At 41.6% G+C, this 71640-nt stretch overlaps 6 protein-coding genes across 9 annotated transcripts in view; 3 read left to right on the top strand and 3 right to left on the bottom strand.

Annotated features, from left to right (window-relative positions):
- LOC307079833 (phospholipid-transporting ATPase ID-like) overlaps positions 1 to 4105 on the top strand; it is a 29672-nt gene extending 25567 nt beyond the window's left edge. For all 3 annotated transcript variants that reach the window (XM_079742339.1, XM_079742340.1, XM_079742341.1), the window contains 2 exons: positions 3101 to 3231; positions 3770 to 4105. In XM_079742339.1, coding sequence (XP_079598465.1) covers positions 3101 to 3231; positions 3770 to 4096 — 458 coding nt within the window. In that variant the 3' untranslated portion in view covers positions 4097 to 4105. The remainder of the gene's footprint in view (positions 1 to 3100; positions 3232 to 3769) is intronic.
- A 1805-nt stretch (positions 4106 to 5910) lies between these two features.
- On the bottom strand, positions 5911 to 8132 carry ntaq1 (N-terminal glutamine amidase 1). The gene is made up of 6 exons (XM_079742373.1): positions 7931 to 8132; positions 7712 to 7811; positions 7395 to 7445; positions 6969 to 7120; positions 6420 to 6541; positions 5911 to 6037 (listed from the first exon to the last, which is right to left on the bottom strand). The coding sequence occupies exons 1-6, from the start codon at positions 7996 to 7998 to the stop codon at positions 5931 to 5933; spliced, it is 600 nt and encodes a 199-aa protein (XP_079598499.1). The 5' UTR covers positions 7999 to 8132; the 3' UTR covers positions 5911 to 5930.
- A 74-nt stretch (positions 8133 to 8206) lies between these two features.
- On the top strand, positions 8207 to 14551 carry cenatac (centrosomal AT-AC splicing factor). Its single transcript, XM_079742363.1, has 11 exons — positions 8207 to 8450; positions 9904 to 10070; positions 10163 to 10261; positions 10336 to 10402; positions 11174 to 11236; positions 11716 to 11783; positions 11981 to 12077; positions 12528 to 12558; positions 13414 to 13506; positions 13781 to 13913; positions 14292 to 14551. Exons 1-11 carry the CDS (start codon positions 8334 to 8336, stop codon positions 14377 to 14379), a joined length of 1023 nt encoding a protein of 340 aa, XP_079598489.1. The 5' UTR covers positions 8207 to 8333; the 3' UTR covers positions 14380 to 14551.
- Positions 14552 to 20962: 6411 nt separating this feature from the next.
- ptar1 (protein prenyltransferase alpha subunit repeat containing 1) lies at positions 20963 to 27714 on the bottom strand. 2 transcript variants are annotated; one of them, XM_079733634.1, is made up of 7 exons: positions 27580 to 27714; positions 26316 to 26485; positions 25576 to 25675; positions 24033 to 24137; positions 23132 to 23381; positions 22347 to 22690; positions 20963 to 22004 (listed from the first exon to the last, which is right to left on the bottom strand). In XM_079733634.1, exons 1-7 carry the CDS (start codon positions 27663 to 27665, stop codon positions 21650 to 21652), a joined length of 1410 nt encoding a protein of 469 aa, XP_079589760.1. In that variant the 5' UTR covers positions 27666 to 27714; the 3' UTR covers positions 20963 to 21649. The 2 variants fall into 2 exon arrangements, with proteins under 2 accessions (XP_079589760.1, XP_079589761.1); XM_079733635.1 differs by having other exon boundaries at positions 25576 to 25642.
- Positions 27715 to 28601: 887 nt separating this feature from the next.
- On the top strand, positions 28602 to 38513 carry LOC307089795 (amyloid-beta A4 precursor protein-binding family A member 1-like; the record flags this gene model as incomplete). Its single annotated transcript, XM_079756225.1, has 11 exons — positions 28602 to 28640; positions 31004 to 31096; positions 31220 to 31259; positions 31500 to 31645; positions 31989 to 32075; positions 34247 to 34432; positions 35331 to 35510; positions 36039 to 36251; positions 37510 to 37629; positions 37986 to 38126; positions 38442 to 38513. 11 exons carry the CDS (start codon positions 28602 to 28604, stop codon positions 38511 to 38513), a joined length of 1317 nt encoding a protein of 438 aa, XP_079612351.1.
- Positions 38514 to 41664: 3151 nt separating this feature from the next.
- LOC307074798 (tight junction protein 2-like) lies at positions 41665 to 70876 on the bottom strand (the record flags this gene model as incomplete). Its single annotated transcript, XM_079735152.1, has 23 exons — positions 41665 to 41830; positions 43043 to 43125; positions 43957 to 44430; positions 44628 to 44729; positions 45667 to 45885; positions 46851 to 46951; positions 47971 to 48181; positions 48460 to 48539; positions 48893 to 48988; positions 49147 to 49331; positions 49964 to 50183; positions 50404 to 50512; positions 51038 to 51188; positions 52633 to 52696; positions 52845 to 52957; positions 53796 to 53901; positions 54620 to 54773; positions 56270 to 56373; positions 58682 to 59183; positions 59696 to 59798; positions 60289 to 60413; positions 61094 to 61141; positions 70796 to 70876. The coding sequence occupies 23 exons, from the start codon at positions 70874 to 70876 to the stop codon at positions 41665 to 41667; spliced, it is 3597 nt and encodes a 1198-aa protein (XP_079591278.1).
- Between the last annotated feature and the right edge of the window lie 764 nt (positions 70877 to 71640).

The following is a 71640-nucleotide window of genomic DNA, read 5'->3' as shown; positions in this document are numbered from 1 at the left end:
TATCATCGTCTCGACCTGCCACTCAATTACTAATAAAGGGGGAAAGGGTGGGTGTTCACGTTTGGTTGTAGTCTATTTGCTCGGTTTTAGCCCTACTGTTGAGTCGGAGAACCAAGTGAAAAGACTACAACCAAACATAAACAGCCCCCCTTTCCGTTTCCGGCCAACAGGCAATGATTCTAGGAGGTATTCTAGTCCGCTGATCGAGCCAGAGAGTTAACGTTATGGATTTTACATATTTATAATTCGAAATTTGTCCCAGCCTTTTTACCACAGATACTCTAGGGTCTATAGCATATACCCGCGTTGTCTCATTACAGTTTAATTCATTTTTCACAATTTACCAGCTCTCGTTTTGAAGAATAATCACCGCACCATTCGTTTCAATGGGAATCGCGACGGTCTATACTTTCAACATAAAGTGTACATATTTATAATTTGAAATTTGTCCCAGCCTTTATACCAGATACTAAAGGGTCTATAGCATATAACCACATTTTCTGATTACAGTCTAAGGTAACAGTAAGCTGACAACACCGCAACTGCAAATTAACCACACAGAGATAACCATGGCAACTGGTCAAACAAATTTTCTTTTTACGATCATTCTGCACACGCATCTGCCGTGTTGAAAAAACAAATAATCCCCCTATTGAACGAAGTTAAACCGAGTGAGCGTGCCGTTCACAGACACCAGAATGAACGAGTTCACAGTAACGTTCATCAAGTAGTAATACAGTGCGTTCAGTTCACGTTCGCCCAAAATATGAACGAGTTCATGAACTATCGTTCAATGAATGCGTTCAGGCACAACACTGCCCAAACCTATAACAAGCACAGCTCTTGTGCTGCATTTATAACGATATAACAAGAAAGGATGTAATGATAACTCCATGAAAATAAAGGCTCCATGGCTATAATAATTAAAATATAATTAACTTATAAAGCGTGTAACGAGACACCGAGAGGATCTGGCTGAATTTTGAACTTATGACACAGGAGGTCTGGCTTGCTGACTAAAAAGCATTGCGATCATAAAAGCGTGACAATCTGACAAAAGCGCAAATCTGATAATAGATGAATTCGATCCGACAGCCTCTAGCTTACAGAGAAAGCGTCACTAACGTTTCGGCCACGGTGACCATATGGTTGACGTTGGATTCACTGATTTGGTCTTCTTGTCTTTCACGCGCGTTGTGATGTGCACAAATGCGCGTATTTTACTCGCGGTTTGATGCTCAAAACAGCGTTTTTTACGCGCGCTCTTGAAGAACTTCATTGCGGTGTAAAAAGCGGCGCATGTTTTGCGCATTACGGCGTAAAGAAACGCAGTTTTTTCACATTTTACGGCGTTTGTTAGGGCGTAATGAAAGTGATACGTGACTGAATGAGGTCGTTTTCTGGCGGGGTTGGCTTGCCATAGTTAGGCGCGTTAGACGCGTTTTACGCACCTAAATAACGCGCCCAACGCACCTACGCGCCCAATGCACCAACGCGTGGAGTTCAAAAAATTTAACTTTTTACGCTCCTACGCGTGACGCTTAGCCGCGATAGCCAATCAGCGTTGAGGTTGACCCAACGTAACTGGCAGAGAGACGGAGCCGAGGAGGCACAGAAGCGGAAAGGGCATGGACGACCAAGTCATCGTTACAGTGTGTGCTGAAACGATGAGGAGGTGGTGAAACTCACCCAGCTGTGAGCGCCTACGGAGGATGTCATGCGATTAGATTCTCTGCCTGAGCCCCCGCGAAGCAAGACAACTCCGCTGCGCGTCGGTGTCCTGTTCGCCCTGTCGGGGCTTATTTTCCCGATAATGACCGGCGTTCTATACATTATACTTACATATATATTTAGCTGACTAGGCCTAAGTAAAAAATGTGTACAAAGTTACACATGTATTAAAAATAATGTCTGGTTGAAATCGGGCTCGGGCTCATAATTACAGTTAATGTGTCGGACCGGGCGGGGCTCGGACAGAACGTGCACGGGCTCGGGCCGGGTCGGGCTTAATTTTCTGGGCCTGATCTAAGCGCTATCATGCACCCAAACACGGCGGCGTTTGGGTTTCCTACTCTCCTCGAACTCCCACAACAAATACAGCGCAGCGATGGTGGTGATCTTAGCCATGTTTGTGGAGCAAAAGAAAAGTAGCGGGGGGAAATAAGTTTTGGGCGGGCTCATCTAGCTGCGTAGGCGCGTTTGGCGCGTTGAACCATTTTTGTGTCACAATGATCAAGCGTCAGGTTAGGCGCGATACGCGCGTAATCGCGCGCGTTCAGTGTGGCCGTACCTTTAGCCGATGGATTACACATAAGCTTACCTACATCACATCATGATTTAATGAACAATTATTCTATTGGGCAATCCCCTACTATTCCCGGAGCTTGAGGTGTATATACTACACGTGAACACTCCAAAAATAAACAAGATAACACTTTTTGCCGGGATTTATTCGTTTTTTATTAGCGGTTTATTCGTTTTTATTATAGCGACGAGACGACCGTCACGCGCTGGAAAACAATATCCCGAGTTTGAGATCTAAATCATAGGATATTGCCCAATATCCCGAGATAGTGAACCAATCATATTGCGCCATCTTAGGAGGTTCACGTGTAGCATAAGCTAATGTGTAATATATCACAGCCTAAAATCTTAACATGTTAATGAGATAAAAAACAATAACCGTATATATATATAATTGGGCCCCTTTTCTACCAGAAAAACGTGTGTCTGAAGCAGGCCCGGAGTGTCTAATAGGGAGGACCGGGACTATTCCTGGTGGGCTGGTCTGACTTTTGGGCCGCGAGGGCCGGTGTTCAATTATTATTTTTATTTATTTATTTATTTATTTTGGGCCAGTGTTCAGTCATGGCACTGAGTTGGTATAACGGAGTGGCCATCGTGCCGGTCCACGTTGAAATGTATTTTGGGCCGCGGTGCGGGGGCACCCCTTAGTGGTAGGAGCCTCACACTGCGCCCAGTGCCCACTTGTCGTTGTATTTAGGTCCGTCCCGTCCCCCACTCCGCCCCTGGTCTGAAGTCAGAAAGGATCAGGCAATAGATAAAGGATGGGTTGCGTGACAACATTGTGTGTTTTAAGGAACCGCCAGAAACACTCTGAACCAGACCAACGTGTGGCTGACCATCCTCCTCACCTCCACCCTGTGTGTGCTCCCTGTCCTCACATACCGATTCCTCACCATCCAACTCTGGCCAACCATTAACGATAAGGTACGGCAGAGGTATTGTTTATAGTAATGTAAGTTAGGGGTAATTCTTATAGTAATGTATGTTAGGGGTATTGCTAATTGTAATATATGTTAGAGGTAATGCTTATGATTTGTGAAAATTAATGCTTATTATGTATGTATTAGGTAATGCTTAAAATAATGTATGTAACATGCTGTAAACATTCAAGTTGAAGTTCAGGTCTCAGTGACAACAGCAAACAATCAGCTTAAGAATTGAACACAGTTGTGAGAATTTTGAGAATCAGCTGTTGGCACATGACACATTCTACAGACAAAAACATCTATTCTGTAATAATGATACTATCATAATTATGATACTCAACCCCCCGATATATGGCTGTGGCAAATCCACCCCTGAACAAAACAAGATAACATATAGTTTATCTTAGATCAGGATGGAAACCTAGATGGGAACAGTTTGCTTATGAACTGTGGTTCAATGTGACCGTTCAAGTGAATGAACTGCCGTTTGGTGTCTGTGTTCTGATTTGTTTGTTGACCTTTGGTGACACCTCCAGGTGATGTTGAAGGCCCAGCAGGCAAAGGCGGCCCCCCCTCCCCCGTCGAAGAGAACTCGCATACGCCGAGGGAGCTCGCGGCGCTCCGGCTACGCCTTCTCTCATGCCCAGGGCTACGGCGAGCTGGTGACGTCACGGCGCTTCCTGAGACGCCCGGCTGTGTCTCATTCGTCTCACTTCACACCGATGAAGTCCACCTCCAGCTTCATCCCAATGGGGCGGTCGGCCAGGTACAGTCCCACAGAAGGCCCCCACAACACTAAAGCCCAAGGCGTGAAAGGGACCTCGCTGCAGATGTATCGGACCAAACAGGATCAGGCCTTATGAAGGGCAGATCCCACCTACATTTACATTTAGGGGATTTTGCTGACGCTTTTATCCAAAGTGTCTTACAACCATTCATTCCCACACCGACGGCTGATTGAACCATCCAAGGCTACCGTCAGCTCGTCAGGAGCGGTCAGGGTGAGGTGTCTTTCTCAGGGACACATCAACACCCTGAGGAGCCGGGGATCGATCTAGCAACCTTCAGGTTACCAGGCAACCCGCTCTCCCTCCTGAGTTCCCCCCCCCCCCCAGATCTCACTTCAGTCGCTGCAGCCTTACAGCCAAAGAGGCCTAGGGAAAGGTATGGTGCTCATGATGCACTCTGAGGAACCCACAGGAAGAATCGCTTTGTGTTCAACTAATGTCATTGACTACACTCAGTGATCGTGATCTGTTGGTCTCTTGTTATGCTGGCCTAGGGAAATAAATGCAAGGCCTATATAGATGGAGGAACATGATGTGTTATGTTTACAGACTTCCATCAGGTGTAGTTGATCCTCCTTATCCTGGTTGCAATATAACCAAGTGTCCAAGCAATTCTACAATCTCAAGTGATTCTCTTTGTCTTCAGCAAATACTGTATATTATAGTCCATTATTGTAGCCTATATTACTCAGTATTGGCAGCTAATGGTGCCACTGTCTTCAATCGTTGTTTTTATATACCGTCTAATACATTTGTGTACATTGTTTTTATACAATCGTGACCACTGCAGCTGATTTTTTGTCCATATCGGGGATGTACAGCAGTATATTTCCATTAATCCTGACTGCAGTAGTTAAAGATGTAATCAGTGTTTCCCCAACATGCATCCAGCAGGGGACGCAACACCACAGCTGGATCCATAGCGTCGGCTCTTGAGCATCATTTTATTTGATTTGGGAACCTATTATAGGTGCCCCCTAATGTAAGCCCCTCAATTGTTACATTGTCATTATTGTCTTTGGATACTTATTGTGTAAAAATACCGACAGCAAAATAATGTTATGCTGTAGAAGAATAAAAAATCATGCTACTGTAGGTGGCATTGGCTCATGAATGGCTTTAGACTAAATGTCAGAACCGAAAGAGATTTTTGATCTCAATGAGACTACTCCTGGTTAAATAAATAAAAAATAAGAAGCAACACAAAAAAAGCAAGTGACAGAAGCAACAGTATTATGGAAACCAGACGATAGGATGGCTCAAAATTACAGACTGAAAACCATTGGCGCTTACATTAATGTCAAGGCAGCTTGGCTTGCGCACATAATGTGCTCACATGCTATTTCCTTTTAAGTTACAATTTTTATAAGACTTTGTGTGCGAATCAGCCATCAGCACTATCTAGCGCACATCAAAGTAGTACACAACAGAGCACCGCTGCTGGGGAAAAAATGAAGGGGAAACACTGTTTGATATATATATATTTATATAGTATACAGAAATACATGACAAGAATATTGTTCATTCACCAGTACAATTAATCGATTCGTATGAAAACCTTTCACTATTGTATTAACCTTGCTATTATGTCATGGGAAAAAAATGTAATGCATGGTGGCTGTAAACCAAAGACTTGCTGAAGAACAAACGTTGCTGGCTTGTTAAAAGCAGGTGATCTTCATTGATGTTCCCGCCCTGTGTGTGCCTCTTGTCTGTCTGTGTGTGTGGGATATCTCAAAAGGTTGGGCAGGGATTTGCACCACATTTGGTGGGTTGGTCAGTTATGGGCCAAGTAACAATTGATTCACTTTGCCAGCCATTCAGCCAAAAAAGCCGCTGCATATCACAGAATAAAGGATAATAAGATTTAAAAAATGTAGGTGGAGTTTAAAAGACAAGCCGATCAGGGTTAAAGATTCTCTGTGAAATGGTGGATGAACTCTGGCAGGGAGAAGACATTCCCCACACCAACACGGGGATTCATGCTGATAAAGTCATCCAGGTTCATCACTGTCTCTAAGTAGAAGAGAAGACAAACGGTCAGATGTGAAGACCCCAAGCACAGACTGAGACAAGGTGGAGCACAACTACCCCAGGGTTGTGGATCAAGGTTAGCAAAGGGAAGTTCAAGGTAGTTGGTTTGGCTATAGTGCCTAACCCTCTAGTAACAAATTACTCCAAGTCTCAGGTAAAACATTGTTTCAGCAAACATTATGAGGGCTTGCCTTTCCATGATTCTTTGGTGTGAGCGTTTATCAATGACAAGACACACGGGCCTTGTGAATAGCCATTAGAAGCTCTTAGAGTGTAGAAGAATAACTAGTCATGTGCTGCTACTTGGAGTTTATATATTTGATATTTGTGATTGTCTTTGGGTTCGTTGGAGGTCAGAGATCACCTGGTGTCTGGATGCAGGGGTAGGGAGGTGGGGGCTTCTGCCACACTCCGGCCTGCTTCATGTGTGAGCGGTCCGACGCGAAGGTCTTGAGGAACACCTCAGCAGGGATGACCCTCACCTTCCTAAACAGGGTGGAGGCAGCTAGGTTAGCCTTAGCTGGGATAGCCTTCCTAAACAGGGTGGAGGCAGCTAGGTAAGCATTAGCTGGGATAGCCTTCCTTAATAGGGTGGAGGCAGCTAGGTTAGCATTAGCTGGTATAGCCTTCCTAAACAGGGTGGGGGCAGCTAGGTTAGCATTAGCTGGGATAGCCTTCCTTAACAGGGTGGAGGCAGCTGGGCAATGATAAGCAAGCTGAAGGTAGCTAGGTTAGCGTTAGCAGGGATAACCTTCCTAAACAGGGTGGAGGCACCTTAATTAAACTAATTCTAGTCCCAGCCTCCTCCGTTCATTTTTATTACGTCACCATTTGACATGTCCTGAAGGTCTGGTATATTGAGTTAAGTTAAGTCTAGCATGGTGCTAGTGTCTGGTGAGGACCTTGGCACTACCTCCAGAAGGCTGGTTTGAGTCCCTTTTCCGAACGGAAGGCCTGCTCAGCGTAGAGCTGCAGGTCGCAGGGACAAGCCAGCACAGAGTCCAGGTCATAGATGAAGCTCTGCCCCCATTGGCTGCTCTTATGGAGCAGAATCACATGATAGTCCTAGAAACAAATACAACACACAGAGTTGAAGCACACAAATTGGCTCAACTGTTGGAAGATAGCACAACTTTGACTTGTCACCGTGGCACAACACTCACATAACGATGACTGTGTAAACCAAACTATGATGTACAACTTTGAAGTGATTGGTAGAGTTGATATTTGCATGATTTCTTTCTTGATTCTAAATATTGACTCTCTCAACTTATAAACTATTTCCACATGGTGTTGAATATAGTATATGCAACTACAATGAGTTAAATGTAATGAATACCCAAATCACAGGTTCATTTCCTGCGCCGGATTTCTGCTTCCAGAGAGGAACCTGTTGTATGACAAACACAATTGAAGATTTAAAATCAATGACACCAAATGCAGAATCATACAGTTGTATATAATTATTTTAATCATTTCCCCATGGCAATCTTAACATCTCACATCATTGATAATTTCTTCCACACTCATATTACTTCCATATTATTATATTACTCCCATGCTAATATTACTTCCATATTAACACATTACTTTCATACTAATATTTTTCTTCCCTATTAATATATTACTTCCATATTCATATTCATTATATCTTACCGTTCTCCTCTCATTGGATATGAACACTGCATACACCTCTCTGAGCAAGTCGGGGCTCTGGGCGTTGACAAATTCACACAGCTTCCACACATTTTCTTCACTGTTGAATTTGAATTATACATTACATTATACATTATACATTATACAGCTTGAATACCATAATGAGCATGATATATCATCATTGTTAATAAATAATTATTATAAAAGGTTGGATATTACCAGTAGCAGCTCGTATAAACGCAGCTATCTCTGGAGGAAGTGATGCTTTGGTAGCCCTCCCGTTGCATCACTAAACCCCATCAATCGAACCCAACGACCAGACATAAACAATAATAATTGTATCGATGATGATAAGTATCGTTATTTCAATAATAACAATTCAACTATTGGTTTGAGTAGGTGTTTTGCTCCATGCGTTTGTGTTGCAGTGTAAAAAGTCCGACGGGAAGTTGATTGTCGCCATGTTTTGGTGTTACGCTATAAACTGTCCGGCGGATGATTGCTGATTGTGTCTGGTCGTTATCTGATCGCTTCGTGGGCTTACATTCATGTTTTATCAAATATAATAATTGTATGTTTAAAGAAGGGTCATGTAATCTTGTAAACCATACAGATTGCCTAAATGGGTGCGTTTCACTGCGCTGTATGCAGACAGACATTCTTCTGTGGAAAGAAGCACATCTTCGGGAAGAGCCACCAAAGCCGACTGAAAGTTGTGATCCTCAAATTCATAGAGAAGGTAAAACGATTATTCACACCAGAAGCAGACGCAAGGTTTGACCAAAGGAAGTCTGGATTCACGTTGTTTACATTCTGACAATTCCATCTTGAGCATGCAGTATCGGTCTGGTCTCCTAGCAAGGCTGCCTGCAGATCTAAACAAGCTGGAGAGAGTACAGCGAAGAGCTAGCAAGCTGATACCAGAACTGAGGAACCAACTTCATGGTTAGAGGATCAGCTGAATCTGCCCTCCCTATTCTACAGGTGTAGCCGTGGTGACATGATTGAGACGTACAAGATCCTGACCGGCAAAGTGGACGCTCCAAACCATGTACCCCTTAGACTAGCTGTACCACGAAGAACCCGCGGACATAGCCAGAAACTGGAGAAAAGATACTGCAGACCAACACAACGAGCCCACAGTTTCGCCAACAGAGTATAAGACCCATGGAACTCCCTCACAGAAGTAGTCTCTGCACCCAGCCTGAACGCCTTCAAGAACCTAAGTCTCGACAAGCTCTGGAAAAACCGACTGTATCTGTGCAGTGATAGTTAGCAAAGATAGATTAATACCAAAATCTATACCCAAGTAATAGTACCAATAGTTAAGGTGGGCTAAAAAGGGCAACATTCCCTACAAGAGCCCAATAAGCTTCCAGTCAGTTCCACTGAACTCACTCTTGAGTAATAGAAAAGAAAGCCGGGGATCGAACCAGCAACCTTCCAGATACAAGTCAACCCGCTCTACCTCCTGAGCAACATGCCGCCCTTTAGGATTCTTAATGTGTCAGACCACGCTAGTAGAAGGGTCTCTCCAGTCTTGATGTTCAAGACCATGCCAGGAGACGGGGTCCTCCAGTCTAAATGTGTCAGACCAGGCCAGGAGACTGGTCTCTCCAGTCTAAATGTGTCAGACCAGGCCAGGAGATGGGTTCCTCCAGTCTCCTACGGAGTGTCTTGTTGTGGGGAGGCTGTGGCTGCTGCATTCTAAGTCCCCTTTGGGTAACTGACAGGAGAACCTGGTGTGAGGGTCTTCTGTTATTAAAGTTCCCTTCGACTCCCTGTTGGCTGGAACCAGTCTGGCCGTCATCTCTGACCTCTTCTCTTATATTTTCTGAGATGCTCAAACCACCCCAGCCCATTCTCTCAACAACTCTGTGGTCATAGGCACTTTAGATCACATTCCTTTCCCATTATAATATATGGTGCGAACAACAAGCCTATCTAGTCTTTACCATGTCTGAATCCTCCTTTCATGTTTTGCGTTTCTACCACATCATTGGCTGATTGATTTTTTTGCATTAACCAGCATGTCTATCTAATAAAGTGCCCAATGAGATAAAATGACTGGCATCCTAATAATATGAGGACATGCAAACAACTGGAAACGACCGGTCTAAATAAAGTTAGTCTCTTGAGGTTTGTGTGTATCTGTGTCTGTGTGTGTACTCATGCAATTCATTGGGTTCTAGGTGAAGGAGGCCAGACGAACGATTAAGACCCCCCAGGTGGAGAGGTTTGATGGGACCCAGCATGGAGGGACCTTCTGGTGTTACTGTTGTGGAATTGAAATGGAGAAAAACGTCACAAACGGCAACGTGGTGGTTTTACACGGGGGCTTGTTGGAACACATGGCTACGTGAGAGATGTTTTATCCCAAGGCTTTCCCAAACGCTTTCTACGGTCATTATCCATATGTTTTAAATTTCTTTGCATTTCTTTTTTTTTTAGACCCGAACACAAGAAGAACACCCAGAGGTTTTGGTGGGAGTACAAGGCCGACCCTAAACTTATGGATAAGGTCCTCATCACAACCGAGGCCACTGACAGGTATTGATTTATCTGTTTTGTGGGTTAAGGTATGTTGGACTTTTCTTTATTCAACATCTACACTTCCTGTTTAGATTTAAAGTGGAGGTGGATAAAGCGTTGGCCTCTTATGTGGAGAAGGAGGATACAATCCTTCTACAGGTAATATGCTCTATTTCTCAAGCATGATCCATTCAGTCCATTGGCGAGTCAGTAGATAAATTCCTGTTTCAATGCTTGCTTAACCCTGGCCAGAGAGATTGTCTTCCTCTGAGCTGTTACTCCATACACAAGTCCTGTGAGGCAGTTTAGGGTTACCCAACCTTCACGCCCAAAATACATATTTGTATTGCGGCCTATTCTCTTGTTTATTTCTAACCAGTTTGAGGCTAGACTTGCTGAGCCTAAGAGGGATAATGCCCATTTGTAAGAGGCCCTTCAAGGACACGGAGATGGGAGGAAATTCATGGCATCATTAAAATAACATCCAACACGTCACAGTGACTATTTTGTGCCCTGGTAAAATCCCGCCCTCCGACAGCAGTTTGACAGCCTATGCGAACACACCAATTTTGTCAGGTAGTATACCTACCTATATGAGTTAGGGGTTAGGCTAAGGTGGTTTCGAGTTATGATTAATAGGATGGTATTACATCTTTATATGTCAAAAATCTATAGATTAGTGATACGTTTCAACAGTTTGAAGTAGTTTTACACAGAATTCCGGCAGACTTAACTTCACTATCTCAATTTAAAAGATAAAATGGGATATTGTGATTGGATATCTGATCATGTTCGGCTTTTCTGAGAAAACTGCCACCTGATTGTTGAAGTTCTAGCTAAGATTTTAGAGAGACAGTTTTTATTTATTTTTAGTTATGGGTTATGATAATATTAATAATTAAAAAAACAATGTATTTATTTGTCCTACAGCATACACATATGATCCAGTGCCAGGAGAGGCATCGCCTGGAGGTTCTCCAGTCCTTTACAGAGGTTTGTCACCATGGTTACCATGGCAGTATCCATCCCAGTATCTGTCCCAAACTTGTTCAGATGAGTTTCTCTGTGGTTTGCACCTGTTTCCCTTAATTCTAAAGAAGTGTTGTGGTGTGTTTCCTCCATGCTTTACACCTGAGTGGTTACCATGGTAAATCTAGCTGTAGCGGGTTAGATTATCAGAGCCAAGTTTTCAATGGATATGAAGGAGAACAAAATATACTTTATTTATCCCCAAGGGTTAACTCATTCTCTGCATTAAACCCATTCTGAGCTAGTAGAAGTGGGCTGCGGCACACTGTAGCGCCCTGCAACCAACTCCAGTTTTGAATGCACTTGCCTTGGTTACGGGCAGACACAACTTTCTCAGTAGTAGAATATTGATTCATGTATTCAATTATAAAGCGTGCGTGTTTTGTGTGTGGGTATACGTACATCCTTGCGTCCTGTTGATCATTCCTGAACACACACATCAGCCTGAGGTTGAGCAGGAGCTGTCGAATGGAGGTCAGAGTCAAGGGACGCCCGTGGAGCAAGCTGCTAGGTAAGACTACAGTAGGTGGTTAATACATTACATTGACCAACAAAACAGTCTGGTTTAACATATTGCCTCTATACTTGTATACAACTGGTAGTCTTGTTAACGCATGACCTCTAGACCAACTAATTAGCCTAGCTGAATGATGTCCACAGATTATACCCCTGAGCTGTTCAAATGCTGTGTTTGTTCCTGTCCGCTAGACCTCTGGGATCAAAGGAGCGCGCCGGGCCCAGCCGGGTTAATGCAAAGGCTGATGGGGCGGGACCAGGGAAAGGCCTGACGTTCATTGGTCATCAGGTAGATGGACATCGACTTTGGCTGAGGAGGTTTTTCAAATGAGTTTAGACATTGTGAAATAACATCCAGCACATCCTTCCCAAGAACATGTGACGGGTTCAAGCATATTAAGTCAAGGAGTTTGGTGGCATAACATATATTTGTTAAGAGCAGAAGTTAGGGTCGAGGTGGAAAAAACATGGTCTGAAAGTAATTTGGTCCTTCAGCAAGACACAATCAATTAAATGCTGGAGGGTTTATGGAACATATATTATCATGAATAGATATTGTGAATGAATATGAATTCATAATTGTAGAGAAATACAGCACAGTACAATGATTTGATTCATAATGCCATACCTGTACTTTGTTGAAAGGTGAAGAATTAAGAAAAACTACTTAACAGGTTGAGAGCGTTATTTTAACAGATATCTGCAAGCCTGACATAACCAGAACTATTTTTTCTCACAGGATCCTTCAAACGATGGAAATGTTCACACAGGTAACAAACCTTGTGTAACAATGGCAAATGTTTTTTTTGCATTTGACCAAACGCTTGAAACGTGTTTGCTTTCTAATTTCTTACTGTTTGATTAAATTGTATTACTATAGTACATTTTATACACAAGTAAATTATATAGACTTCACATTGAAGAATAAAATGTATTGAAAACTGAAATGCAATCAGAATACTGTCCCACATCTCACACCCACTCACCAAATAGGATAACCCACTCCTAGGCAAACATGGCCCAGTTCAGGCTCCTGGATGAGCTGGAGACGTCTTGTCTGCAATATCTGGAGAATTTAGTCTGGATTGTAAAGTATTACTTTATTGTAGACTGCACTACTACCAGTGTGCACTGCGGTTCCTCTGCACATGATTCAGAATGCAGCAGTGAGCCTAATTTTCAACCAACATAAATATATAGACAAGTGCAATGGTTAACAATTTCACATGTCCAAATAGACACCTAGTACAGTTAAACTGTGTGTGTGTGTGTGTGTGTGTGTATGTGTTGGGCTCGACCACCCTGCAAATGTGTATTGGTCTGGAACCCCACCCCCCCCAGTTCATTTTCGATTTTACCATGGGCGAAGACCAAAATGCCTCTGGACGCAATTGGAAAGACCTACAACCAGTCAGAGCAAAGAAGTGTGTGACACATCTGGGGCACCCATCCTGGTTGTTTATGAAAAGGCTTTAACGATGCTCCCATAGAGCGCTCCTCTGTAGAGTCATCGTATTGATTTTGCCCAGTAGTCAATCAACAGTTGTGTGTGGCCCGATAACCATATCTGCTAGAACCTGTCTGAACGATATCAATGTTTATTTATTTATAAACTGTCTTTATAGGGGCCCTCCCTCCATGGCTTCAAGGTGATCCACTAAAGGAGGGTTCAGAAGGAGCAGAGGTCGGCCCAAGCCTCCAAGACTTCCTCAAACACAGTAAGAGATGTTAACCCCAATCCTACTACTCCTATCCTACTATTACTTATCCTAACCCCGTCCGGGAATTGTCCCTGTTATGAGCAGAGTGTGTTTTCCCGGCTCTGCTAATCCTAACGACCTGGCGGCTATTCCACAACGCCTAAAGTATCTTGAAGACAGTTTTTCATTTCTGTTAGACTTTGTACTTTGTGTTTCCAGAAGAGTTTCTGTAATATCTTGTACTTTGTGTTTCGGGAGGAGTTTCTGTAATACCTTGTGTTTGTGTTTCCAGAAGAGCAGGAGAAGGTTAAGAAGCTTCCTCCTAACCGAGTGGGAGCTAACTTTGACCACAGCTCCCAGACTAACGCCGACTGGCTGCCGTCGTTTGGCCGCGTGTGGAACAGTGGGAGGCGATGGCAGTCGAGGTGGGATCCAGTCTACATATCTATCTAGCTTGTATAATGTCTCATAAAACATTTAATCTTATATCTAATCAATATAATATGTTATTTAATAAAAGCCTTAAGATAATATATAATGTTTAGAACATCTTGTTTGATGTAATGCTACGACTAGATTGAAAATGTGTACAAATTGTAATGCATACATTTCAGACAGATATAGACTTTAAAACATTGGCATCTAGGTATGGGCCTGAATATTAGATTATGCGTTCTTCACTGTAATTAACTTTATCATTTGAAGTAATTCGGATCATATTCATAATCATAAGATGTAAATGATGTCATGAGGTACTTTGTCTCTTGATAATTTAGGACTGATGGTTTTTGGTTCTTCAACAGGAACCAATTTAGAGAAGAAGAAGGTAAAAAGAAGAGAGAAAAGCAGGGAGAATCCGGGGACTCAAAGAGAATGAAGCCCAATCCATAACAGCAAAGCTTATAACCATTGGCCCGCCTTGAGGACGTCCATACACTCCACGATATGGACATGTATATAGGTTCTACAGTTTGAATTATTTTACAGCAGAACTCCTGCAGACTTAACTTCACTAATTTAATTTAACTAGTAGATTCAGTGGAATAAAGTGATTGGAAATCTGCTCATCTTCTGCTTTTTTGGGGAGGGGACCGAATAGTATGAAGAACCATTTGAACAACTAATGCCTCATTTTTATGTTTGCAGTTCTAACTAAGATTTTAGACAGCATTCTGGCAAATCTTAAAAGTAAAATTATTTCATCCGTTTTTTAAACAGGTGTCAGTAAGAAACACAGCACCAGTTGCTGTTAAAGTTTGAAATCTTTGGACAAGATACAGCACACTTTGATTCTGGCTTACCATATGATATCTCATTAATGAGGCGGGCCAATATTGGTTTTCCCGAGCTGGCTTTTTCTTTTCAGATCCTATTTTACTGAAGGAAAGCAATGTGTCCAATTTGATGGCATAACTACTGGTATACTATCTGTCTTGAAGGGGGTGCTACAGGGATCTGCACTGGGACCTCTGGGGCTGATAATGCCGTGTTCTTGAAGAAAGTAGTCTAAACCGGATCGCTTTTAACTCACTTTATTTGTTAAAGTATTTTGGTATGGTAACTATGAAGCAAAAGGAGGGGAATTGTAATGGACACGTGCGTGGAGCGACCCACGGCTGACCTGTCTTCCAGCCACGGGCTGCCAACGGGGCTGCCATGGGTTTCTGGCCTGCTCTCACTCCCGCTCCGCGGTTGTATCAAGTAGGCGTGGCCTATGTGACGTATTGGCTCCGGCTTCCTCACCTGTCTAAAGGGGCTGCCATCTGTGGCTGGAGTAGTTATTGTAGCTTGTATGTTGGTCCTGCTCCCCTTATGGCTATGTTTAGTAATTGCAGCTTATGTGTTTGATCCTGCTTCCTTGTGGCTATGTGGGGGTAGCTTATGTGCTTAAAATACGTAACAATAACCATATACATCAGGGATATTGGGAAAGATATTTTATGCTGAAGATAGTGTATAATCCTTTTGCAGCCTAAGTTTAGATAGCCCTGGGGAAATGGCATCTATTTTAATATCCACCACCAAGAATAGGCTGAATAAAGACTGGAGGCATAAGCAGTGGCGTCACTAGGCTGTTTCATTTCATGTGTATATATATATGTATGTATATACAGTGGGGCAAAAAAGTATTTAGTCAGCCACCAATTGTGCAAGTTCTCCCACTTAAAAAGATGAGAGAGGCGTCGTTTTCATCATAGGTATACCTCAGCTATGAGAGACAAAATGAAAAAAAAAATCTAGAAAATCACTGTCTGATTTTTAAAGAATTTATTTGCAAATTATGGTGGAAAATAAGTATTTGGTCAATAACAAAAGGTCATCTCAATACTTCGTTACATGCCCTTTGTTGGCAATGACAGAGGTCAAACGTTTTCTGTAAGTCTTTACAAGGTTTTCACACACTGCTGCTGGTATTTTGGCCCATTCCTCCATGCAGATCTCCTCTAGAGCAGTGATGTTTTTGGGCCTTCGCTGGGCAACACAGACTTTCAACTCCCTCCAAAGATTTTCTATGGGGTTGAGATCTGGAGACTGGCTAGGCCACTCCAGGACCTTGAAATGCTTCTTACGAAGCCACTCCTTCGTTGCCCGGGCGGTGTGTTTGGGGTCATTGTCATGCTGAAAGACCCAGCCACGTTTCATCTTCAGTGCCCTTGCTGATGGAAGGAGGTTTTCACTCAAAATCTCACGATACATGGCCCCATTCATTCTTTCCGTCAAACGGATCAGACGTCCTGGTCCCTTGGCAGAAAAACAGCCCCAAAGCATGATGTTTCCACCCCCATGCTTCACTGTAGGTATGGTGTTCTTTGGATGCAACTCAGCATTCTTTCTCCTCCAAACACGACAAGTTGAGTTTTTACCAAAAAGTTCTATTTTGGTTTCATCTGACCATATGACATTCTCCCAATCCTGTTCTGGATCATCCAAATGCTCTCTAGCAAACTTCAAATGGGCCCGGACATGCACTGGCTTTGGCAGGGGGACACGTCTGGCACTGCAGGATTTGAGTCCCTGGCGGCGTAGTGTGTTAGTGATGGTAGCCTTTGTTACTTTGGTCCTAGCTCTCTGGAGGTCATTCACTAGGTCCCCCCGTGTGGTTCTGGGATTTTTGTTCACCGTTCTTGTGATCATTTTGACCCCACAGGGTGAGATCTTGCATGGAGCCCCAGATCGAGGGAGATTATCAGTGGTCTTGTATTAATTCCATTTCCTAATAATTGCTCCCACAGTTGATTTCTTCACACCAAGCTGCTTACCTATTGCAGATTCAGACTTCCCAGCCTGGTGCAGGTCTACAATTGTGTTTCTGGTGTCCTTTGACAGCTCTTTGGTCTTTTGGAGTTTGGAGTGTGACTGTTTGAGGTTGTGGACAGGTGTCTTTTATACTGATAAGGAGTTCAAACTGGTGCCATTAATACAGGTAACGAGTGGAGGACAGAGGAGCCTCTTAAAGAAGAAGTTACAGGTCTGTGACAGCCAGAAATCTTGCTGGTTTGTAGGTGACCAAATACTTATTTTCCACCATAATTTGCAAATAAATTCTTAAAAAATCAGACAATGTGATTTTCTGGATTTTTTTTTTCATTTTGTCTCTCATAGCTGAGGTTTACCTATGATGAAAATTAGAGGCCTCTCTCATCTTTTTAAGTGGGAGAACTTGCACAATTGGTGGCTGACTAAATACTTTTTTGCCCCACTGTGTATATATATATATATATATATATGTATGTATGTATGTATGTGTGTAAGGTCTGTCTCACTTGTATTCATTTTAGGGCTGAAAGATTTGGGGAAATAATCTAATTGCGATTATTTTTACCAATATTGCGATTGCGATTTAACGTGCGATTTTTTTATAATTTATTAAGTTCCTTATGTTGTATTCACAAAAAAAAAAAAAATCATTCTTTTGTATGACCAACACAACATTGGAAGCAGTCAACATAAAAACTGCTCTTTCCTTTAGGGCCAGGCCGATGTGTTGAGATTAATTTATATTATAAACTTCTTTATTAAACTATTGAATTGTAAAATAAAAATGAATGAATTGTACTGATTTCCAGTCAGTAACGGTAACAAATCAATTTTTTTTCTTTTTTAAATCGCAGCCTTTGTGATTTGCATACCGCATTCTATTACATCACGATCTCGATTTGAATTCAATTAATCGTTCAGCCCTAATTCATTTTACTCTGAAATAACTTGAATGGAACTGATAAGCAGCACAGCAGTCAGGAAGCTATTTAAAGCTATAATAAACTGCATATTTTGTAAATTTATGTAAAGCATTCTGAAAAAATTTGCATGAGCAATAAAGCATACAAAAAAATTTGCCACGCGCTACTCCCGCATTTTCCCTTTTCCTCTGGGCTAAGCCCCGGATATTTCAGAAGGCTAGAAACGCCCCTGGCCATTAGTAATCGCAAAAACTAAAAAGCCATGGAACGGGGTCTTACTAGTCGGACACATCCGGACATATCCGGAACATTTCGGAGACATTCCTGGAGACATTTCGGAGACTGGAGCCTTTTGCATCTTTATTTATATTATAATAACAAAATATAACTTTTAGGTCTGGATGTTTCTAGAAATCGTTAACCATGCTTTATGATCAACATCCCCAGGTGTTTGCACATAAAGCATAAGCATTATGCATTAAGTCCAGACGCCGCAGAGGTTTGTCGGTCAAGTAGAACACCGACTCTATTCCGTGTCACCGCCTTTGGCTGACTGTGTGACAAACAGCCAACAAACTGACTGTCAACTTTAATATCAACCAGAGTTTTCGTGTGAGTGTTGCGCTCGCTCAACCTCTAGTTGTAAATAACAGGGGTAATTGTTCAATGGAAAGTGTAGTATACTATGCATGCATATCAATTATTAAATAGCTTTTACTGTTATTCAGGGCTGAAAAGTGCATTGGCATTTTAAAATGCAAGGCAACTACTATTAGTTAGTTGTTTGGTTAGTTGAAAATAATAATCGTCATTGAGATTAAACATCTCTTCCAGTAACCAGGCCAAGACAGGCAGCAGTAGCCTACAGTCACATAGCATACACACAAAACATAAGAAAACTAAAACAGTCTGCAGGGGGGAAGGGGGATATCAATATTGCAAGACATTTTGGGAGGCTCAAGGAGGAGAGTTAAGTTAAGTTTGAGCAACAAAGTGTTGTCTTTTGGTGGACTCTATAGGCACAATTCACCATACTGTGTTATTGACATGTTTTCGTTGTGTTACAGGGACACTGTTCTCTTTAAGATCACGTCACTTGTGTGTTGATATGCCGGTCGGTGCGATGTATGGATTTAACGTTTTTTATATTACAAAATGAACGACCCGCTGCTGCTTGTCGAGGTGATAAATTGTCGCTTCCCTTCTTGTATCGCAATTTCTACAGTCTAGACAGAACGTCTTACCTGGGCGAGTGTCGGTGCGGTGTGTGCGCGTGCGTGGGTGTTCTTACCTGCGCGCGTGTCGATGTCGGAGCTGTTATGTTTAAAAACATAACGTCTTACCTCGGCGAGTGTGTTGCTGCCTTTGTCTTGATGTGCTGTGTGTGCACGCCTGTGTGTGCGCTTCCGTTTGTGTATCGCTGCCTTTGTCTTGACATGCGGTGAGTGCGTGTGTGTGTGTGTGTGTGTGTTTGAGTGCGCTCGTGTGTGTGCGTTTCTGTGTATGTTTGTGCGCATGTGCGTGTGTATGTGCGTGCTTGCGGTGTATGTATGCGCATGCTGTGTGTGAATTTGTGTGAGCTGCAGGCTGCTTGGCACATGCGCACATGAGTAACTTGAGTAACTGGTGCGACAGGCCCAGTGACGTGCAGTCAGGGGAGGTAGGGGAGGCTGTCATTATGAAAAGAAAAAACTAATTATGATAAAATATATATATATATTACACATATTTATTATATATAAATACGCGAGGCCGGTTGAGGCAGCGAGCAGTGCTGCCTCACCGAGAATTGCGCAATCCCTCACAAACTGGGTAGAGCGCATGCGCTCAACCCAGTTAGCTTTTTCACCGTTGTCACAAATGTAATGTTTGTAAACACTTTTATTGTATGATCGCACTTTACTTAAACTAGTTAATGTATTTGATGTATGTGTATAACATATTTATTAGTCTTGCAGCAAAACTAAATATGCTGATCTGACATAAAACCTCGCTGAAAAAGCATGAAATGAGGCAGCCAGTACCTCTGCCTCACTGAAGGGGGCGTATGCGTGAGCCCACAGTGTTTACAGGATGCTTCCGTTAACTTATTTTAAGCAGTCAAGTGCACTACATCAGTTTGTTTATTTAAAAAAAACATTTCTGACTGCAAACATGGAAGATAATGATTAAAGGCCGCTACTATATAACAATTGGGTTCATATATTTGTAAATCTGACTCGAAAAAAAAAACAAAAAAAAACGAAAAAGTCAGTGCCTCACCAGCCACGGGCCTCACCGCACGTCTCTGGACAGGCCTGCTATTATAGTAGTACGATTTGCCAAAATGAGTAACATAGAAAGCAATTAATGGATTTTACAGCCTTCAATTCATGTTATTTGGGCCATGATTTGTGAATCCACAGTTAGGGTTAGGACAGGCTGACTAGCTGGCAGATTTGTGGCAGCCCTCCATATATTTGATAATTTTGGATGCTTCTTTAGTAATTATGAAACTTATCTTGTTTTAGAGCTTGTAATTTTTCTAACGTTATTTGCGGGTTCCGTTGACTCACTCAACATGAGTCCTCCTGAGGCCCCCTGGCGGCGAGGCCCGGGGCTGCAGCCCTTAAAGCCCATTTTCTTAATCCGGCCCTGGTCCTCCGTCGTGGTCCGGGCGCCCGGTTCCTTCTGTCAGTCTGTCTGTTACCGTTGTATCGTGTTTGATGTAGGGTATCCACGTGTTTTACAGCTTTCTGTAGAAGCATTTTGTCTTAACGCAGTTTTCTAACGGTGATGTTTTATAATAAGTTATGATTATTATAATTATATATAATATCTATATATTATTTATTATATAATTACTTATTTATTTTGACTGAGAGGGTTAGTTTTTCCGCTTGTGGTTATGGCTTGTGAATAAGTTACTCTTATTTTTTGACCACTACAGACCCAGTGCACGGTATTAAGCATTGTGTGATTATTTTGTTGTGTACGGTTGTTTATTTTCCCAGGTCCTCCATCGGAGCATGAAACCTGACACCCTGCTGGTGTCCAGATGGTGGACCTCGGTGTCAGACGAGTGGTGGACGCCAATACCTGACTCTGTTGGTTGGCCCGCTGTGGTATCTGTCCCCTGAGGTTCTGACAGGAGACTTCTACCCCAACTGAGTATCCTCAATGGAAGGCACTGCTCCAGACACAAATCTAAGCATGCATGTTTTTTTTAAAAAAGAGTATGCCATGCCTTTATTGCAGAGTACAATCTTTTACTTTTGATTTCCGGTGTCATGATGTGTGGGCCATTGGGTGCACAATCGGCCAAGTCCACATCGTTCATTACAGGCTTCACATTCTTTTATACAACTACTGTATATAGGCTACATTTGGAAAAGGGTATTTCCCCTTAGGTTCCCCTGTACTGAGCTCATTTGATTCTTCATAAACTCACACCCTTTTACTCATAGTACGGTCGCATTAAGTTCCTTTACCCCAATGAGAACCATTTCATTTATATTTTTATTATCATCACATGGAATATTGACAGTATGAGCTTTTTAAACAGAAGACACATACTTTATTCATCCATGGGAGGAACTTTCTCACGTGAACCAATATTGTTGTGTTTAAAAACTGGTTGTGTCATATTGTAACATAGGACTCCTGACAAGTGATGAATAGTTTTGCATAGCTCCACCAATGTGGCATTATTGGTTATACTAAGTTCCTAGTGCAGACCCAGAGCTAAAACCAACAACCCGGCATTTAGTTGGAAGTGGCAAACACATGATAAAGCATGACCATAGGTTCCAGTACGGTATGATGGTGGGAAAGTGACAGGCACCTTCGACTAGAAATATTAAAGAAAATACCTATTTAGGGTCATCCCTTTATTTATCATATGGAAAGAGGGAAGCACCAAAGTATAGCGTACATTTAATCTGTGTCTAAAGATATATCTTAAAGAACCTGGAGGGGTCGGTGTTAAGTGTTTTTCAAGACTACTGACGACTGATAGTACCCAACCACTTCCTGTATGCGAGGGCAAAGCGTCTCTGCTCCGAGTGGCCACAGTCATCAAGTAGATTGGAAACAAAGCTGTGCTCAGCGGTGAGGGCCAGGGAGCCGGACATCAGAGGACCTCCCTTGAGTTGCTTGGCATTGCGTGGGTCTGGTGGCACGTCTACCTCCATGGCATCACCACACGGCAGTCCGTTGATGCTCCCTTCAACGCTGCTGAACGCCTGTCCATTATCCTTCGAAATACTCAAATGTAACCCATTGCCTTCATTGGTGTTGCAGGGGAAATGTGGATGGTCCCGTCTCCATTGGTGCCACAAAAAGACCACCTGCCTCCTGAGGTGAAGAAACGTCAAATATTATCACAATGTCAAACACATCAGAACGGCTAGGCCATGGAGATTCTTAGGAGGGAATATTATTACACATACATTTAGAGCATTTAGCAGACACTTTTATCCAAAGCGACTTACAATAATTGCATTTGTCAGAAGAAGGAGAAAATATACGGCTGTCGGTACGGTAAGGATGTTCATAGAACCAGTGTTGTTAGTGCCAAGCACTAACAATTGCTAGGTTAACCCATTCCCCGTAAACAACAAGATAGCTAGAAGACGATGCTAGAATATATCAATGTATTCTGAATGGAACCCTGCTCTCTTGCATGAGCGTTCGTACCTGTGACACCAAAGAGCCTCATGGCCGGGGTAGGAGTGGATGAGCTCTGAACAGAACTCCATCTCCAGGTCGTACAGCTGTACTATCGTCCCGATGCCTAGCTGCCTCTCTTTACTGGATGGGTCCAACCCGGATGCCGCCCTGGTTGCCGTGAGGCGGGCACTCGGGCTGGTCGTTGTAGTGCCTTGTTGATGGAGAGTGGCAGCTGTGGTGGACATGTGGGGGGCTTTGCAGAGCTCCGTTAAAAGTGCCTGAAGCAGGAACTGCCGATAGTGGAAGCCGCTGTGGTCTGAGACGTGCATAGAAACCCATCGGCGCATGGAGGAGAACTCCTCGAGGAAAACCTGGTGGAAGTGGGGAAAGAAAAGAGATGGATAATCTTTACTTATGCCCAACGCTACATTTTCTTGATGTAACCAGCTTTATTTTTCGTTTTAACAGATTTCAAAAAGGAAGTTTTGTGTATTTATATATTAGGGGTCTATGTTAATCTAGGGGACCTTTTCCATATATAGGGTGGGGTGTGCCTTGTAACCACTCTGAAGGTCGTCAAGCTCGGTGCGGCTCGGAACAGATCGGTACGTTTAAACTGGTAAAGCATACCAGGGCGGCATGATTTGAACCGGTGTGGCAAAACAGGCCAATGGAAAAGGGCCATTGGATAAGCAACGTATACTACACTTGATATCCTTCATTTTACTTTCTACTATATATATTAATTAAATTGATAACCAAAATCAGAAATTGTACTTCATTATTTAAAAAGGAAAGAAAGCGCCATGTACCTCAACATTGTCCTTTGCCATGTGCTGCAGCACCCAGATACGATGGGACCAGGCATTATAATTGCTCGGGTAGCGGCCGGCTGCCTCAGAACACACGCTCATCTCTTGGTGAAGGAGTTTTGCTTGATGCGTGCAAAGGTTTTGGCTGCTTCCCATGGCTTCAGTATGGCACAGGTAGCCCTCACACTGCTCCTTCCTACAGCCCTTCTGTGCACAACACTGCTGAAGGACCTGCAGAATCACCCAGCGTCTGAAAAGGAAGATTGGGCTCAAATGTTAGAATGAATTAAAGTTTTTTTTTTTATTATCCCTAATGCCGATTCAATGTTACCAATTGCTGTTACCAATGGTTACCAATGGCTACCAATGGCTGCTTAAAACCAATTAAAGTCACTGGTACGTGCTTATAGTGCTGCCAATGGCTACAGCCCATCCTACTATCTACATCATGGCGAAACCATAAACCCAGGCCTGTCCAGCACGTCACTCAATGACTGCAGAATAGGTCACTACTTCCTAACTACTAGAGCACCCCACTGGCAGTAAAAGTAAATCTTGATTGTTTGCCGTCCTGGCTCCACAATGGTGGAACGAATGCTCCCTACACATCTTTCACTAATGACAATAAAACACTTATTCTATCTTTCCATATGATTGCACTTAAATAAGCAATCTGCTTTAAGGACTTATATGCCCTTGCTATTTTTAGGTTGCATCTTCATTTTTGACTGCACTTATTGAACGATTTTTTGGACAAAAGCATCAGCTAAATAAATGTAATGCAATTCAGTGCACGGAAAAACTGAAATGTAGCCTGTTTATGTGAAAAACTGGCATTTGAAAGAGACACATTTTTGTATTGTACAACCTTCCACTATATTTTGATTGTGTTCCGTCATACCTGTGAATCCATGTCTCTGGGCTCTTTGGAAACCTTGTAAGGGCAAGCTTGCCAAGGTAGAGGTCCTTCTCTGGGTTAAGTACACCACATTGGAGCAGCTCCTTTCTGCAACACCCAAGGCATCATTAATTGAATACCATGTACTGCTTGGAAATATATTCTCACTATATTCAAAAACAAGGGTTAGGCACAGTAAACCCTTTCAGTTGTTTGATAAAATGTATATAGAACAACGTTTTTATACATTCTTGTGAAATGGTTCTCAACAAAGAATCAATTCCCTGAACCACTAGGTGCAAGTATGTGTTAGCGCGATATTGAAATGTTACAGCAAGGTTAGAGAATTGGAGGCTCTGGTTCAGAAGTTTTTGGGGCTCTGTGAATTGTTTGGCTTCCCTTATTTATTATCCAGTTTGGCAGAGGTGCAGTTTGTACATTTTTAAACAGATTCAGTAGCATAAATTCCTTCTATTTGAGGGACATTATCTCTCCAGATTTGGGTTGAAGTTTATTTCTGGCGAAAATTGAAGCCAGGGTCTTTTTCGGCATGTAGACCCATAAAATAAGCCCTCCAGACACTTTTTTTCTTTGATTATCGAGTATAGAGCTTGCCCGGAGCATCGTAACAGCCTAAATTGCTTCAATGATATGGCTAGGGGCAGTGTGAACAAGCTACCGTAAATACACGGCTCTCAAGTCTCACGCATTCGGCATGAGACACACGCAATTTAACCCATGCACACACTCACACTATGAAATTACCAGTATAGCGCCCTCCAATTTGCGCCGCTATTTAACAGTGGAACAGGTAGGAATCAAATGGGTTCCCCGTACTTAGGGTAACCAGACGTCCTCTATTGCCCGGACATGCCCTCTTTTTGAGACACTTGCCCGGACACAAGAAATGTGTCCGGGCAGAATTTCAAAATCGTCCTGGATTTTATTACAAAACCTCATACATGTTCACATTGAATTTGCGTTGCGTTTCTCTGGGTCGTTCACAAACTAGTTAGGCTACACCCGACTCGAATCGACTTGTGTGGACTTCCAGGAAACATGGACCTACCGGTAAGGCACAGAAATGTAAAACTCTTTTTTTAATAAACTCCCGATACGTTAACTAAGTTGTTGATGCTTTGTTTTAAGTGTAGGGACTCTAGTCATGCTGCTGCAGAGGTTTGGTGCTATTTTGAGCAATATTAGTGGTTAAAAAATGCAGATTTGGAAGTATTCACACTGCCCCTAGCCAGAAACATGGAAGCCATTTTGTCTGTTACGATGCTCCGGGCAAGCTCTATACTCGATTATCAACGAAAAAAAGTGTCTGGACGGCTTATTTTATAGGTCTTCATGCCGAAAAAGACCCTGGGTTAAATTTCTGCTGGAATTACACTTTAAGGTTGAAATAAAATTAGTTATTTCTGATTTGTTTTTACTGTTTTCAGGCCTAAAATTATCTGTTTTGGCGATAATAAAGAACAAACCAATGACAAGTTCCAGTGTGCATTTTACACTTAATATGCGGGCAACTGGTCATTCATACCTGATATTCCAAGCAGTTGTAAAATCTGGGTTGAGTAACAGAAGTGTAACAGTGACATCCACGAGGGCTGGGGAGGGAAAACAAAAACGGATTGTTTTTGCTTATAGCAAACGGTATGTCAGTTAGAGGCTGATTTTTTTAATCTTAAAAATCATAACAATTCAAATTTAGTGTTCAAACTGTTTTCAACAACCTTCTAGTAACTATTTTGTTTTATAATAATCTATAAAATAACCTCGCACAGATCAAAAAAACACAATGTAAATAAAAAAAATGCAGGCGCTGATGCTTGAAACAATGCATAATCAGCAACAATAAACTACTAAAAACAATGAGAGAATAATGGACGCTGAACAGACAGCCAGCTAGGCCCACACTAGAAAATACTTCTTGGGACGCCTTTGGATGATCTTTCAGGATCTAATTATAGCATCTACCTTCCTTAATTGCTTTATTTACTCAGTTAGTTGGAATGAATAGTAAAACTGGGGTTTGAATGCCAAATTGGCATCGTTTCGATAAATAAGATGCATGCTGGAATGCAAGAACATTGGCAGACAATTTCAGACTTTAGGTTGTCTATTACATAAATAAGTGATTTAAAAAAACGATAAAAGGACAATTTTTGTCTCGCTCAATTAAGCTACTTTAGATGATTTGTGTCCGACAGAAACCCGACTGCCATAATAAACTGACTGCCAAGTATTTGACTTGTAACTAGTTTGTGTAATTGTATTTACCTTCTCTATCCAGATAGTTCTTGCGCTGTCGGTAGAGAAGCAGTTTTCTGTGAAGGGAAGGGAGCAGGAACTTCACACACCAACTCTCCAAGCCCAGCTTGGTCTCAATCAACACAATAGGGCTGCGGTTGTAGCGTGGTTCTGGACAAGGAATGATGCCGATTTCATCACTGAAGGGAATTCAGACAGAAAGTAAATGGATCAACAGATATAGGGATACAAATATACATGTTGCGGTTCCATTCACCAATTGGTCTACTTTCATATCTTCTGATAGGCTCTACATCAAAAGAAAAAAAAATGAGTATAAGAACACAGATCACAAATTTTGCGAGAAAGAATTGAGAGTAATTGTTTCAGAATTGTGCAGCCCTAATTGACCTGATACATTGAATAATATCGAAAACAGTTACAAAGTAAAGACTGCATTGGCCGTAACATTGTAACACCGTAGTTGTATTGCTTTGCCCTGTAGATAAAAAATATGACACCATGTTTAAAACATGCCAACAGTTGAAATGTTGGCATTTCAAATCATTGAAATGGTCAAATAGTGACGTTCTTTCTACAATAACGTACACGTTGCGTGTACGACGACACGTCAGATAATCCTTATCAAGGCGATTAGAAACATATGAAGGTGACGATGGGAGCAAACTAAACGAATTACAAATCTCCTTATTACTTCTCAGAGCAGGTGTTTTCTCTGCTGCAGTACTGAAGCAGACCAACCTGCAGTCACGTTATAAAGCCCTGGGCGAATAAAGACAACAGATGACATGCTACAACTTATCTACCATCATAATGAGAGGAACATGCAGACTAATTTTGCTCTGGAATAAGAAAAATACGACTACATTGAAACCGTTGAAGCTACATTGAAGAGGTTAAATAATCGACCTCGACCCTAATTTTATTAAATGGCAAGTTGTCACCAGGTATTTAAGTCAGTCGCAGACTGAATGCACCGTCTTATGCATGGTGTCATCTAAAAAAAGTGTATTCTCCGATGCTATGAGTCGGACTATTGGACTAACGCAGGGATAATGACGATGTGTGGATCTGCAACCAGTCAGGGAACACTGTCTTAATGGTCTGAAACCAGTGAGGGACTGCTGTCTACATGGTCTAGGTCGATGTTTGAACATAAGATCCACTCAGGTGTGTGCAGGTGACTGGTCTACATCTTGCATGCGTTAATGTGCTACTTGGTGCTCGACCACATCATTTAGTTATAATACCTTCAACGGTGTATGGTACTTACATATTTGGGTTTTTCTTAAATGCATTTGAGATATCCCTTACAACTCTTTGAACCAGGACAGCAACCTCTTTTTCAAATTCAGCCATTATTTATCTCTCCAGTTATCCTTTCCTCCTCCTCGACTTCTTCATCTTCTTTGGATGCTCAGATGGATTGAAAACGAACACAAGGTACATCACTGCCACCTACTGTGTGGGAGGGGGTGTACCGTTTAATAAAGCCACACACACACACACACACACACACACACACACACACACACACACACACACACACACACACACACACACACACACACTGACTAAATGTGCGCAAACCCCTTACAGAAGACTTACAGTTCTTCAACATGTAAAGCTTATTACATGAGTCATTTGGTGCAACCTTTTTCTGCTTCAACTTGGTTGGTCCAGTTGGTAAATCCTTGCCATGGCTGGAAAGCATGACCGATCATTAACACCTTCAGCAACATCTACCACTACTACTACTATTACTAATACAACATGGACCATAATGGAAATAACTCCTGTTTGTGTTATCCTTGGTGCTCCATTAATTGAGAATTTACATTTCAACCATGCAATTGTCAAATAAACTCAATTAAAACTAGTGATATAATTGTATTAAATCGTATCCCTCCATCCAAGTTATACACCAGCAGCACGGTAGAGAGGGCATGTCAGACTAAAGAGAGAAGTTGGACCATATTGAATGGCTGTATGCATATAACAGAGGCCAATATCAAGATTCCTCTTAATAAGTAACTAACTACTCACAATGCTGCATTCAAAAGAAGTGTGCATTCAAAAGAAGGACAATGTACAATGCAGAATGTGACTAGAGGACTTATTTTAGACCATTCTCTCAGGCAAGGGCCTCACCTTTAACATGAAATTGCCACAAAAAGGTCAAAAGAACCTGACCATATTCATGTATATAGGAAATAATATCCAGAAAGTCAAAGGAATAAAGCGTGACCCATCATGCACCTAAACTATCCTATCTTTGCAACGATTCAAAGAGACATGACTGCCAAAGTCAAACATAAGCTTCAACAGAAACATGTACACTTGATGTAGTGACCAGATTATTGATTACTATACTGGTGAAATACTTTTTAATGTTTTGAATCCAGAAAGAGAATCAATTTCTGGGCTGGCTTCAACACCTTAAACCCACATCATTTTGTGGACATTGTTCAAACATTACATATCCAGCCACAAATCATGTGATTAAAAATAAAAAGTTCACACCAAAGAAATACCCAAGCAACCGGAAAACTCAAATTCATTTGAATACAAAATGGCCATGTCATCCATGACAGCATATTCAACATTTAGAGGTTTTAAGTTTGCACTGTTTAGAGTACTTACAATACAATGATATGTTTCATTATTATTTATTTCAGTATTTGTCCTTATTTAAATTATATGTTGGAATAGCCGGTAAATCCAATAGTTTTCCATGACATTCAAGTGTAAAATACCCTTCTTCTCAAAAGCACGGTTTAGTGCTATATACTTTGTGTATTCTTTCGCACAACACAACAAAATGTTAGAGCAGAATATTCTGGATTGTTTAATGGAAGTAAAAGCCAACTAGGTGAACCCTTTCATCAAATGTTTCGATTGGAATTAAAATGAATAGATCAATTGTATTTTCAGGGCCTTATTCATTATTTATTCAGCGTTAATGAGGGAAATCACACAAGAAGGGTGGTTCAATAATTTAAAGATGGACAAGACTCTAATTACTTGACCATAAGCTTATTGACAACACATGTTGTCATAACGGCATGTTATCAAGAGGCTTACAATTCTGTATACATTAACAATTGGATAACTTTGATAATTCCACTGTTAAAAGGAGATATGATATAGAAGGATTTAACTAAATATGTTTCCAGCAGCAGACACAGTTTGGTTACAGACACCACAATGAAGTCTGATACCTGTGTATGTCACCTGAGTAGACAGCCATCTCTCTACCTGTTTCAACCAGTGTTCAGCAATTGCTTCTGTTCTAACAACAGATGCTGTCTCGTCTCTAAGAACTTAAAAATAGTCACAACTGCCGATACTTTGGACTACAGAAACCGGTCTTTCCAAAGGAATGGAGAACTTTTGGATGTACCAGATGGACAAGCAAAATGAGCAGCAACTTACAAAAGAGCCAATTCATTTGGAACAGCACTGGCAAGATGAGGTTTGGACAATAATAATTTAATCAGTCAGTCTATATCATTATTTGAATTTGTGTCAACATCAAGAGGAATTATCCTTTGGGGTATTTGGCAATTTTCAAAGTTTTTTATGTGTTCAAATTGTAATGTTGAGAGGAGAGAACATTATCATAGAAACAGATTGGAGTGCAGGGGAGAAGGATTCAAAGGAATTAATGGAAGATTGTGACTTTCGACTGACTAAGAAAATGGAATCTTAAAGGGGATGAGCACGATTTAAGAGCTGTATCGAGAGAGTCTTTTGCTAAAATGCCATAGCAATCTGTCGGGTATTCATGAGTGAAATGTTCTGGGAAATGTCTGTCCTGGTTGAATGTTTCCCGGCCTCTATCAGGCAATTTAGATTTTCAGACAGCTCCCTGCTTATTTCTGACCAATCAGTTGATCTCCTCCCTAATGGCTTTGAGGTATCCGTCTTGCCTGTCAATCACAAGTGCATAGAATGCAAAACTTCAAAGGCAAACGTAGGGAGAGAGTGGCGCTCACAGCACCTTTAAGTGAAATGAATGTGTATATACATTTGTTTAAAGTCTTCAGTTTCAAGGGTTTGTCTGGTGATAATGATTACCATAACATTGGAAGGACCACTGCAGTGGAGAACAAAGCTTATCGGTCACCTGGGACTTATTTTCCAGGGATGCGTCCTGTATCATGTGGCATGCCTGGCAACATGAGCTCACTCGCTCACATTTCTATTACACCATGTGACTGCAGCTCCATGAATGTGATCTAACAGCATGAAGGAGTCAATCTTGTGATCCTCCAAATTACTTTATATCTTCTCAACCTTTTGCATGAGTAAAACATCTCTATTAGTAGACTAAATAAATATTATTTAAAAGATATTTATCTATTGTCCTCTATTAGTAGACAGAGATATATCTATTGTCCTTTAATACTAGACTATTAAAAGAGATGTATGTATTGTCCTCAATAAGTGGACTATAAAATGAAATGTATCTATGGTCCTCTACTAGTAGTCTATTAAAAGAGATGTATATAATGTCCTCTAATAGTATACTTTAAAATATTTATATATTGTCCTATATTATAAGACTATAAAAAAGTATGTATCTATTTTCCTCTATTAGTAGATTATTAAATATATGTAAATATTGTCTGATACTAGTAGACATAAAAAGGGAGGTATCTTATATTTATTCAGTCTTTTCTCTCACCATACAGCCTCCAGGATCTATCTCAGCCTCTCCCTCCGAGGCTGAGTGCTCCAGTAAGCAACTCCTGCAGGACCCCGGCTTTGAGTCTCCTCCTAATGAGGTGTGTGTGTGTGTGTCCATGATGCCTGTGCATGGACTGCCTTCATTAGTTTTTGGGATTTACATAGACTTTTGAGAGGATCATGTGCACTTACCAGTATTGCCCTTCTGCTCTTCTATATAGACTAGGAGAAGCCTTGCATCATTTCCAAAATTTGTGGAAGGTGAGTGCTTTACCATCATTGGTTCTCAAACTGGCGCTATTTGCTGGTAGGAATTTCCCCCCAAAAAAACTAGTGTCAAGTTTATATCATGTCATTTTATATAGGCCTGTGTAAGGAACAAACCACAGAGGGCTGTCCCCCTAAATAGTATGTCTTGTCTTGTCTTTTTTGCAACCACCCAAACCATGCTTAATTTCAGTGTCTTGATTTTTCTCTCCTCCGTGTCATAACACCATGTAGTTCCAGGTCCGTGTGATCCAGACGACTTGATGAGCGGGGTTGTCTTTGCTGCAAACTACCTGGGATGCACACAGCTGCTTTCAGAGAAGACACCGTCCAAGAATATGCGGATGACACAGGCCCAGGAAGCCGTCAGGCGTGTTAAGGTGAAAGAACCAATTCATATATATACATATACATATATAATGATGGTAATTGTAGTATAAGTGAATTTTACATTTAGTATGGTTTAGTTTGAGGCGTGCCAAAACTTATTGGGGTGTCGATTGGTTTATTCCATCATCATGCCAAATTTTATTAAGTCATCTTGAATGAAAAACCTTGATCACTTGATCATTCCTCTGCATTCAATCAATTACACATTCTGCATTCAATCAATTAGTGTATGTTAGCGTGTCTGTGTTTGTGTTGTGTGTGTGTGTGTGTGTGTGTGTGTGTGTGTGTGTGTGTGTGTGTGTGTGTGTGTGTGTGTGCGTGTGTGTGTTACAGGCCCCTGAGAGTAGTTCTGAGGAAATGTCCGAGGTAGATCTCTTCATCTCTACACAGAGGATCAAAGTGCTCAGTGCGGACACACAGGTAGACTTTTTTAAATTTGTATCATATGGTATTCACCGAGTATCTCTAGATACCTTTGGTTATTGTTGTGCGATGCGTGAGGTGAATACCTTATGGGACTAGTTGCAATCCTAGTGATAATTTTAGGGGTCCTACGAAGTATTATCATTATTTTTAACCTGACTGTTTGGCTCCAAAAGTTATAAAAAAGGCTTATAGAATTCGTAGAATTAGTAAGGGAATCAAAAGATGGGCCAGAATAACACATAGGTGGCACTATAACAAGGCCTGGAAGTTCAGCAGTTCAACAGTCTGCCATTACCATTAGGACGGTTCAATATGCACATGCATGAAACTTGTTATACATGCACCATTTGTCGCAACCCATACGCTCGGACCACTTGGACTTAATGCAATGGCTACAACTTGACCAAACACCAACACCGAAAGTGATAAAAGCTGCAAACTCGTCACACATGTACTAGGTGACTGTGGGAGTACATGGTGTTAAGTTCATAGCAATAAGGCCATAGACGGCAGAGATATACATTTTAAAGAAACATATGAATCTCTCCAATGTAAACAGCTATAACATTGAGTCAAACACGTCGGCTCAGCTGTCGAATATAGATATATAGAGTAGATTCCATAGTACACACATGCCAAATTTTAAGTCTATATCTGAAAATTGGATGCATTTGTTTGAAGTTGCCTTTCTGAACTGCGTCCTTTCTCCAGGGCAGGCTGGTCCTTAAAGCGGTACACACGTCATTTCGCAAACGTCTGTTTTGACAATGGGTTTTGACAAAGCATGCTTTAGAAACATGGTTGGTGATTGTTTCAGTTTTAAAGCAAACTAATGCCAAATTACCACACCGACCAAGCTCACCATACCTCCACGTACGGAAGACTTATATTTCGCAAAATTTATTCTATTCTGCCCTTGGTAGTCTACATGTCCATGTAGTGTAGTGATATTGTTTCAGACTCATGACCATGGGTCGCTTGTTTAAGTCCAATCTCAACCAACCATTCTGTGACATGGCATATCAAATAATGTTTACCATCATGAATTTATCAGGCCACCACCATACTCGTCATACAGTAGGACCCCGTCATGGTTGCTTTAAACTATATTTATTATTATTTTATTTTAAATGCAGACAATATCATTTTTTCTAGACCGATAAGAATTTAAATAGTTAGTTGTATGAAGTGAGCGGTTCAGTTTGCTAGTGCCTATTGATTGACTGGTGACTGCATCATGCTCCATTGTACTATTTTAGATTATTAGTAAATAATACAGTGTAAATTCCAATAATACAGAGTCAATTCCAAATAAGTGTGGATATCAATTCAAACATATACAGAACTAATCCAATTGTAGACTATACAGCAATCAACAACTGAAGCAAATTGTGTCAAATAAAATGAACTGCTCGCTTATTCATTTATTTTAGTTGTGATAATTAAGGCAGGTGTTGTCGTCAGGCCCTAAAATGTTGGAGGGTTGAAGTACATTTATGTAAGGATTAAACCATGATGGGGTATCCTGTTATTGGACAATAATGTATGATGGGGTGGAGAGTGGCCGTGGCATAGCCTAGTTGCTTACCACCATTTCACCGCTTCAACCACTGTCACCAACAATGATTACATATTAGTTACTTTCATCCATAATATTATTAGCTCTATCAACTTAATCAGCTGAAATTAAAATATTCAAGCACTTTGAGCGTATGGTTTATGCGTTGTCAGGGAAACGTCTGGTCGACAAATGTGAAAATCTGTTTTGTCAAAATATAAATCAGGAATTGGGCTGTTTATTTAAAACATGGCAATTGAAAGTAAAAAAAACTAAATATATATATATATATATATATATATATATTTAGTTTAATCTCAATAATCAATTTATCACTCCTAGGAGCCACATGAGAGATTGAAGAGGTAGGTTTTTCAGCAGAGTCAGAGTATATATATATATATATACATACATTAAAACATTAAATGACAATGAAATTGTTGCTGATAATTATTCCTTTATAATAATAATACAATATGGATACATAACTTATTGTTGTTATATTTTGGAAATATGATCCCACCATTTCAGTAAAAAGGCCAAAACAAGCCTTTTAATCTAGACTACTCTGCACTAGCCAACATGTGGTTCTTTGTCTGCCTGCCAGGAGGTCATGATTGACCACCCCCTACAATCCATAACCTACATCACTGACATCGGGGACATTGTGGTTTTAATGGCGCGCCGTCGTGTGTCCAGACCAGACTCCCAGGACAATGTGGAGACCTCACCCAGTGACCAAAGCAACAGTCTCCAATACAAGATGATCTGCCATGTGTTTGAATCTGAGGACGTGAGTTTAACTTCCTATTCCTTCAAAAAAATATTGCATCTTTCCTCACTAAAGGGGAGCTGTCAAGCTTTACTATTCTTTAATATAAGTATTACATAATATAAATATGTTATGCAAGAGTAATGCTTCAAATGTTTATTGTAAAAGATTCATAGTCTGGAACAGAAACTATGCAGTATAGAAAACGTAGAATAGTTGGATGGAGAATGTAATTCCAGAATTTATTATGTAAATAGCCTGTTTTTTTACGTGACATACGTGATTTTCCAAACACAACATGCTTCAAGCAGTTATTAAGCAGTTCATTCAAGTCAAGTACATTTTATTTGTAGTAAGTCTCATAGGCCATATCCAGAGGCCTATTGGGCGTTTGGAAGGGGGGGGGGGGGGGGGACAGAATGATGGTCATATGGTGCAGGGTGGACAAGAAACATTTAGGGGACCTCTAATCTAGTACCTGTATTGGCAGCAACAGTTTGCTAGTGCTGGCAGAGCTGTAAAGAGAGCTGACATACACTCCTAGGAGCCACATAAGAGATTGAAGAGGTAGGTTTTTCAGCAGAGTCAGCATCACTGATTGCATTTCTCCCTTGTATCGGAAAGTAGACTGTGCTGGCACCCCTTTAAGGTGATTCATGCTATTGTAGTGTCTGAAGGTGGACGAGACAGCCGAGTGACCGAATCCAGATATCCAGCCCCGGATCAAAGTTATGTCGGCCAATCACGACACAGCGTTATTCATTACAATCTCCTGCCGCGGTTAAGCTTCCGAGGGGATATATTTTCATAAGCACTGGGTAGGGATTGGTTGAAATACTTTTGATCTGTCTTGAGGGACTAATGTCATTATGCATATAGTAGATTATGAGGATGATGCTAATTGCCACTTTATTATCAGGCCCAGTTCATAGCCCAGGCCATTGGACAGGCCTTTAGTGTGGCCTACCAGGAATTCTTGAGGGCTAATGGCATCAACCCAGAGGATCTGAGTCAGAAGGAGTACAGTAAGCTGCTTAAGACCAAGGACATGTACAACGATGACCTCATTCACTTTTCCAAGTCTGAGAACCGCAAAGATGTAAGTGTCTGAACTTCCTGCCTGGCGTAGCTTTGTATACCTGGTGTACCTGTTTGTATGTGTTAATATATATATATATATATAACAGACAGCAATAATTATCAGACTATGAATAAAGTTTTCCACTATGGATGCAATAACAGGATTGTGTGCTGAGAAAGTTTAATAAACTATAAAAAGTAATGTCCAACACGTTGTACAACAAAAACAGTGACCATGGTGATGAGCACAAAGATAACTCATTGCTATTGGCTAACTGACATATTTGCAGGCCAGAGTGGTTGAATTTTTCTTTTTTTTATTATCAAGACAACAATTTCTGTTTTTGCAAAACAAAAATACCCTAATGGCACCCTACACAAGTACATGCCACCGTAGTCTTAGGATAAGGAGCGGTGAGGGGCGGTATTCAGTTGGGGGCAATATGCAACCCCACCACTAATTAATTTGAATTAATTAATTATTTCACTTTTACAGTATTGCATGTAAGCAAAGGTATTCTGACCACTTGCTCTCTGTTCTCCCCAGGTATGTATAGAGAAAGCTAAGGGGGAGATACTGGGCGTGGTCATTGTAGAGAGTGGGTGGGGCTCCATCCTGCCCACCGTCATCATCGCTAACCTGTTGCATGCTGGGCCAGCAGAGAAGTCTGGTGCCATCAACATTGGAGACCAGCTTATGTCTGTCAATTCGACCAGTCTAGTGGGACTTCCCCTAGCCACCTGCCAGAGCATCATTAAGGTAGATAGATAGTATCATTAAGTGTAGACTAAAGCATCATTAAGGTATAGAATAGAGCATCATTAAGGTAAAGAGTACAACATCATTAAGGTATAGAGTTCAGCATCATTAAGATATAGAGTACAGCATCATTAAGGTATAGAATAGAGCATCATTAAGGCATAGAGTTCAGCATCATTAAGGTATAGAATAGAGCATCATTAAGGTATAGAGTACAGCATCATTACAGTATAGAATAGAGCATCATTAAGGTATAGAGTACAGCATCATTAAGGTATATAGTTCAGCATCATTAAGGTATAGAGTACAGCATCATTAAGGTATAGAATAGAGCATCATTAAGGCATAGAGTTCAGCATCATTAAGGTATAGAATAGAGCATCATTAAGGTATAGAGTACAGCATCATTAAGGTATAGAATAGAGCATCATTAAGGCATAGAGTTCAGCATCATTAAGGTATAGAATAGAGCATCATTAAGGTATAGAGTACAGTATCATTAATGTATAGAATAGAGCATCATTAAGGTATAGAGTTCAGCATCATTAAAGTATAGAGTACAGCATCATTAAGGTATAGAATCGAGCATCATTAAGATATAGAGTACAGCATCATTAAAGTATAGAGTACAGCCTCATTAAGATATAGAATGGAGCATCATTAAGGTATAGAGTAAAGCATCATTAAGGTATAGACTACAGCATAATTAAGGTATAGACTACAGAAACCTGAAACAAGGTATACCTCCACCCCTTGTACTTCTTGGCCTCCATCCCAGGCTTCCCCATGAGTTCTGAATTAACCATCTCTATCATCAAGTATGGCTTCTGGATCAGAGATTGGATTAGAACAGTAATACATCCAGACACCTGTGAGATTCTCTGTCAAATTACGTAATCTGACTTAACGAACGAATCAAACGGACGAATCAAACAAACAAATCGTGATGGTGAACGGAACTGAAAAAACTGATTCCCGGAAAAGAATAGTTTTGCCCATCCCTACATTTAACACATAGAGGGCTTTTAAATATATATTTTACATTTTATCCTACGTGTTAAAAACTCTGACTTGGACAACGGGTCAAAAACATTAACTTGGACAAGGATCAATCAATACTACTACTATGGAACCCGCTACATCACTTTTCATCTAAAATAAGTTATTGGTTTTTCCTTGAGGGTAAATGTTTTCTTAATAAAAAGAAACCATACCTTCAAATTTGAACTGTTTGACCAATTAGTTGTTTGCACTGCAGGGCTTAAAGAACGAGACCCGGGTGAAGATGAGCATTGTGAGCTGTCCCCCAGTGACCACGGTCCTCATCAGACGACCAGACCAGCGCTACCAGCTGGGATTTAGTGTCCAGAATGGCATTGTATGTAATATTGAAGCCAGTTCATTTAGCCTGTAATTCCACCTCATTTGATGTTGGTATAAGACTACTCCTAAGGTTGATTATACCTTTTTGAAGGTTTGTATATCATTACATAGAGACTGGTATTATTGATAGTATGATTGGTATTATTATTTCACGTTTAAGAAGACGCCATAAAGAGGTAGTTCACCAGGTTGAGTGCGTACCATTAAGGAATAGTCCTGATCGCCGCGACCCTGGTTCAATTCCTGCCCCTGGTCTCTTGCTGCATCTATCATAACCGAACCAGACAGGAGAATAATTCAGAGGTGTCAGTTAGCTGGTGTAATTCCTGAACACTGAACCTCTTGCTGCAGATCTGCAGTCTGATGCGGGGTGGCATCGCTGAGCGAGGGGGTGTGAGGGTCGGCCACCGCATCATTGATATAAACGGCCAGAGTGTCGTCACCACCTCCCAGAAGAAGATGATACACATTCTGTCCACCGCCGTGGGAGAGGTGAAGAGTTTCACATGCATTAGTGTTGAGTCAATCTTTGCAAAGGGACTCACCTGGCAGCAGTCGGCAGAGTAAAACACACACTTATATATATATATATTTATATATTATTACTAATATACTTTAATTTGTTTTAGAACAGAAGAGAAACTGTTTATTCATTTAAAGCAGAATTGTCTGTATAATAAACAAAAAAAAGAATGCAACTACATCACATGATCATGTTATCCATCACAACTAATGGGGATGGTTGCAATGTAAATGGATGAATATCAACTGCCCAGCACTTCAATCATCTTTTTATCATTTCTTTAGATCCACATGAAGACTATGCCTGCAGCTGTGTATCGCCTGCTGACTGCCCAGGAACAACCATTCTACATTTGACTGTTTGACACTATTTCGGATTTTAGGCAGTTTTTTTGTTTGACTTTGCGTTTCACTCAACCCACCAACAGACCTCCTAAACACATCACAACAAACGTGAAAGTTGAGAAAGTCGCAGAAAACATGCTAAATTATTCCATGGGTGGACCAGTACTAGTTATTTTAGTTTAAGTGATAAGCAGTTTAACGAGGCCAAGGCTGCAGCCTTGTTTGAGATCTACACATAACAATATTGCAAATTGACATATTCAAATACATTTGTTGTTAGCCCAATCAGAAAGTGTGCTGTGGAGTGTTCGTGTTATTTGGTGTGTACATTGTAACATGCGTGTGTTCACTCTGGTTTCAACGTGGTCCTATGCAAGGCCTGAGCCTTGAGTGTAGAAATGTGCCTATTATACTGAAACACTATTCTTTTCCAAAGCTTACCACACCTGATTGTACCTTTAAGTCAGAGATAGGAAGACACATTGGAGGCCATTTTAAGTTGAAGCAGAGATGGAAGATTGAATAATTGAAGGGAGGCAGATGCATCGTAATATAAGGAAGGCCACAACCAAGGCAAACATTGCTGCATCTATATATAGTTATCTATGCATTAAATCACCCTTATGTGACATTTCTCTGCACGTTTTTGCTTTTGTTCAAATGATTGTAAGTTAGCTAATGTCTAGAGAATAAAAGCAACCCATCCATGACTCCATCGACTCATGAATTATGCTCTCCAATTCAATCCTCTGGTTGAGTGGATAGTAGGCATTTAACATGTTTGTAGGCTCACTGAACAACCCTGATGTTGAGGTCCTTGGACAATAGACCGGGAACACATGCACATTAAAGGGGTCATATTTGTGGTTAATTACTATATTGGTCTTCCTTGCTCTTTAAGTGTTCCTGCCGCAAGGAATTGTGGGATGGCATTATCTCCTTTCTTTTCATAAAGGATGGTCCGCTGTAACCTATGCTAAAGGAGACAAGTAAGAAAGCAATGACGCACCTTTCCTTAGCATTAAGAAAATTCTAAGAGGTTTTATCATGGCTGCCGCTCAAAAAACACCAAAAACCCCAGTTTGCAATGTAATGTAAACATAACCGTGACACTCTTACAGGTGAAATTCCCCTTTATATGTAGGGGGATTGGAATGGCTAGTTAGGCATTTGGTACATAGTACCATGTCAGGAGTCCAGTCAGAGCTGCAATGATTGATACACTTTATTACAGTTCATCAATACCATAACCAGGAATCATACTGAGCTTAAAATTATATATAGGGACTCTTTAATCTTTAAAATACTACTACTAAAAAATGCAGAAAAACAATGACGATAGAATAAATGTTGTAATTCAAACACACAGTTTGTCTGTCAGGGAATCTAGATGGAAAAAAATGGCCTGCACAAAGGAGGCGTGACAAGACCTGAAGGTCCCCCTGGCCAGCAAGGTCAGGTCCGAGAGCAGGGGGATTGTGGACAGAGTTAGGGGTCCGAGAGGAAGGGGGTTGTGGACAGAGTTAGGGGTCCGAGAGGAAGGGGGTTGTGGACAGAGTTAGGGGTCCAAGAGGAAGGGGGTTGTGGATAGAGTTAGGGGGCTCGGCTAAGGCATAGATCTGTGGCTTTGGACATCTGAAGCTCCCGAGCGAAAAACGTTATACTTGAAATGTGTTTAAACTGAGAAAATATGTAATTTACACTCTTGGTTTAAGACTACACAGGCAGACACTTCTTGTTATATTTCCTTCAAAAGTTAAATACATGCCTGCTAAAGACAAAATCCAGGCAAAAAAAATAAACTGATATTTGACTTATCTCTTTTGATAAATCCCTTTTATTAAGATCATTTAATTTGATAAATATCTCCACAGTGTGGTGCAGATACAATTTGTGTGGCAGGGGCTCAAGCTTAAAAGGGGCATTCCCCTGACAACACACACACACACACACACACACACACACACACACACACACTGACGCTATTCTGAGAGGCAGATGACTAAGCAATTTCATTCCATCATATTTGATCATGACTTTAATGGGAAATATAATTTTCAAGATTTTTCAATATGTTTTGTTATTCATTATAAATTTTAACCTTACTATAGGATAAGGAAAGGTAAATGAAGTTACATGTATTGAGAATATATTGGGACTAGATGAGATTAGATAGGTTAGATTGATTAATATTTCTGTGAGGAAAAATATTTTGTTCAGCATCAAAATGCTGGGGTATATTGTGCGATCAATGTTCATATTGTAATTCTCCCCAGAGGCCTTCATTGGACAACGATATATGGACCAAGAGTATTTGAAGAATGAAAAAGGGGAAAATAAAACCTGCAGCAAGCTCATGTTTCAGATGAAATTGTTTTCCTTAAACAATTAAAATATCATATTTCACCATTTACAATATCACAAATACCATAGAAACACGAAGCGCTGGAAAACTGAAAATAAATATGCATTTAAAAAATGTACAGCACAGTTGATAAGTATGGTAGTAATTTCTAGTGATAATACCTATTTTTGTATGGTATCCTGTACATTAAAGATCCCATGGCATTAAAATTTCACTTTCTGAGGTTTTCTAACATTAATACGAGTTCCCCTAGCCTACCTATGCACCCCCAGTAGCTAGAAATTTCGTTGGGTGTAAAACGAGCACCAGGCATTCTGCTCCGCCTTTGAAAAAACAAAGCTCAGACGCGCCGTTTTGGAATTTTCCCTGTATGTCGTCATAAGGGTAGAAGCCACCTCCACTTTCTGTGTGCGCCTCGCCATTGCGATACATCCATTGTAAACAGAGCACATGGTACCGTGGCCGCAAGCTGCTCAGGGCCACAACCCCACCCTCCTCCTTGACCCACCTCTCTCCTCCTCATTTGCATTAAAGCTACAGAAACCGAAATGGCGCGTTTGGGGAAAGCTCAATGTGCGACTGGCTCGTAGTGGCTGTAATTCTGCACCACGGCTGAATTTTGGGAACGTCTTTAAATACTGTGTTAGGGGCCCACTAATACCTATATTAAAGTAGCATGCCATGGGACCTTTAAAATTGTTGTATTTTGTATAATATTTATATAGTTATATACTAATAAGGATGTTTCTCTAAAATGTAATGGTTACATGTATCTCTGTGGCTCCGTTGATGCTAACGCTAAAGTTCTGTGAAATGAAAATGATGGGGAGAATTTACAGCATTATAATTTTGCTTGACAGATTTAGTCAGCCAAAAATTGTCTTGGTCTTCCATGTCCATTTGAGGAAAGTGATGAGGCAACTTCAGGGGTGTGGATGACAGTCGCTCAGGCTCAGAGGGGGACCTGGAGGAATACACAGAAAACTGAAACACCCCACTCTGCAATTTTTTAAAACAAAGGCTGCAGACGTGAGCAACCATGGTCACTAGTGTACACACAGATATTTGACCAACTGAATCACTGCAGTCTACAAGGTATCCTCCAATGGAAGGGTTTCCAATCCGTCCCATTTAGGGGTAGTTCGCAAGCCGCCATTATCGAGACAACATTAAGAATAGCTTTATTATATGTTCAGTTTCTTTCCAAACAAGACAACTCCAACTCATCCAGAATACTGCTGCTTTAGTTTTTACAAAGACCGAGAAATCTGATCACAGTAAGATCACTGCACTGGCCTCCTCGTTGCCAGGGAATTAAGGTCAAAATATCCCTAATAGTTTCGGGAGCACTAAACTGTTAAGGACCAAAATACATCTCTGATTTGCTTGTGTGTTATGAGCCAAATGGACCACTCAGTTCATCTAGGACTGGCCTGCTAACTGTTCCCATGGTTTCAACAAAGCATTTTGAATCAGCTTCTATGCACCGTAGATCTAGAACAAACTAACAGATCATCTGAGGTCTACGGTTACCTCAACACTTTATTCTTTTAAATCACTTTCTGGCTACAGCTTTAAATAAAATGTATCCATCTGTGCTGCAATTATTCTTAATATATATTTTAATTATTGTCATTTTTTGGGGATTTCTTCCTTTGTAAAGCACTTTAGACCTTGTTTACCCCTCGTGTAAACTAAATCAACCTGCCATGCCTATTCAGCTATATGGACATCTATATAATATAGATATATAGATATCTATATATATAGATCTGCTGACTGGTCAAACAGGGGCAGCCCTCTAGTGTCATAGTGAGGCCCTCAGTGCACATCGACTCCCTCCCTGTGACGGACTCTGTTCACCCCCTCTAGTGTCATACTGAGGCCCTCGGTATGTCTTTCGGGATGTCTTTCTCAGGGCCGTCATGCACTACTCTTACATCACTGAAAGGCAGCGTTGCCGGTCGGACCTCGAACCATCCCGCACCGGGAACTAATCTTGAGTCCTTCCCTCAGAGTATCTCCTGCCGTGCGGAAGGATACCGGGTAGACTGGGGTGACGTAACGGAAAAGCAAAACAAAACATTTACAAATCATGAAAGCTTTTTTGGTTATAAAACCACCAATCACTCACTGGTCAATTTTTGCAAGAGCTGTCCTACATCAGTTGGCCTACCATATAGGCTGTTGGGGGTTCAACTCCAGCTTAGGGGTCTTCAGAGGCACAGAGTAAATGTCTTGGGGATTCTGAGCCATCTCCTGTGGCAGATAAGTAAAATCATTAGGAAAAAACAAGTAATAAGCAGTTTTGTTTAGCAGTAATAAATCAGTTCCCTGGCATACCTGATGACACATCCTTTAAGATGTAACTGTTTGCTCGAGAAACATGACGAATGCTTGAAATTGTTAATCAATACAACAATAACAACTAATTGATCATGTAGACAGTAAATAGCCTACTTCCACCCTATGTTAACAGTTAACAGTTTCTATACACAATAGTTGTAGTGATATTACCATTATGATCGACAAGTGGTGATTGATGATCAATTTCCTTCTGCCAAACTAGAAGGTGTAGCCATTTTAATAATTGTCTAAATTTGTATCAATCCTTTTGACAGTTTTCCCTTACTACTAAATGCCTAACACCCTCTATATTATCTAAACTGTACATCTACTGCTTCCTCCCTCACAAACTGTTTTGGCACCACAGTGGTGGAACGAGCTCCCTGCCGATATCAGGAACGCAGAGCCGCTCACCAGCTTTCGCAAAAGACTTAAGACTCACCTGTTCAGAGTTCACTTAGATTGTGCATAGCCACCCCTTCCCACCCCTCCTACTTATTGTATGTCGTACTTAGTTATAGTACTTAGTTGTGTAGCATCTTATCCTAGCTATCTTTGTTGTATACGCGGAATGGGTTAAATGGGTTAACCCAGCGATTGTTAGTGCTTTGCACTTGGTTTTATGCACATCCTTACTGGACATACAGTGATATGCTGTTTCACCTTCTTCTGACAAATGTACTTATTGTAAGTCACTTTGAATAAAAGCGTCTGCTAAATGCCCTCAATGTAAATGTAACTGACTCTGGCTTTACGGGCCTCCTGGAGCTCGTGTATCCTCTGTGTGCGGGCGAGGAGATCCATCCTCTCAAAAGCCTGGATCTTCCCCAGGAAGGTCTGCGTCACGGGCTCCTCTGTGAGGCACCGCGTCTCGTCTCCCTTCCCCTCCTCCTGCTGCTGAAGGTCCATGTCGGTGCGTGTGTTCTCAACAGTGATGGAGGGGGGTCTTGGGACATCCTGCTGAATGGAAGAGCGTCTGGCCACGGCCGAGGGTGCTACGCCCCCGACTGACTTTCCTAGTGAGTTGAACGGAGAAGACTTCAGGTAGGAGAAGGGAGCCAGGGGGGCAGAGGAGTGAAAGTCAGGGGTGCTGCTTCCGTTGCTGGAGATATACTTGTACGGGGAACTGTTGGAAGGATGGATATTTTGAAGTATGCAATGATGAGGGTGGCTAGGAAGTAATGCAAGTTCAGCCTCTTCTCCTAGAGCCAACTTCACCTGAAAACGGATAGAAAGGGAGTTAGTCTTATCTGAATACTCAGTCTTTATTATTTGATCTATTTATTTATATTTGTAACAAATAATCTAAAGCACCCCTGAGAGGCATGGTCAGTTGAAACATGGCTGTTGGACAGAAAATGATTGCATGTGTAAGCAAATGTGTATATATCTTTGTGATTTCTGTATCTATTTACCTGTGTGGTATTTGGTTTTGCGACAGGTGTATGGCTGGGAATTTCCTGAATGGCTAGTTTACTTGGAGAACTTTCGAAGTCTGGACTGCAACCGTAGAAGACCTGCACAAAAGTATTCACTTACATCGACTCATATTTCAAACTCCTTCAGAATAGCAGGTCTTCTGAATATATATCAACAATTGTGGCAGAAACTATACAAACAACAACTGCTGTTTAACACCACAACAGGAAAAGTCAGAAGAGCTCAGTACAGATCTGAGAAAGGGCATGATAGAAGTCAGGAAAGTCTCGGTACGGACATGGGAGAATTTTTTTATAAAGCGTGCGTGTGTTTATACACAAAGTGATCACCTTACAGCAATCAACTGTGCTTTTGGCAAAAATGTGGCATTCATTTACTACTTTATAGATTTCTTTAAATAATCTTACACTGAACCCAATGTATGACATGAACTGTCATACTCATCTGAGTAGTATACAAATTCCCATATTTGCATTGCAATTATAAATTATCAATCAACATGAATCATTACAGTTCTATTTGTAATAATTATAGTTAGCTGCCATTTCACCATATCCTAAAGAAAGTCTCAAGTACATATCAATCCAACAATCCAACATTGAATGTGTTTTAAAACACACTCGCTTCTATCCTTTCCACGTTTTCATCATAAATCTATGGTCAGACAGACCGTGTGCCAGAAAGCTCCAGGGCGCTTTCATTACAGCAGACCAGTCTGACCTAGTGCGTTTGGTTTTGTGTTTACTATTCAACCCGGCAACGGCATCTTCTTTGTTATATCCAGAACTGAACCCGTATAAATGAGGACAAAATACCCCCCACAAATCACTTTTTGGACCGAGCCTCTGGTGTAGACTGGTTATCTTTTTAAAGACCTTTCAGCTAACTGTGATAAAAAACAACATTTCTATGTCATTTTATCAACGGATGCACATGACAAAAAGAAAAGCTAGGGCAACCTGCTCTGTGTGCAATTTGTCAGTTTTTGCAATTTTTTATATGTTGCTGACTGACCTCCTTGGCTAGCACGTGGCTCATGGGTGAGATGTAGGTGAGTGGTGGCTGGTGGCTCAACAGATCTGCATCAGGCTGGCTGGGGACACAGGACCCCCGGTCGGCGCTGATGTCGGCCACTTGCTGGCCATCAACACTCAGGTAGTCTGCTGTCATGCCGGACAGGTAGGACACAAGCTCCGCATCGGGGCAGTCCAGTTCAGTCTCTATCCGCTCCAACTAAAAGAAGACACATGATGGATCTTGGGTTGAAATAATGGACGCACAGACAGATAGACAGAGTCGATTCAGCGGTAGCACAGAGAAGGAGAGCAGAAAAGAAGAATAAGCTAAAAAATATAGCACAACTCACAAATCGAATCTATATCAGGACTTCGTCAGTGGGTTCATAAAGATACCAATGAAAGGAAAGTGATTGGATTGGAACAAAAAATTGTTTAAGGTGTGCAAACCTGCAAACGTGTTACCGTCAAGATATCTTTTTAGCAGTAATTTGATTTTTTTCGGGTTAATAATATAATATTTATCCACATGTTGATATTTATATATTTTAGATGTATTTTGGGTTGGTAGCAGGATACATTAAATAGTCAAAAATATTTCGGCAATGTTAGTGGCTGGCACGGGTTGTGAGATTCCCCGTGTTCAATAATAATTATGTGTTTTAGAATAATGACCGCCAGCAAATTAAGGCCTGTAGAACTGCAAGTCAAATAGCATTGCAGCATGCCGCGGCTGTGGTGAATTATAAAAAAATCACACATTGTCAATAGTAGCTTATGCAGTTTAAATGTCGGATTTGTTTTTACCTTGGTAAAGTTAGAAAGATATTCAAGATTCAAAAGATAGCGATCCGCGTCAGCGATCTGACGCGGCAAACTAAAGATAGTTTGAGTACATCTAGTACTCTGTGTCTCTGTTTGCCTTCAGGCAAAGCCGCCCGGCATCATCAGTTTAAAGTATTCAGTAGTTAAAGGCTATGGCATGAATAATATCACACATTTAAAACAAATAAATTGAACAGTTTTAATATTCACTATATTTCAGATATTTCTGGATCCTTGAAGATACAAAGTAAAAAACGTAATAAATTAATTGATTCATGAACCAGTCAACTTTGTTTAATGAATCCATATATATTATAATATTAATGAATATGATATGCAATTAAACCCTGAATGTACCTTCCCTTCGGACACCCAGACACCCTGCATCTGCTGCTGTCTGATGGCGTCCTTCAGGCTGCTGTACCAGGCATCGTTGGCTGAGTTCAGATGGATGGTTCCTGGATGGAGAGGCCAGACCGTCATAGACATTATGCTTTGCCATTCAAATTCAACACAAGAAACAGGAAAAAATAGCTAAAATACACGTGTTTGACTTCCTGAAATATGTGTCCTCATGTCCTTCTACAGATCCTTTGTTTTGCATCTGACTGCATAACCAGTTGATCTCCATAAGCCGTTCAGTCTGTCAGTGTCACTGACCATAGACCATGTTTGAGGTTGAACTGAAGCTTCATGGTGTAAGCTGTGCTTCAGTTGTTCACACCCATGGCACTTGATGAAGCATCATGCACCATGAGCAGCCATGCCTACTTGTTGCACATTTATCTCCAGAACTTCAAGATGTTCTTGATATGATGACCAGCCTACAGTATGGAAGAAGTGAAGAGATGCACAGCAAAATCCTCTCCTTCTACTAAGGTTCTCCTCCCAGTGACTAAAAGCCTGTGCCTGTTAATGAACTGGGTAGTGATCATTAGGCTTCAAAACTTTTTTATATGAATTATGTTGTCACTGTCTATGGAGCTATCTAGTATTGGTATTGTAGCCCTGTCCCATTTCCATCCCTGCATCGTCAGACTCCATGTTGAGCCCATTTGATATTAGTATCATTATCATTAAATTAATGATGAGTCAAGAATTAGTCCAAAGCCCCTGCCCTCAAACATATATGTTTGCCGCACACAGTGTGTTTAGGCTCACACATTAAGCAGTCAATCAGTGATTTCCAGTGTGTGTGGAGGCTGTAACAGCCACCAGTGAATCAGTGATGTCCAGTGTGTGTAGGTTGTAACACCCACCAGTAAATCAGTGATGATCAGTGTGTGTGGAGGCTGTAACTCCCACCAGTTAATCAGTGATGTCCAGTGTGTGTGTAGGCTGTAACAACAGGGAATCAGTGATGTCCAGTGTGTGTGTCGGCTGTAACAACAGGGAATCAGTGATGTCCAGTGTGTGTGTCGGCTGTAACACCAGTGAATCAGTGGTCTTCAGTGTGTGTGTGGGCTGTAACACCCACCAGTGAACAGGTTGGAGCAGGTTTTCCTCAGTTTGAGTGCCTGCACGTACAGCTTGCGGGCGCTGCGGCTGGAGTGGGGCATCACCCTCTGCCTCATCAGCTTGACGCCCTGCTTGCTGTCGGGGTTGAGGAAGATGACGATGGGGTACCACTGGGTGTAGTTCAGGGTGTTTACCGCCTTCGGGGTCACATCTAACAGTGCGTGCTTGTTCTTAAAGTGGTGATGGAAAGAGAAGCAACAGGTTACAGTAGAGGCTATAGTGTTCGCAGTCACGGTAATACAAACGTTATAGCAACGACCGGCAATTCCTTAAAAAAAATAAAAATCCTTAAAATAAACACACTGCAAGCTTCAGCAGTCTGTCTAAGGGTGTAGGTCACCTGTCTGTGTTTAAGGGTGTAGGTCACCTGTCTGTGTCTAAGGGTGTAGGTCACCTGTCTGTGTCTAAGGGTGTAGGTCACCTGTCTGTGTCTAAGGGTGTAGGTCACCTGTTCGATGATCTGCCGGATGGTGTTGAGTCGCACCACCCCTGAGGACCTGACGGGACCCGCATCCTTAGGCTCTGTTTCTAGGGTTTGGGACAAAGAAGCAACAGAAATACAACATCTCCTACGCATAGAACAATTCTTTTTTACATTGTTCGGTAGCATCTTATCCTAGCTATCTTTGTTGTATACTGGGAATGGGTTAACCAAGCGATTGTTAGTGCTTTGCACTTGCTTCGATGAACAGTAGAACAGTAGTAGGAGTAAAATATGTCTTATTATTATTATTACTTATTATTTGAGCTTAATTATTTTTTCTTTTCTTTCTTTATTCTTCTGAGATATACTTGATCATAAATACACACAAAGGCACTCGTAATAGGACCTGGATGATAATGAAATTCATGTTGGCAGGCACACAACAGAAGCAACATACTGGCAATAACAAACTGATCAGGCATCTCCTTGGCCAGCCTCTCGGTAGCTGCGTCAGCAACGGGGCCGAATATCACGACAGGACGCCTGAAACCAGCTGAGGAAATGCACAGAACAAGAGTATTCACTGAAACACAATCCAAAAATCTTTAAGATATCCACGTTTCATTTGTAATGTTATCGCACAGATTTCTACTTCTTCACTTACACTCTGAAAGACTACGGTCTGATACGCCGTTGTCATCATACACCCACCTTCTCGGAGAACCACCTTCTCATAGGTGGGGTACGGGGTGTTTAGGGTACTCTGCTCCACCTGGCTCCTCCTCAGTAGGTCATTCTTCCTACCGTCCTGCTGGCCCCGTAAGCGCCAGAACTCTGCGCGGTCGGCCCCAGCGAGGTCTCTGGGAGGGCTCAGGACGGTAGCCATCTGCTCTGCCCTTCAACGAAGAGAGAACAACAGATCACACAAACCATTCAACGGTTCAGGGCCGACTAAACAAATCTGTGCAGTTGTAGCCGGTGGAAGTTATAATTCACCAGGAATCCTTTCATGCCTTTAATTTATTATTTTTCCTTTATGCACTACTGTACGTGTATTTGTTTTGAGAGCTATTTTTTTTATTACGTTAGGTTAAGTGACCCCATAGTGACCCGTGAGGTCACTTCATGTTTATTTCGCACTATCCTCTTCAGTCTGCGATTTGCCATGCTGGAGAGAGGAGTGCATGTGGAAACGGACTTCTTGTCGCTGTTCTTAATGTGTTTCACACAGAGATTAAAGACCCCCTCGGCTGGCAAGGCAGCAGTTGTCTCCCGACTCATCATATGACTAACACAACGCAGAATTAGCAGAGTCAAGATAAGGTCGGCTACACAGTCCCAGAAAGTGCAAAAGCGGGGAATTCTGAGCGCTTTTTTCGAAATCAAATAATATAAGTAGAAAACACGTTTCCTATCAAATTTAAGGTCAACATTTAATTGGGATTTGGTGGACTTTTAAAACACCCGCTAACAGAATGTGTTGCTTATCACGACTATACCATAATGATCACAACCGTGCAATGATCACCTGATTTTGTTGGGAATGACGCCCTTCTCCAGAAGCTGCTTCTCCTTGCCAATACGTATCGCCAGCCAGTTCCCCAGCTTACCGTCGTAGAGCGTGTCAACCACCTTCAGGATCTCCCCGCTGCCAAAGGCCAGGCTCTGAGGGCCCTCCCGCTCGTACTCAAAGTGGGTCCGGATGAAGAAAGAATCGCTGCGCCCCGACACCAGCACGATGTTGAAGACTACACCAAAAAGTGCATACACAAATTTCAATACAAAGATACAAACATTGATCGCCGAACTGTTTTATAATTATATATATATTATTGGATAGCTGCAAAAAATAATATTATTTTCAGGATCAGGCTCATATCTGTGCACAAAGCAAAGGGTTTTCCTGAGAAACTCAAAGCATTGTTGTACAATATATGTATGTACCATCATTAAGAGGGAATGTCTCACCATCATGCCTCCTTTGTGCCAGGATGGTGATGTCCTGCCCTTTGGGGATCTTCAACAAAAACAGAACTGCCTCTTCTCTGAAGATGTTTCGGAAATCGACATTGTTCACCTCGAAAACAGAACATGGTAACAATTACTTAGTACTACTAGTCAGTTTTAAACTGAACAATATTAAACTTATCCTTTTTTATGATCTCTTTGTTTGCTAATGACCCAATACATTGACTTGTTTTGGGTATTTAGATGGTGTAAAAGGGCAGGTGTCAATGTGCTGGGATGTTGGGATGTATTTTTTTTTGTATGACAAGGAAAGATAGCTATCCAGACAGTATAGTACATTTAGTTGAACATGTCACATTCAACTAAATTCACTTATTTTTACATATTTGTATTTTTTGTAAACTTATTTGCTTTATCTTGTATTGTTGCTGCTATGTGGCTGTTGAGGAAGCAACACTTAGATTTTTACTCATAATAACTCCTAATAATAAGATAAAATAAAATAAAATAAACTCTGAATCTGAATCTGAATCACACCTGCCCTAACACTAACGAATCATGCAATCCCTTGAGCAGTTCCCTCCGAAACAGTGATGTGTGCATGTAGATATGTTTAGTGTGTATGCTTGCTTACCTTTACGATCTGGTCCCCGGGACGCAGGCCTTTCTCCTCAGCAGGACTGCCCTCCTGAACACCTGCAATGAAGATGCCCACAGCGTTGCCCCCTGCCAGTCGGAGGCCCAGGCTGTCCCCCTTCTGGAAGCACGCCATCACTGTGTTAGGCCTGTATGAACAGCGCTCCGTTAGACAGTGAGGACAGAGGCCTGAGGCGCTGTGTGCTTCTGAGACTATATACTGTAAATAAATATTGTAAAGAAAACGTTTCACTAAAACAATAAGAACAGGGAGAAATACCATCCCCTATTTACCATTTTTCATAAAAAAAAGAATATAAACATATATATATATATATATATATATATATATATATATATATATATATATATATATATATAAACTGAATGTTTGTAATAATAAATGTTGTAATGTTTGCTGTTTGAGGATACCCACGTTGCCTTCTAGCCGATCTCTATGAATTAAATTGATGTAAATTAAATGTAAAATAATCGGATGGGTTTTGGGCATGACAAGCTAGCCCAACACCCTAGGCATGCGAATAGGTCGGAACATCTAGTTTTTGTAGACAGGCATGAAGTAAAACATATATGGAATGTATGCATTATATATATATTTATTTTCAGATAATGTTGGTTATCATTTTTGAATTTGGTCTGACTTATGCCGCATACCTGCTAAAGCAATGCTTAAGATATCGTCATAGAGAGAGGGTCATAGAGAGAGGGTCATAGAGAGAGGGTCATACAGAGAGGGTCATAGAGAGAGGGTCATAGAGAGAGGGTCATACAGAGAGGGTCATAGAGAGAGCGTCATTCAGAGAGGCTCATACAGAGAGGGTCATACAGAGAGGGTCATACAGAGAGGGTCATACAGAGAGGGTCATAGAGAGAGGGTCATAGAGAGAGGGTCATACAGAGAGGGTCATAGAGAGAGGGTCATACAGAGAGGGTCATAGAGAGAGGGTCATACAGAGAGGGTCATAGAGAGAGGGTCATACAGAGAGGGTCATACAGAGAGGGTCATACAGAGAGGGTCATAGAGAGAGGGTCATAGAGAGAGGGTCATACAGAGAGGGTCATACAGAGAGGGTCATACAGAGAGGGTCATAGAGAGAGGGTCATACAGAGAGGGTCATACAGAGAGGGTCATACAGAGAGGGTCATACAGAGAGGGTCATAGAGAGAGGGTCATACAGAGAGGGTTATAGAGAGAGGGTCATACAGAGAGGGTCATTCAGAGTATCATACAGAGAGGGTCATACAGAGAGGGTCATTCAGAGTGTCATACAGATAGGGTCATACAGAGAGGGTCATTCAGAGTATCATACAGAGCGTCATACAGAGATACAGTGTTCGAATTATGGGGGAGCTGGGGGGGCTGAGCTCCCCCGACAAAAACCTAGGTACCCCTGAAAGAAAATTTTGGAAGGGTCAGTCTCAGAGTGTTTAAATTGTGCTTTTACGAGGAAATTCTCAGGGGTTGAGTTTTTTCTTCATTTTAGAGACCCCCCCTAAAGCCAAGTAGTAATTCGGACACTGCAGAGATAGAGAGAATATCGTATAAAGACCATAGCACAATTAGGGGCCTACCCATAAATTTCCTCCTCTTCCGGGCTGGGGCGGAGAAGAATTTGAGGAGTTATTTTGACAGTAGCTGTAAGACAAACATTCTGTGTTGGAGTACCCACAGCCAAATGCAAGTCGACTAACATTTTTCCTTTCAATGATCTCCCATTGTCTTATATACTTCAGCCTTGCATTTGAAAGGCCTTGGTGTGCACAGTGAGGAGGTGGTTGAATACCTCCAGCTTCCTCAGCGGGCCGTACGTCTACTTTGTGCTTTGATGACAGCCGGAGATCCTCAGGTTTTTTAGGACGCCGCTCTGTTGCCTTGGTAACCGGGATGAGATTTTCCCTGTCACACAGAAATGAGACAATGTTAAAGACATTACGTTTTGGGGACTCGAACAGCCCCGTTCTTTGGCTGAGAGCCAATAGACCTTCAACCCCCCCCCCCCCCCAATATATATATCGCTGTTGGTAGAGTAAGGATGTTCGTAGAAACAAGTGCCAAGCACTAACAATCGCTAGGTTAACCCATTCCCTGTATACAACAAAGTACTTTTTTATTTTATTTGTTTCGTGCTGCAATAATGACTTTGGGGTTATTAATCTCTATCAGCCATCTGAACGCCATGCCAGGATAACCTGAGAAAAGACAAAGTGAGACAAAGTATTTGTATGTTCAATGTTGATTGATAAAAGGAGTTGACGAATTTGCTCTCCTTCAATATTATTATTGCATCATATATACCAGCCCCTTGTGGACTTAGGCTTAAGGACTTTAACATCCCTGAATGACTGGACCAGGTCAGGGTCTCTTTGCTGAAAGGTGGCAAATATTTCAGGTGTCTCTGATATCCTTGGCTTAATCAACGGGACCTCAGGACTATGGACCTACGTCCTAAACATACTGCTCATCTTCCTCCTCAGCTGTGGATTCTCATTGGTTAGGGGCCTCTGCCTCACTTAGAGGTGGACTAGACTCCACTACTAGACCAAACTACTCATAAGGACAATCATCACAAGCAGGGTCCAACATTAACTTTTACAATGTGTTCTTTTTACCTGCCAGAGTTGAATATAACCTGACTTATTTCCCCCTGTATAGTCCAACCGATCTGCGAGTGGCTGGGGAGGTTAAACTTGTTGGACCCTGATCCTACGCTGGTCTCCCACCCGCCCCCCGGTACCTGGAGTTGTATCGGTCATTGGATGAATGAGAAGACTGATCCGAGTGGTGGGATCTCCTGTCGTCTATGGAAGAGTAGTCCTGGTACGACTCCATCTCAGAAACATCTAGCGGTTAAACAGCCAGGCCAGAAGAAATACATGGATGAATGACAATTCAGTAAATAGCAAGGTGCTATATCGTCTAAAAACCAAACGGCTGACCTCCCGAACTCTGCACCTCTCTGCGTGGACATTGTAGTACAGTGATTTAAATGTAGATTTGGTCTTGTGAGAAGTTAGACCATGAAGGCTTGACGGCATTACATTCAATCTTATGAACTAGATTTGATTTTTAAACAGCGTGCAAGCACTATAGACGTTAAACTGTTCTATATAGGAGGGGAGGTTTTCACTGATGAAGATAGTGATGCGATAATGAAAGACAATATACATACATTTCGAAACACAAACACAAAAATTCCTACACACTGCAGTTGTCTTGCTCTTCTCCATACATTAACAAAAGTATAATACCATGTTTTCTTGGGTCCTGATTTGATTTTGAGACCTACCTAGTCACACCCAAACACATGCTGTAGTCTACAAAGTGCCATAACAATATTAACAAAGGATAAACAAACCACAAAACTATGAAATGACAGTAACAACAGTAATATAGTACTTCCGATACCTATGTGTAGTTTGTGCCGTGTAGGTAGCGGAGGCCTGCACAGCCACTCACCCTCGTGGTCTGAGTTTGAGTCAACCAGTAGGGGGGTGTGGACCAACTCACCCTCATGGTCTGAGTCTGAGTCCACCAGTAGGGGGATGTGGACCAACTCACCCTCATGGTCTGAGTCTGAGTCCACCAGTAGGGGGATGCGGACCAGCAGCTGGCGCTGGTCCCGCTGGACAGAGAGCTGCAGCTTCCCCCTGGACTTCTCTATAAGCCGCCCCGCCTCGTTCAGGGACAGGTTCTCTGTGACCGTCCCGTTGATCTGCAGACATAAAACGTACCATACGAGATGCCCTCAAAAAAGGTAGGAAGGTGTATTTATCTCCTGAGGTTGGTCCCATTTGCCTCCTCAACCTAGAGCCAATACTGGCACCAACCATCTTCTTTATGTTAGCTTACAAACGCATTGATCTTGATTAGCAAATTGTGTGTCAACATTCATCTACCCATCGTGAGCGTAGCCATCGACTCCACTATTGACAACCTGTGAAGGATGCCATGCCTGATATATACGACACACCCAAATCCCACAAGCTTACACCCACAATACGTACTCGAACTCCCGCCCCCTAAGAAAGAAGCATGGTTGGAAGAATGGGGGGGGGGGGTTTGTCAGCCTCTCAACGTGATGAGAGACAGGAGCTAAGTGCTGATTTGCCAGGTTTGGGTAGGTTAGGTAAACCACAGGGGAGGTGTTCACATCGATGAGGAAGATCAATGCAATCTGTAGCCATGGAGTCAGTACCACGGAGGGTCACACGTAGCCCCCAGGGACTGCTCTTACATCTGTACACGCTTCTATAATTAGGGAGAGGATATACAGATTGAGTCGTGACCCTCAGTAGAAGATAATCTCCAAAAAATGTTCAATCTCAATTTGTAAACCTTGACAGGTCTTCATTTACACCTGGGTACTCAACCAGATTTCCTCTCTCATATTGGGAAATTCTGTGTGTCTAGAAAGTCTGAAAATACTTCACTTTCAGCATCCATACAAAGCACCCAAAGCAATATATTTTGTATTAATTGGAAAGCAAAAGGTTTGACTGATCCAAGTTAGAGATTGGTCGAGCAAGAAAAATGTCCCCTCTATCATATTGCATTATAAAGTCTCTAGGTCATAATACATTCAAATTAAACCGTTCTGGTTTTCCCCCAAAAGCAGTTTGAGATTCAGTATGCAGCTTCCACATCCAGCCGCGATGGTTGATTTCAGATTTCAATGAGTTTCATTTTCTAGGGGAATTTAGAAATGGTCATTGAACCACATCCACTCCCTGCTTTTAAAGATCCCATATCATGATGTTAATAATTGCATTTGGGGGTACTACTAAAATAAGGTTAAATGCCTGTATGTTAGAAATAACCCATATTATTCTCACACTGTTAATTTCTGCAAAACCAAATTCAGCGTCTTTCAAAAACATGCTGTTTTGTATCATGTTCATGTCGCTTTAAGGCCCGCCTCCGGAGTAGGCCAGTCTGCTGTGATTGGTCAGCACGCCCACTCTGTTGCTGATTGGTTGAACGCTTTGCGTGTGTCTGTAAATTCAGATTTTTCTAGTTTAGCAGATGTAAAACATGGTAGATACGTCATCTAACAGTCCAAAAGGGAAAAGTCGAAAAAGCATGACACACCCCATTAAATGATTAATGGCATACTACCACCATTTCAGATGCAATATGTTGTACAATATACCTGAATGATACCATTGCTGGGACCAATATCAGTGCGGTGTCAGAGAGAAGTATGAGCACCTTGAGGATGATGTCTCCTTCTTGCAGGGTGCCATCCTGGGCAGCGAGGCCTGTAGCCGTCATCTGCTTGATGAAGATCTGGCTGCCCAGACGCAGGCCGTACTCTACACAGCAGGACACACACATCACCCAATGTCTCCATGGGCTAGTAGAGAGTACGTCTGTGTAGAATTGCTTTATTATGCTGTAAACAGTATGCATACATGAGTGTGTATTAAAGGTCCCATGAAATGCCACCAGGTGTGGTGTGATTAGCCGTTTCAAGTGTGATGTCATAAGGGACAGATTTCCAAAACGGCTTGAAACGGCTAATCACACCACACCTGGTGGCATGTCATGGGACCTTTAAGAGATTGAAATGACATTTACATTAGTTATCTGAGACAGGAGATATGGGAATTGATAATACAGAATGGACTCAAGCCTATTTCAAAAGCCTATTGCTGACATACAATATCTATCACCTAAGCATGGTTGACATTATAAATATTTTCAAATTCAATTTTAATTGTGTATTACACTAGTCTAGTCCTCACGATGGTTCGTTAAAAATTCTTATAGATACAAAGATCGGGTCACAGCCTAATTCCAATGCAGAGGCTAAAATAGTACATGATATTACACGATAAATTATACATTAAATTATTGGTCTTGCTATGGGTTTGCATGTAAATTTAAATCCACAGTAACATAGGAAACAAAGTAAATTCTGTTTTTTTCTATTCTGTTTTTGCTGACATCCCTAATGTGTAGATGAAAAACCTTTTCCTGATGGCCTAGCATACAGTTTATGTTGATTACTTTTCAGTATGCTCCAATTGTTTAGAACACATTACACTTTCCTTCTGCTTGGCTTAACAGAATCCCCTTGCTGCGACTGCCTCAGCCTTCATCCACAAACATCTTTGTGATGCCATTTGCATACAAAGCTATGTGAGCCAAGCTGCTGCATTTTCAGTCTTGTATGCTGAGTTTAAAGAATGGTTGCTTGGTGTGATCTGAGATTTTCATGTCTTCAATAAAGATGTAAATAGCCATCCTAGGTTACGCCTAAATATACAAATTGTATATATTGTCTTGTATCCTTGTTATTGTTTCGGGTGACATTACTGTTCTGTGACAGTGTTAATACTAGGGGTGTACTTTTAGAGGTTTGACAGGGTTAATACTAGGGGTGTGATGTTAGAGGTTTGACAGGGTTAATACTAGGAGTGTGATGGTTAAGGAGTGACAGGGTTAATACTAGGGGTGTAATGGTTCAGGTGTGACAGGGTTAATACTAGGGGTGTAATGGTTCAGGTGTGACAGGGTTAATACTAGGAGTGTGATGGTTAAGGAGTGACAGGGTTAATACTAGGAGTGTGATGGTTCAGGTGTGACAGGGTTAATACTAGGGGTGTGATGGTTCAGGTGTGACAGGGTTAATACTAGGGGTGTGATGGTTCACGTGTGACAGGGTTAATACTAGGGGTGTAATGGTTCAGGTGTGACAGGGTTAATACTAGGGGTGTAATGGTTCAGGTGTGACAGGGTTAATACTAGGGGTGTAATGGTAGAGGTTTAACAGGGTTAATACTAGGGGTGTAATGGTTCAGGTGTGACAGGGTTAATACTAGGGGTGTAATGGTAGAGGTTTAACAGAGTTAATACTAGGGGTGTAATGGTTCAGGTGTGAGAGAACCATTGTTTTTGGCTTATTGTCCTTTATAAAGCCAGGGTAGTCTCACTAGCATCAAATGCTCCATTCCTTGTCCATGCCTTATGTCTTTCTGCCCTAACATGAAAGAATATATTTGGTACTGTATTTGTAATATTGTATTGGTTGAAAAATGTTGAAAATGCTGTAGAGACAGTTAGTTAGAGTAAGAGTGAGAGTTAGTAGGTTATCTTGATGTTGTCTTGGTTAAGTCCCTGCTGGTTTCACTCCACTCAGCCAGAGTTACATTTAGATGGTGTCATCATGAATAATAATAAATTATAAGAAAGTCCCATTGATATAAACAATCACTCTTCTGTATACTTAAATTTCTCCAAAATCGCTTGCGCGTTTGCACAACGAATCACGTGTGTCATCCAGACGGAACGTTTTGTTGAAGGAACCATTGCATCTCTAGTAAATACGAAAAGCTAAGTAGTGCTTAATGACATGTAACAATACATAATTTTGATATATGCTTTGAATGCTATATATGTAAAGTGTGTTAGTACACAGTGTGGTTCGGGTAAGGGTTCCAAAGTAGGGTAGGGCTGTTCCATAACTTTAACTTAATACATATCAAGAACAAGGTTATGTAATAAGACAGGCTGTTACAGTGTTTATCACATGGGTAACTACACCGTGACACGTGACAGAGTATGAAAACAGAACAACGCTGGCCTTGAGCCTGTGGACACCAGCGGTTGTTCTCCTACCTTCATAGGGTGTGTTCTTCACCAGCACGACACTCACAGGCTTCTCCAGCGGCTCCAGCGGCTCCAGCGGCCCGGCCACCCTGGGGTTCTCCCGGGAGGGGGAGCTCTTGGCCAGAGACAGATACTTCTCCCCCACTTCTCCGGCCTCACACTCATATTTACCACTCAGGTGGAGGGTTTCCCCTGCGCCCTCCGCCTCCCCGGCCGGCTTCCTCCATGGACGGCATTGGTGGCAGTGTGCGTTGGGTCCCGGACCGTGGCTACAGCTGGCGCTCTTGGAGGGGTTCTCTCCCCCGGGGGAGCCCTCTCTCTCCCGGCTCCTACTAAGGCTCTTGTCGCGGCGCTCCTCGTTCTTCCCACATCCCCTGCTGTCGACGTGATGGCTGAGGATGGTGTCATGGTGCCAGCCGCTGTCCTCGTCTGCCTTGTTGTAGTCATCGCCGCCGGGGGAGCAGGGCTGGAGCTGGGAGTCGGCCGTCACTGTGCGTGGTCTTTTCACTATCTGGAAAGAAGGCAGTGTGTTGTGTATCAAGTATGTTGTTGGTCATCTTTTCCTCCATGTTCACTACAGTACTTTATTGTGGTTATTGGCTGCCTGATTGTGTTTTGGGAAACGTATAATGGATTTAGTTTGATTTTACAATTTTTTTTTAATATTTAGGTGTTGATTTCATTAGTAGGCTGGATGTTGCTCATTAGTAATGAACTTTTTTCTGTGTTAAGGACGGTTCAAACCAAAAAGACTACAATGGGGAAAAAATATATATTTTTGAATGATTCTAATAGTGAAATCACTTTAAACTTGACTGTTGATATCAAAACAACCAGACAACTTCTCAAACAGTTTATATAGTGAAATGATCCATTAGGATTCCATTTAGGGGTTATGTATTGTTTTCAACTAGTGGCACAAGTTTCTAAACCTAGATTGTTCACACCAACACTGAAATGCTCCGACACCACAGTGTTAAGTCTCGTATCGTCATTCTGGTGTGAGATGGCCTGTATACTCACTATCCTGGCCTCCTTGGAACAGTTCCGCAGTGACTGGACAGCAAACGAATGAGGCACGTTATCCATGGGGATGGAGTTCACCTGAATGACTCTGTCATTTTCACTAGGTCATTAGTTTGCCCACACAAACACACACACACACACACACACACACACACACACACACACACACACACACACACACACACACACACACACACACACACACACACACACACACACAAACACACAATTGGACATTTCAGCAGGGCTTGATGTTCAACAAAATACAACATAATCTGCTAGAATACACAATACATTTTGTATTTAAGATACAACCACGGTAAAAGTTAAAGATTCACATGTTATATATGAGTGGTTCCCATGTGCTAATCCTAATCTATCTTTAAAAAAAAGATAATAAAATGACTACCAAACAATGATTATTAATCGGATGCGATGACAAGATGTGAATGAATCAATACCATGTATGTCTCTAAAGCCGTGAATTGATCAATACCATGTATGTCTCTAATGCAAATATCAGATGACGCAGTCATTCATCGTGATGAGCTAATCATTAGAGTTATGTAAGGATCCGTCTATAAACCTACAACAGCAGTCCGTCGGCGGGGCTGCCCTGCAACACGTCACAGATGATGATTGAGGTGTCATCGTTCTCCATGTTGGGGTTGTCCTGGCCCCCAGACACTGCCAGACCAAATCCCATCTGGGGGTCCTAGAATACAGTAGTCACATAGAGAACAAGAGGGTGGTCCACTGTTCCCATGCTGATGTAACAGCTTCCACTAGCATGGTCCATGCCTAGACATAGGAGAGAGACCCTGTAGTTTGAGCAATGGCCGCAAATGAGGTAATGTCTAAGGAAATGTTGCCATCTAAGGTAATGTTGTCTCATTACAAAGGCACTGAAAAACACATTTATAGTGTAGCGTATTTGAGACTGCAGATTTTGAATCCTGTCCTCTGGAAATAAGGTAGGTAGTCATCTCTGGCCCAGCAGTCCTACTCTGTTATAGCTTAACTTCTGACCGCATAGGAAGTGTCATTCTACAGCTGCCAGTCTACACAGTGTTGGTTTGAAAACTTTACACAGACTTTATTACAGTTTACGACTGCTGTCCGAGTTTGCTTTCAGTATTACACACTACAATTACACACTTACTGATCCCGAACATCCAGCAACATGATTGGTCAAAAAAATATGAATCGAAGGAAAATACTTTGTTGTTTTTTGTTACAGAGATTTGAGCTCATCCGCATTCAGACTTTGATGGACAGCTAAGGCATTTCCAACATTAAAACGATAGCTCTTTAATGGTATCTATAGCACATTTAATGGCATGAATAACCGTTTATGTTGCCAACATTGCCATTGAGCTATGCGTATGAACTCACCTTCTGTAATGTAACTGTGTGTTGTTCCCAAACCTCCTTCCCAGGCACCTGTCGAAAAGAAGGGTCAGAATAAAATCAATTTCAGGGATATTGACTTATGTGTTAATACCCTGTGAGATTCCAAGCTGCTACCGAAGCATGCATCCTGATCCCTGAGTATGAGTATGTCGAAGGTGCAATTGTAAACAGATTTATGCAGCAGGACGATGACAGCCAGGCTGGGCTCGGCCATCTGGACGCTCTGGCATGTGCCAGAAAGCCTTTAAGATTTTCTACTGCTGGGCCGACCTGACTGCTGTGATTACTTGTTAACCGTGGAAAAAGATAAAGTAAAGGAAAAGAACAGCGGCTGATCTGGCCATACAACGAAGTGGGCCATTTCGGTGGTGAGATGGGTCGGTCCACTTGAATAGGAAGGTGAGGTTCAGCATTGGCAAATGATATGATATCAGAGATTGTGTGGTGAGGTGGACCCCTCCCCCAGGTGAATTACTTCACTGAGCGCAGCAACCATAGGCTATTGATTAAAAATTAGAGAAATTCTGGTAGAGGTTGCAATCAAGAAAAAGCATGGGTTAAGCTCTTTAATGGACTGAGAAAGGAAAAGAGGAGTTGAAGGTATTCAGTGTGGAGTAGTGTCACCCCGTGTTGTTTCAGTTTTTATTTAAATATATATATATATATATATATATATATATATATATTATTTATCATTGGGCTTGTCTTTCTGTTTATGTTGTTGTCTTCTATGTATCTTTGCAACTTGCTTGGAAAATAAAGAGTAAAAAAATATATATATATTTAGTTAGGCAAATGATATTAAATGAGAAAATGGGGAAAGGAAAATGGGGAAAGTCGAAGGTCTGGATAAAAATCGCAATTCACAATTATAACATATTATAAAGGCCTGTTGGGGACAAATACCAGAGCCTTATCCCTGCCCAAAGCGTGCAATGTCATAATATAATATGGAAATTCAGTTCCTGGAATAATTCTGAACAAAGGAGTTATTGTGAGAAATGTTTTTATAAGGTTGCAAAACAATTGTAAACACATTAACCTCTTCATTAGTAGGACTACTTCTGAAAAATAACATACAGAAATGTTAACATAACCCTAAATTGAGTATATCTCCACAACTGCTAGGGCTATAATATGTAAAATTGGTACCAAAGGAAAGACAACACCTGTGAGATTGTTGTACAAGTGAAATAATAAATGTGGATACTATTGCTTAGAGAAAATAAAGCTAGAACAAATGCCAATATCAAACACACTCATAAACATAAGTGGATGGTTTCATTTTGTCTGAAATAAAAATCATGTTCTAGAGTGAATTCCACCTGGTGCAATATCAGTTGGTAGCCCTATAGTACTTTAGGGCCATAGCACAACATCTTATCAGTAACTTGGTCAATAGTATTAGTAAAGGTAGTTTGGTGAAATCTCCAAATAAAAACATAAATCCAATACAAACCAATGCAAAATTGACAACATAATCTTGATGAGACAAAAACAGGGGGATATATTGGGAACCCATAGCACAATTTTGACTTTTGACCCCTCTATTGAAAGGTCTAGGCGAATATAATCAAATGACCCCATGCCAAACGATCGCAATTGCACCATACGGCCACCGTATGCGATGAAGAACATGTGTTCGGATTGAACACAGGAAATACAGACAAGCTCTAATCTAACCTTAAATGTAACAACCTTTAGCCTAATACCCAAATTGAACAATCTCTTATTTAAGACAACTAAACCATATGTAACCTTACACCTTAACTTAAGCATCTCTTACTTAATACCTAAACCAAGCCCCTATACCCTGGTATGGCCAGCCAGTTATAGAGCGATTTTGGCCAGCGCGGCCGTAGCAGAAACGGCAGTCGGGTTCCTATTCCCACATGGAGAAGTGGGTTGGTGAATGGGTTGGGTTTCATTGCACATCACTAGAATTCAACAACCCAGAATTTGTATCAGTCAGACAGACATTTATTTAAGACTACGACTAATGACAACATGATAGTATGTGATATGGTTACATTTTGTATGTTATTTGACACTAGTTATCGGAATCAGGACAGCAGGAAGCGAACAGGCTGAGGTGGCACATTTTATGTTATTGCTCATATTACTGTACAAGTTCACCTTCAAATCAGTGGTATTTTGGCACCATGCAAAGACTGCTCGATCAGTGGTTGATTATTTTAAAACATCTATTTGGACATCTTCCAGCATCTTGCTTAAGTATGGTTAAAGGTCCCATGGCATGCTACATTATGGATGCTTTAATATAGGTATTAGTGGGCCCCTAACACAGTATTTGAAGACGTTCCCAAAATTCAGCCGTGGTGTAGAATTACAGCCACTACGAGCCAGTCACACAGTGAGCTTTCCCCAAACACGCCGTTTCGGTGTCTGTAGCTTTAATGTAAATGAGGAGGAGAGAGGCGGGTTAAGGGGGATTTGGGGGTGTGGCCCAGAGCAGTTTGGGGCCACGGTACCATGTGCTCTGTTTACAGTGGATGCATTGCAATGACGCACACAGCCTTTGCCCGTGTTCTGTAAATATTCTAGAACACTCTGGCAGGAGTCCTAGAGCTCTATATCTAAATAATATCATATTATGCGTAGATATCTATATCATATAATACATATTATCACTGCCAATAGCTGTGTCCGCCTCCAGACGATATTATGAATCTCAAACGACTGCGTCCGTTTCTCCAACGTCTCTGATTCTTCCACTTGCACATCAATCTGAAGTAGACTGAACCACGACATGGAGGAGAAAGGGATTTTTTCGCCAGCGATTGTCTCCTGACGGAGACCCACTGCCTGCTGATGAGGCACCACCGCCTCAGAAGCGGGCACCACCGCCTCAGAAGCAGGCAGCGTGCCTCACGGCGGTGGTGCCTCACGGCGGTGGTGCTTTGCGGCGGTGGGGCCTCGCAGCGGCGGGCAGCGGGCAGCGGGGCTCCGGCGGGAGACAATTGCGGGCAACAATCCCTTTCTCCTCCTTGTCGCGGTTCATGTACTTCAGGGTGTCAAAGCCAAAGTCCTTTTCCCGCCAATTCTTTCTCAACCATGGCTGAGATAACCCCCACTACGAGTCTCGTTGTGGAAATACCAGAGATGTGAGAGAACCCGACGTGTTATGCGCCATAACACCAACAGCAGAATGGTTATCCAAATAACAAAGAAGTAACACTTGCGTTACAGTCCTGGAGCTCTATATCTAAATAATATCATATTATACATAGATATCTATATCATATAATACATATTATCACGGCCAAAAGCTGTGTGCGCCTCAAGACGATATTATGAATCTCAAACGACTGCGTCAGGTTATCCAACGTCTCTGGTTCTTCCACTTCCACATACACATCAATACAGTGACTTTCTTTTTTTATCTGTGAAAATAGAGGGAATATAGAGAGACATCAGTCGCAAATTGGCTGAAAATATTCCAGACAAACTTTCATTGTAATTTCACATACTTCAAATTAAACATTACTTGAAACCTGTTTAAATAAATCATAGGAATACACAAACTGCTTCAATTACATTATGTATTAATGATGAGCAGTCCTGGCTTATTAAGAAATACATTCAAAACAAGTCTATAACCAACCTTGTGTGACAGACAGAAAAGGACACAAGTATTCAACGATCTTCATAAATGATGATCAATCGCAGGATCATGTGATCAACACATAGATCCTGTCCACAAGATATCCTGCCGGTTGAGAGTCTCTTGACATATCAAGGAGGTGTCTTGCTCAAGACACCTTGATACTCAGCTAGGAGGAGACCGAGATCGAACCAAGAACCTTCTGTTTACCAGTCAACCCACTCATCCTCCTGAGCTATTGTCACTGTCAGTCTACTGACATATCAGTACCAGATAACCTCTCAAAATTCAGTGAATAGGATTGCCAACTCTTTTGTATAAGCCAGGTTGTTCCTTTTATGGGTTCAATTGGTATGTCCCATATGGGAGCTCCCTCGTTCCGTATATTGACTGGTAATCCACTCTGGTCACAAGACGGCACTCTTACAGATCCTAGTTCTGACACCACAGCAGTAGATAATGATCTGATCAATCCACATGTGAGAACGTCCAATCCCAGGCTGCCTCATGCACATCAGTTGCAGTTATAGTACTAATGTACCAATTCCTGCTAAAGTAAATCTCTCATTTCTGGTGTTGTTCGGTTGGTTTGGCATGTGCAAATATGTGATGATATAATAAAAAAAAAAAATGAATATACACTTCACGCCACACTGTACCCACACTGCCGTTTCACCATGCACAAGACAACACATGCAGGTGTACATTTTGCACAGGACAAAACGTGCTGTGCCAATATGACGTCACCTTAAGTCCTGTAATTGGTTAACCCTAAGCCCTCAGAAGGACAGGGAAGACCTCTCTCATATTACCAAAGAATCTTGAGAAAGAACCCAGAAAGAGGGATAGATCCGTCTAGGGATGGATAGCAGAGAGCAATGGGTGCCATCATGGACAGACATAATGCGAGCATAACAAGGAAAGAGTTTTAGGTAAAATATTAAACTTCTAGGTGGAGTATCAAGGTTGTCCCATATATACATAAATAACAAGATAGATAACATGACTACAAGCGGGAGACAGGGTGGAGCTGGGGGTGGTGATTTATTTGCGGCCTTGAAGCTAAGCAGCGAGCAGCTGTCAGAGGAACAGTGATGATGAGTGTGTCCTCTGTCAACACAGCTCTAAGAAAGCATAGCTTAGATTCGCCGGTTGATGACTGTTTAGTGTGGGGCTGGGTCGTTTATGTGCTATTTGGACCAAATTATATTTAGTAGTTAACCATCGTTAAGAAGCACCGAGCCATCTGGGTTTAAGATGTTGTTGCTTGATGCAAAGTTAGTAATGATCCCAAGATAAAAAGTAATTTGACTACCATGACGACTGCGTTTTCTGTTTTGTGTGTGTGTGTGTGTGTGTGTGTGGGGGGGGGTTATATATATATTTGTATATATATATATATATATATACATATTTTTATTTGTATTGAAACATTTTTCTATGTTTGTATTTGTTAACATAATGTATACATTCCTCTATTCTTTGTAGGTCGGTTTATGGGAAAAACAAACAATTTCAGTAACAATTTTTTGTTACTGGTGTTTTGCATAAAACACTGTATTATGCAAAACACAGATAAAAAGAGTTTTCATTTTTTAATATAAAAATAAAGTACAAATTAAAAGTACTTCCGAATCCTAAATCACTGAGCCATCAGCTGACTGTTGTGGATTATATGCAGCCTTCCTCTGCCATGACAGCTGTCATGAAGTGCTGAGCCATCCCCCCAGTGGTCGACTGAAACAACACGAAGCTCAACATATGCTTGCATCACAAACTTGGATATAGTTGTGTGATGTGAATTTACACTACATTGTAAATACATGGTTTTCATGCAAGCTGTATGATCATGCTAACGGAGCATCATATATATGCCATTTGGCATATCACTTATAGACAAATGAGTATTCTAACCGAGCCACTAAGATTATGCTTTCTTAAGTGGCATTCTAACTCAGATAGGGTCACTATAATAAAAACAACATTAAATTGGTGGGAGGCGCGAGGAATCAAGGTGTGAGCAATGTGTATAACAGAGTGTAACAGAGGGATTACTGCATTGCGTCTATCTACACAGAGAAAAAAGAGCTATAGCAATAGAAAGAGCAGCATCATGAATATTAAGACATAAACTCTGCTGTCCATCTCTTTGTGTACCCAGGTGTCTCCCTCCATATACACATCAATGAATCTTCTGGTTGCATTCCAATTTAACTACCATTTCCTCAGGTTGGAGGTGATGCACAAATAATCGATATATTGTAATTTCAATTCACCCTCCTGTTTCTCCGTTGCAATTATTGCCAGCTTTGGCTTTAACCTCGCGTCCAAGAAATCCCAGAGGCATTGTGGGTAGAGAAATACCATAATATCATCACATTTAACATGTGGCAGATATTCCGCTGTCATAATGCCACAGATTTAGTTTTCTCTAAAGTAGACCTATACATCATAGCAGAACTCCACTGTGTTCTGTAGTTGTGCATTTCTGTGTGTATAGTAACGTTGCAGTATGAAATGTAACACGCTGTCACTATATCCATCTGGCCCTGGCTAATTAGCACTGCCACATGAGCTGCATAGGAACGTACACACTCACACACACACACACACACACACACACACGGACACACACGGACACACACACACACACACACAAAAACACACACACACACACGGACACACACACACACACACACACACACACACACACGCACCAAAGGCACTAGTTTTGGCTAGGGACAAAAATAGAGAAACGGGGAGGGAAAGGATGAACGTCAAACTTGATATAAAAGATATGCTAAAATAATGGTGGTGAGTTATGTGGAAAAATGATGAGGAGCACCTGGAAAGAAAGACAGTTAAAAAGAGAGATATAAAAATGAATGGACGGAATCCTGTTGGTATCAATATTGATCAATGTTTAGGACAAGAGAACAGCACACTTTTCACCACAACGTTACAGGAATAAGTCTAGTTTCACCTACAAGCTACGTATACGTTAGGGGAGGCTCAATGGCCCATCCATTTAGCAGCATGCCTTGTTGCGAGCCAGGTTAGATTCCGACCTGTGGTCATATTCTGCATGTGCAGTAATTTCCTCTCTTCTTCATCCCCTTTCCTGTATCTCTTCATTCTCCTTTTTGTGAAGGCATTCTTTCTATACATGTAAATCTGTGTGAATCCAGGCACCAAGGTGTGAAAGATCGATCTCACACCTTAGCATCTTTAAATATCTGTGGCAAATACTTAACAAAAGCTGTCTGTAGAAGGTGTGTACTTTAAGTGTAGGAGGTTGACACGGAAAACTCAGCCAATGACCAAATATGATTCCAAAGTGGCCTTCACTTGAATGTTTAAAAAATGCCTCACGTTCCCATAGTGTTGGCGCAACCCTAGGTGTTGAAACTATACTAGGCTCTACCATTGTTATTGGTTGTTAAAGCTCCACTATGTCACTTGGCCACTAGCAAAGTTACGTACTCTGGCCATCAGCATTGGGCTGATGGCCCAAAACTTAAATTCTTTGAATCAAGTATCAACTCTGTTTTCAAGCCTGTTAATAGTCTAACCAGAATCACACATTTCTGCATACCTGGCTGACATCTCTCAGTGGATGTAGACACACCACCTGAAGCTCCATCTTGACAAGACTGAGCTGCTCTTCTTTCTAGAGAAGGCATCCCCCATACTTGACCTCTCCATTAATATTGACAACTGTGATTCTGATAGCGAGGAACCTGGGTGTGACACTGGATGACTAGCTGTTCTCCGCTGCCAACATCGCTGCGACAACAACACCAGGAGGCCTTCCTCACTCAGTAGGACCCGCAGGTTTTGGTTAAGGCTCTGGTCATCCTGTATCTGGACTACTTCAACTCCCTTCTGGTTGGTCTGCATGCATGTGCCAACCGTCCTCTGCAGCTCATCCAGAGATCAGCAGCCCGGCCGGTCCGTAAACTACCCAAGTTCAACTTTTGTTCAACCCAACTGACATCAGGACAGCTGCAACCCTACAAATCACACCTACACCCTACACAGACTGAAAACTCATCTGTTCAGACTGCATCTTGTTACTATAATGTAGCACTTTAGCATAATGGAGCAGTTTGCTCACATGATGAATTTCGTGTACGTGACGATCACATGATTCTTTCACCTTTTGGGTTGTATGGTCATGGTTGAATGCGCACATTGCAAGACACTTTGGACAAATGCCCCTGCTAAATAAGAAAATTGATGCTTGATTTCATGGGTCTTGGAGTCGTGGATGGATGGTGCTTATTCTATAGTCATGTGGTTACTTGCAACTACAACCTTTCCATCATCTGATTAAACCATTTGAACCATCCTTTTCTGTATATTATTTTAATACCTCCATTCATATTTTTGAAGAGCGTCTTAATGAAATTCCACAGCTTCTTCGCTTTTTGCACCAGACAGTACAACCTTTAGGTCAGAACCACAAATTGTATCACAATCCCAATTCCAAATCACATCAAACACGCCTATTTTGTTCCCAAGAAATATTTTACGTATAATATTTAAGAACCCAAAGTTGCTTTAAGCTCAAATACATTTTGGAAACTATAGTACACACACAAAGCTACAGTGAAGATTCAGAGAGGAAGGAAGACTACTGGCCCTTTAAGATAATCTCTCTGCACCTTATTAGATGCAGAAACCTTTCCAAGATACACCAAACCTTCAGGAGATTCAAACCTCATACCTCCTACATCATATTCTTAGATTAAATAATACCATTACATTCAATCATTTAACCATTCACGTCTTGATTAAATCCCCCCCCACACACACACACACACACACAGAACCCCCCTCCCCCCACACACAAACTAATCAATATAGTCACATGTACATACACAAATAATATTGGTCTTTCTCAGAGGTAGACATCTTAATGAACGGCTATAAGAATAGTCATCACTTCAACTCTCTATTCTGACAACAGAGATGAGAAGAGAAAACAAGCTAAATAAGTCGTTGTTAAATGACAATACACTGGATCCATTTGTTGACTTCGTTTTACATTTCAAGGCAAGGACATAAAATATTGGAAATCTGGTCAGACAAGTGTGGAGACATTATCTGCAGTATGTTTACGTAACAATGTACAAACACGCTATGTGTATTTTTAAGCTTCTAACAGATGTGTTTTTTGTTTCAGAAGTAGACATTCAATTTCTGATATTAAATAAATTCCTTTACAAAACTGCTGTTATATTCTGGAGACCCTTAAATTTGCATTTCATTTCAATGCTAATGTTTCATGAAGGGTCCTTTCTGACTGTTTGATCTACAAAACTACACATCTACTACTACTACACCTTTTGGTATTCAGAGTCACATTTGTTCAATTTAATTAGTAGAAAATTTATCCCAACCCTACCAGATCATTCAGGATCTCACAAGATGGCATAAAAGGCACAATCTAACAATTGATTTTCGCAAAAGAAACAGAACTATCATCTATCATTATCTCACTAAGACACACACAATATGAAGTCATTATATTTGATGTCCAATAAACTAATTTTCAAAGTGAAGACCATGCTTTTCCAACCATCTTTCACATAAACATACACGTTTTCTATGTTTGTGTTTGTGTGTGTTTTGTGTGTGTATAAGAAGCCCTTGACCTTCCCCTCCCCACCATCACTGTGTTGCAGATTAGCAAGGACACCGCCCATCCCTGCTATGTACATTGCAGTCCTTGTCCACACACACACAAGCACTACCCTGCGCGCACGCACACACGCACACACACACACACACACACACACACACACACACACACACACACACACACAGTGCATGAGTATGAGTAATTCAATTTCATCGTCTCCGGCCTACTCAGCAAGTATTCAAACCATAAAGGGACATAGCCAGAGCTGTTCTGTGCAAAATGCTAAGCAAAGTGTAACTACAGTGGCCAGCCACATCCTGAGAGCTGTGCTGTTGCCTTGCTGTAGAGAGAGAGAGAGAGAGAGAGAGAGAGAGAGAGAGAGAGAGAGAGAGAGAAAACATGGTGCATTTACCTTGCCTTCGGTCCAGCAGAAGCAGACGTTGCTGGAGGTGCTCAGGATGTCCGACAGGAAGGAGGAGATCCCCAGACGCATGGCTGCAGATGACAGATAGGGCAGCTGAACAGAACGCCAGTATGTCGCGCAGGTAGGAGAATGGAGAGCCGCATGGAGATCCCACAGACAGCTGTTTAAAGCAGGAATGTACAGCACAGACTGAGAAGGAGGTACCAGGGAGTGAGCGAGGGGAAGCCAGGGAGAGAAAGCATAAGAGAGAGAGAAAGAGAGAGGAGAGAGAGAGACGGAGAGAGAGACAGCGAGGAGAGAGAAAGAGAGACGAGAGAGGAGAGAGATAGAGACAGAGAGAGAGACGAAGAGAGGAGAGAGAGAGAGAGAGAGAGAGAGAGAGAGCAAGGGGGTGGGGTGGAGGGCAGAGGCAGCTAATGCTGTGATTGCGAGTACTGCATGCAGTACTCCTGGTCCATGCAAGAGTCTGTGTGCATGTGTGCGTTTGTGTATGTATGTATGGGTGTGTTTGCGTGTGTGTGTGTGTGTATGTATGTGTTTGTATGAATACTGGTGTGTGTGTGTGTGTTTGTATGAATCCTGATGTGTGTGTGTGTGTGTGTTTGTATACTGATGTGTGTGTTTGTGTTTGTGTGTATGTGGTAACAAGCTTGCACGCTGTCTGCCCCCAACCCAAAATAATGATGGACCTTCCCCACATTATGGAGGATGTTGATGAGACAGACTGTTGTATACGAGTGCCTGCGGTACTCATTGGAATATGACTCCGATGACTTCACAAGCTATGCCCTTGCCAACAGATACCTTCTAAAAATACATTTAAGTGATATGTA

This window comes from Pollachius pollachius, assembly GCF_949987615.1.
Source record: "Pollachius pollachius genome assembly, chromosome: 1".
Classification (NCBI taxonomy): Eukaryota; Metazoa; Chordata; class Actinopteri; order Gadiformes; family Gadidae; genus Pollachius; species Pollachius pollachius.
The sequence above is the reverse complement of the archived record's forward strand: the minus strand, read 5'-3'. Positions and strand labels throughout refer to the sequence as shown.

What these genes read in the sequence shown, in the direction of transcription:
- ntaq1 (XM_079742373.1), bottom strand. Translation starts at nt 7,998, where the DNA reads ATGCAACGGGAGGGCTACCAAAGCATCACTTCCTCCAGAGATAGCTGC. An exon ending in GTTTATACGAGCTGCTACTG is followed by an intron (nt 7,812 to 7,930) that starts GTAATATCCAAC and finishes CAAATTCAACAG; the next exon opens with TGAAGAAAATGTGTGGAAGC. An exon ending in CTCAAACCAGCCTTCTGGAG is followed by an intron (nt 6,542 to 6,968) that starts GTAGTGCCAAGG and finishes CACCCTGTTTAG; the next exon opens with GAAGGTGAGGGTCATCCCTG.
- cenatac (XM_079742363.1), top strand. Translation starts at nt 8,334, where the DNA reads ATGGGTGCGTTTCACTGCGCTGTATGCAGACAGACATTCTTCTGTGGA. An exon ending in TCCTCAAATTCATAGAGAAG is followed by an intron (nt 8,451 to 9,903) that starts GTAAAACGATTA and finishes ATTGGGTTCTAG; the next exon opens with GTGAAGGAGGCCAGACGAAC. An exon ending in TTGTTGGAACACATGGCTAC is followed by an intron (nt 10,071 to 10,162) that starts GTGAGAGATGTT and finishes TTTTTTTTTTAG; the next exon opens with ACCCGAACACAAGAAGAACA.
- ptar1 (XM_079733634.1), bottom strand. Translation starts at nt 27,665, where the DNA reads ATGGCTGAATTTGAAAAAGAGGTTGCTGTCCTGGTTCAAAGAGTTGTA. An exon ending in ACAACTGCTTGGAATATCAG is followed by an intron (nt 24,138 to 25,575) that starts GTATGAATGACC and finishes TGGGTGTTGCAG; the next exon opens with AAAGGAGCTGCTCCAATGTG. An exon ending in CCAGAGACATGGATTCACAG is followed by an intron (nt 23,382 to 24,032) that starts GTATGACGGAAC and finishes CTTCCTTTTCAG; the next exon opens with ACGCTGGGTGATTCTGCAGG.